The sequence below is a fragment of the Arvicola amphibius genome, chromosome 8 (assembly GCF_903992535.2).
Source record: "Arvicola amphibius chromosome 8, mArvAmp1.2, whole genome shotgun sequence".
In the NCBI taxonomy this organism is placed as follows: domain Eukaryota; kingdom Metazoa; phylum Chordata; class Mammalia; order Rodentia; family Cricetidae; genus Arvicola; species Arvicola amphibius.
The window spans coordinates 16,352,399-16,424,487 of NC_052054.1; the positions used below are offsets into that span (position 1 = coordinate 16,352,399).

The window sequence follows — 72,089 nt, forward strand, 5'->3', positions numbered from 1 at the left end:
CACTCTCGTGTCCATGGTGACTTGGTAGGATTGAACATCCCTGAATGGTGATGAGAAAAACCATACAACAAGGCCGCCCACCAAACCTGAGACTTCTCACACTCCATCTGTAGGTGTGATTGTTTCACTCCCGTTCAACACCACACCGGCCTCAAACCCTCACTTGAGGATGTTTAACCAGCATTGAACTGTTAGCTGGGTGGATGCATGAATAGCAGGAAGGACGCTATGGTTGTAAAAATCACTGAAGAGGAAATCTTAAGAAGACGCTGTAGGCTGGGGTGCGGACCGTTTAGTTATTGTAGTGTTTGCCTTGCAAGCATGAGGATCTGAGCTTGGTTCCTAGAACTCACCTTCCAAAAATTAAATTAAATTATAAGTCACCAGGTAGGTGTTGTGTACTTGGAAGAGAGTGGTGGGGAAAGGAGATAGGTGGATCCCAAGGGTCGCTGGCAGGCAGCCCACCATAGTCGGTAGGTTCTGAGCCCAGGGACCTGAGGAATGGTGCGCAAGGAAACCTCTGCACTCCACACACACTTCCTGAATGTCTTGGACTTCGGAGTTACTGGAAGTGCAGAGCAGTGTTTACTGTATGTACCTGCGTGTCGATTTCAGAGAGGCCAGAATCTGGGAGAAGACCAAGGCACTTTTAAAAATATAAATAAACAAGTAGGACTTGTCTTTCTTCTGAGGGTGAAGAATATACAGGTTGGGGGAGGAGCTTGGGAAAGTTGTCTTGGCAACCAAAAAGGAAACAAAAACTCTGCACTCCGCAGACTGGGCGGGGAGCCACCCTGCCCAGTCATCACCGACGTGTACTCACCTGATTATCAGGCTATGAATGACCCCAGCCGGGGCACCAGCTTTAGTCTTCCACTCCCGCTCCTGCTGGTGCTGGTGACGATTTGGAGCAGGTGCAGGTAAGCTCTGGGAAGGGACTTCTCGGGGCCTGGGAGGACCTGGGGACACAGGAGACCTGTGCCAGTCAGCTCATAGTCATGACCTCAGTTCACTGATGGTATTGGATAGAAAAGAATCACCGAGTTCCACAAAGAAGCAAGCAGAGCCCCAGGGACCCTGGAGTGCCCTCCGCCCCCACAGGAGTTTGAGGAAAAGGTGGGGCTAGGCACTGATATAGCAGGCATGACAAGGAGGTAATGCTTGAACTCAAGCCCAGGTTTCTGGAGAAATCTGCAGGCATCTGTACAAATTACTTATGCTTCCTCGCCTCACTCTCCAAAGCTCAAACCATGACCGCTGTCAGCCTGGAATGGAATAAGGATCCATGGCCTGGACCACAGTAAACAATCTCAGTCATTATGCTCTGATTTTGTGTCTCCTCTTCTTCCGGCTGGGCTGTCAAGGCAAACCTCTCCCCTCAGGTGAGTTCCTGGGATTTGACTGGGGGGAAGGACACTGGGAGTTAGGGTGGTGGCAAGAAACGCTAGTCTTCCCTGTGGAACTGCTCCTGGCCCTCTTCAGTCAGTCTAAGATATGTGGAGGATCCCACGAGTAACAGAAATCAGTTACCGCAGATTGGGACATAGAGGCTAGAGGAAATGGGAGGTCAAGAAGGCAGATAGAAATCACTAAACAGAGAGCTGTGACTGGCTGTGAGGGGCAGACCTTGTGATCCCTCTAGGAAGTTAGCAAAGACAGTCTCCTGCACCCAGATGTTGCGTACTCTACGAACTATCTTCTCATTCCTTACAATCCCCCAGGCATTCCCTGGGCTCTCTGCCCTTGAACATTAACAACAGATCAGAACACCTAAGGTCTCACCGTCCATAGTCCATATCCACACACTGCCTGTTTGTCTGTTTGCTCAGAGGCCGATTCTACTTTCTAACCCTAAGCAAGGATGACCTGGAAATCAGAGAGTGAACCTGCCTGCCAGTCTGAGCAGGCTCAGCATGTAAAGAATGTTCCACCACACCCAGTAAGACTCACTAACCAAGGCCGGGCGGTGGTGGCCACGCCTTTAATCCCAGCACTCGGGAGGCAGAGGCAGGCGGATCTCTGTGAGTTCGAGACCAGCCTGGTCTACAAGAGCTAGTTCCAGGACAGGCTCCAAAGCCACAGAGAAACCCTGTCTCGAAAAACCAAAAAAAAAAAAAAAAAAAAAAGACTCACTAACCAGGGATCCCAGCTTTCTCATGAATGGCAGCATCCGGTCTCCTGGCTGATCACGTATCCCCGTGCAATCTGATTGGATGTCTATCTGTTTTCCTCTGGGAATTCTTTGCTCTGTCAGCCATGACAGGTGTCAGGACCCAGACTGCATTCACCTCACTAATCATGTGGACCATGGTCCCTCCATGCTGTTCACTACTGCTCACCCCAGCTAGGTCTACTGTGCTAAAATTTTTCTGCTTCTTGTTTACTAGCATCCCTTCTCAGTAACACCAGCTCCTAGCATTAAGCACTTGCCATGAATGAACTTCTGCAAAGGCTGGAGCCCTTCTCCCTGGGTGATCTTCCCATGTTTGGTGAAAAAGGGTGGTGTTTTTCTGTCTTGAGCACCTGCTCCTGTTCCAGTAGCTGATTCCAAATTACCACACAGAGACTTAGTATTATTTATAAATGCTTGGCTGATAGCTCAGTCTTATTACTAGCTAGCTCTTACATTTAAATTAACCCATTTCTATTAATCTACATTTTGCCACATGGCTTGTGGTTTTACCTGTCCTTTAGTGCTGGGAGCAGTGAGACCCCAGCTCCTGAATTTCTTGTAATCCCCTGATCTGAGTGCCTATTGCTGCTCTGAGCACAAGACCTTCAGGAGTTCCTGATGGCAGGAGAGTGGTTTCTGGTAGGTTCGGCTGGGGCGTGGCTATCTCTATATAATCTGCCCCTGAATACAATAAAGGGGGCATTCTTGGGGAATTCAAGGATGATCTGTGTTGCTGTCTCTTTGTCTGCGTGTGTCTGTTAACCTCCTGCCCCTTGCCCGAAGCTCGGTAACTGGGTAATAGTGCACAGAGCGCAGACACGGGGGCGCGGTGCGAGGCACTCTAGTAGATTTGTTCCCCAAGAGGCTAGCTGGCATCTCCCTGACTCCACCCTTCTTTCCCCCAGAAGCCTTAGTCTGATCTCCCCGCCTATTCTTTTTACCTATCAGCTTTTGTAGGAAGAGAATAAAAGTAGCTTCCTCCCTCCCTGCCTTCCTTCAGCTTTATTATTATTATTATTCTCTCATATATCCCGGCAGCAGTTTTTCTCACTTCCCTCCCCCAGTCTCTCCTCCTCATATTTCCTCGCCCCCAGATCCACACCTCATCTGACTCTCCTCAGAGAAGGCCTTCCAGAGTCATCAGTCCAACATGGCATAACAAGCACAATAAGGCCAGGTACATATCATGACATCAAGGCTGGACAAAGCAACCCAGCAGGAGAAAAGGGGTGCCACAGCAGACAAAAGAGTCAGATACATCCCCACTCCCACTGTTAGGAATATCACAAGAGCACCAAGCTATTCAGCCATTACATACATGCAGAAGAACTAGGTCAGACTTTTACAGGCTCCCTGGTGTCTGTGAGCCTCCAAGATTCCAAGACTAAAGATGTTAAAATTGATTGACATCTAAGATGGAGGCTTCTCCCCCAGCCCCTGCAAATCAGACCTTCCTGAAGGAGTCTAGGGATCACAGATAATGATTCTTTGCTTCTTCTTGTTTGGTCCTCATCTACATGTTTTTCTCACAGATAATCACATTCTTTGCTTCAACTTCACTGTTGAGGCTTCTTCTGAACTTGGAAAGTCATGGCTTAGCGTATACTGCTCACTGGATGAAAAGCTTTTATTTGAGTACAATAATGCCAACAAAGCCGAACTTGTGGGTAGCTTTGGAGAAGTAAATTCCACCAAAGTATGGGAAGATATGACTCAAACGGTTAATGAAATGGGACAAGAGTTCAGGAAGAGGCTATTACACATCAGACCACAGACAAATAATACCAAGGGTAAGTATGGAATGGGGTGCAGAGGTCAAGATAGTCAGCTTGAGTGACGAAGGAAAGAGCACAGGTGGGAAGGGCACTTCAGGTCTATCCGTGTAAGAGCTAAGTGTCAGCCCAGAATGGAAGCGCCTGTGACTGTGAGTAGTGAAGAGCACACAGGACAGGGAACTGTCCCAGTCCCTGACTCTGCAGAGGAAGGATTGGCCTTTAGGGAGGTGATGGCTCTATCAAGAGTGCAAGATGCTAACTGTGTGTGTATTTTCAGATCATCCTTCATTGCAAGTCAACATGTGTTGTCAACGCGAAATGGCACAGAACACTGGTGCCTCCTTGCTGTTCAGCCTTAATAAACAAAGTTTAGTCTTATTTGAAGCAAAAAGCATGACTTGGACAGAGCTTAATCCTGAAGCAAAAGGTGCTAAAAAGAAATTGGAAAATGACAAGGAACTAGAGAAAGATCTCAAGAAGTTTTCTATGGGAGATTGTAGTCACTGGCTCAATGAGTTCTTAAAGCACTGGACAGAAATTCCAAGTACGTAGTTAACTGGGTTACCACAAGGTAGTCTCAGCAGGCTGGGGGAAGGTGTGGAAACTGTCTTTAAAGGTTTAATGGCTTCTCTGAATGTTAGCATGTATGGATAATGGTAAATTTGATAAACTGATTGATTTCTTGGTGGTCTTCCTGTCTGGAGAGCCACTAATGAGCATATGGATTTCTCATCATCCTCTTTCCTTATCTCACCTCTTTATATTTCTGGTTCTTCATTAACCAATGGACCAGGAACCAAATGGTCTCCTATTAAATCCCCAAGTCTATATGTAATTTGTAATATTTCATGGCTTTCGTCTGTAGCAGCCTTTTGGCCAGCTCTGGTGAAACATCTTAAGGAGGCTGTATAACCCTCACCAGAAACAAATGCCACTAACTGTGCCAAAGATAGAATGTTCTAAACCTAGTAAATATGCCACATTTAAGATAATGGATGGACATTTGCCTCCCTTTATAGCAAAATAAGCTCCTTGAGGGTAAGGTATATACAACTCCATTTAATCTCTCTACCAAGGACCTGGTGAAATAATTGTCACATATGACCCCCATGGGCTTCTGGAGGGTAGTAGATGCTAATAAGGGCTTATTTTTATGTTCATCCAAAATACTTTTAGGACCAACAGTAAGGACTTTAAATACTACACAGACATCATCAAAATCTTGGAATATGAATGTGATTACCCCTATAGTCATCGTAATCGTTATCGTCATCATCTTTTTCCTGATGAAAATAGGTAAGGACCAGGCTGGTGTGTGGCTGGGGAGGGCTGTGCATGCTATGGGGTTCATCTGGAGAAGTTTTGGGAAAGGAGTCCTTGCGGTTTCCCTCAAGCACATCTCCCCCACTAAATGAGTCCTCTTCTTGTCATAGGTTCTTCTCAGTTAAGCTGGGAATGACTGTTGGGACAGATGGGGCCAGCATAGGGGGCAGAACTCTGAAGTCAGAAGAGGGATGTAGCAGGAGAGGCCTCCTCAGGTTGGACAAGGTCCAAGATGTAGACAACTTCACTAGAGTGTTATTTCCTCATGACTCAACCCAAGTTCCCCCCTTTGATTAAAAGCTGTTTGCTCTCTAAGGGTGACATGATACAGGACAGCAAGGCTTAATGCTATAGGAGATGTCTGCCGCCTTCTGCTTCTTCACTAGAGCATGAGAAACAGCGTTACTAGACTCACTGTAAAAACCTAATACATAAAAAGCAGTAGTCGCTGCTGGCCTGGAACTTACTGTGTAGACTCACAGAACTCTGCCTGCGTTTGCCTCCGAGTGCTGTAATTAAATGTGTGAGCCACCATGCCCAGATAGACTAATCCTTGAAAGCAAAGATCTAACTTTTTGACAGTCTAGTTGCCTGTCATTTCGACATACAATCTTCTGCTCAGACACCAGACATAAAAAAAAATTAAGCAAGCTTCCAAATGCCTCAAGTATATGAGCTCTTAATATGTTCCTTGCTTGGACCCTTACTATGTACTAATTTCAAAAACATTTGCAAAGGTATTTCTCACAATCATTAGGACTCTCCATTTTACTCTGTCTGTCTCATGGCCCTCCATGTTAGATGTAACTGAGTAGTTTTTTCACATTTTCTAAGGGGTTTGTGAGTTGGGAATGTATTTACTGAGATTTAGTGGGACTAATCTACATGAACACTCTTTTTTTGTATGTAGTTGATACTGATGTGCAGAAACCACAAGCCAATTAAGCTAACTCACTAAAAACCACAATTTAAACAACAGATTGAAGTGACATGTGAATTAGCCTGCACACGAGTGTGTGCTGGCACCTGCATAGCAGAAAGTGAAGTGTGATATACCTATAGACAGAAGTAAAGTACTGCCCCAAGATCAGAATCACCACCTCAAGAGCCTACACAATTTCCAAATACCACTCAGTTTTCATATAAGAAACTATTCATCACCTGCAGAGTCATTGACCCAGTCATTATTAGGGTCCTTATCACTATAAAAAAATTAAATACTGTAGAATGTGAGAGGCAGACCCGGTAAGGCCCATCACATCTTAGACTCAGGAAGTGACCCACATAGATGGCATGAAATCCTTTCCCAGTATGTGTCCTGGGGATTGCAGTGGCTTGTGGAGGCCCAAAAATGTGAGCCTATTTCCACATTGACCAAAGATCAGAAAGTTGGAACTTACCTCTATTCCTTCAAGGTTATTGTGATTCTACCACAAACAAAGGTCCCACCTAGATTTGGATCAGAGAGTTTAGCTCAATCTCAAGGTTATTGAGTTGAGTTCAGTCTCAAGGTTATTGTCAACAGGTGTGGCTAATATCTAGCCCTTGTATTTCAAGAATAGAGAAATACATATATTTCTACCTCAAACAAAAGTCTAAGGATTCAACTAAGTTCCAGGTTCCTTAAGAAGAAAATTTTGGATTCTACTCAGGGAGTGGTGTGCCTATAGAATATTTTGGTCGAGGGTATGTGACTTGTTTTGTTCTAGCAACAGAATGTTTAACTAAAATGTAGCCTGCAACCTTCAACTGGTCTGTTCATTTCCTTGTATCATGTTAATGAAGATTTTTGTGTTATTCCTGCTTTTTGGGGTCAGGAATATTTTAAGTGATTGGAAATTAGACATGGGCTATTTCAGTATTCACTAGAACTCCCTCCAGACACTTTTCTATGTTTTTCTGTTTTGTTATTTTCACATGTAGCTCTGTATTCTTTACTAATATTTCTAAATCTCCATGCCCCTATCCTGGTAAGAGGTGTTTTTGTCAAGGCTGGTCCCTGACAATTGCTGTAGAAAACTTCTCATGTTTTGAATCTATTCATGTCACAGCATAAGAACAAGAACTTGGGAGTCAGTTCTTCCATCTTTACTTGTTGTTCCAGAGATTCAGCTTAGGTTACCATGTTTGTACCATCAGCTCTTTAGCCACAGGGCTGTCTCACTGACCTAGGACAAGGAATGGCCACAAGTTGTGGTGTGCTATGGCACAGCGGAGTGACCTCAAGGACACTGCTCCACAGTTCTGTCCAGTAGGAAGACGTGCAAGAAGTGCATAATAAAGACATTGATAAACTCAGTTTATCTATTTTGTTCTCAGCATTTCAAGTTCAGTTTTCTTTACCTAAGAACATGGACGTGTGAGGAGCAAAAGTGAGGCCTGAGAGGAGGACATATAAAACCTTTTCAGAATGTAAACTACTTGGAACTTGGCATTTATGTCTGATGATAGTCACTTAAAGACCTAAAAGACTCTGCTCCTTGCTCATTGAAAATATCATTTTAGCCAAAATGTTATTAGTGCAATTTGTTTTAAAGTTCTAGTATAATGTCTAATGGACATAGGGGTAAAGCTAGAATCTCAGCACTCAGGAAGTAGAGACAGGAGGAATAGGAATAAAAGGCCATTTTGATTATATAACAAGTTTGAAGCCAGTACAAGCTACAGAAGGAAACCTAATCTCAAAGTAAGAAAGAAGGAAATAAGGAACTATTATTATTATTTGTTATAACCACCACCATCATTATTATTGCATGGGTTTATGTCCAGATAAAAAGCTTATTGTAGAAGAGCACCAAATATTAAGCCTGTGTCATACTCTGTGCATTAGTAGATATAGCTTTATGATAGTGTTTAAGAAAAAAACAGAATAGACAAAAATTATTTAAAAGGTGACACAGTAGTACATACCTCTACTTCCAGCACTCAGGAGGCTGAGACAAAATAATCACCAAGTTCAAGGCAAGCCTAGACTACATGGTGAGATCCTGTCAAACAAAGCAAGTAGCCAATCAATCAATCTATCAAAAAAGGCATCTAATTTGATCAATGTCCTTTGCTAGACTTCAGTGCACATGAATCTATGATGCTAATATTTGTGATTTTGGAATTGAAATGAGCTGTTACAAAAGCAAAGCTCATCTTCAGCACCATCACGGTTAGATTTTGCCATATGCAGTCTAGAGCGAACACAGAGAAGTGTGGTAAAGATGAGCAAGACTCTGATTTTAATTTATTATTTCAAAATATTTTCAATAAGCATGCTTAGTGTAAAAGATTTACATTTAATATCAGTTAATACAAAGGTCTGTTTTTATTTTGCTTTTTTTGTTTTTGAGTATGTGTAATTATTTCAAGATCATTTTTTTATTTGCTCTTTTAGGATTATGCCGCCAAGTCTCCTGCATTTGTGGAACTCACAGGGGTCAGCACACCCCAAGTGCAGTGGGTGAGCCTCGCCCTGAGGAAAGCATCTGCTTGACCATGATGTCTCCTCTGGAAGGTCAGTATTGAAGATAACATTTTCATGAACTGTGAACTCGGGTGTGGTTGCACACACTTGTCAGCACAGGACTTGAGAAGCTGAGATAAGTAAGAGCCTGTGATACACAGGAAGTTCCAAGCAAGCTCGGGCCACAAATAAAATCTAGTCTCAAAAAAACCACCAAAACACATTAAAAGTAAAGTAAAAGGCCCGGAGAACCAAAAACATAGATATCTGGCTGACCTCCTACTTGTTTTGGTTTTATGCAGTCTCTTTTTAATTATATTTCAAAATGTCATTTTTGTTTGAAAGACAAAATGGCAGAAAGGTTTGGAATAAATACATCCCCCCCCCAAAAAAAAAAAGAAAAGAAAAAAGAAAAAAATCCCTGGGAAGCTGAGCTGCACAGTCTGTGAGCAGGGAGAAGTGTCCTCCTGAGATGAGGTAGAGTGGGATGCAGATGTGCAGGAGCCACTGTAACTGACACCCTTTTCATCACTAGGTGCTTCTCCATGCTGCTCCTCAGCTTCTTCTGTAATCTGATCTGCAGTCGTTGTCAACAGCTGCCTCTGGTACTTCTCTGGAACAATCTCCATCTCTCTACATCACAGCCAGAAAAGAAACCTTCTGATGGTGTTGTTAATCTGCCATTTCACTTCTGACTAAACATGGTGTGAAATATTAAAGTTGACTGTCTCCATGACTCCTCTATCACCTCATTAAGATGGAACAGGTCATTGTCACCAGCAACTCCATCTTCCTTTGTTACTGTTTCATTTCTCATTCTTAGACTATGGACTTGAAGAGATCAGGCCTTACCCTGCTCTAGGATACTCCTTATTGTGTAAAATGATGGCTTTCAGGTTGGGTCTTTCTCAAGGTGACTTCATTAATAAGCAACAAGTTGATGCCTGGGAATCTCCAGTGCACATAGACAAGGCTTCAGTCCAGCACCTCCTACAAGAAAAGGCAGATAGATACCTTATTCGTAAAAGTGAAAAGATATCACTGATAGACATATCAAAATCAATTAGGCACATGAGAATGAGGACATATCAAAACCATATCTATGTTGGATAGTTTTATGCCAACTTGCCATAAGCTAGAGTTATCTGAAAGAAGGGAAACTCAGTTGAGAAAATGTGTCTATATGATCCAGCTGTAGGGTGTTTTCTTAAATAGTGGTTGATGGTGGAGGGCCCATCCCATTGTGGTTGGACCCATCCTTGGATGGGTAGCCCTGGGCTCTATAAGAAAGCTACAGAACATGTCTTGAGGAGCAAGTGAGTAAGCTTCACTCTTCCATGGCTTGTGCATCAGCTCCTGCCTCCAGGTTTCTGTCCTCTTTGAGTTTCTATTCTAGTTTCCTTCACTGATGGACTATAATATTAAAGTGCAAACTAAACAAACTCTTTCCTCTGCAACACGCTTTTCATCAGGTGTCTCATCACAGCAATAGAAACTCTAAATAAGACAACACCGGAATACTCAGACCTGAGATATTTTCAAATATCCCAAACTGAAGGAGGAATAACACCTCACCTGGACCCACAAAGAGAACACCTGACACTATCGTGGTGATACCTACCACCAATCTCACACAGACTCCCATGCATGTATCAAGAGACCAACAAGAAGAGAATAGACTGTCCCCTGTGCATCAGCTGTCACATGTTTCTGTTCCTACCCATGTAGTCTAGTCATCCTAACTGTGTCCCTCCACTTCCCTCCCTATCCCATGGTCCTGACTTTACCCCCTGCAGCTCCATTCAACCCTGAACCTGGCTAAGCCCTGTTAGTCTGCAGCTCTCCAGCTGGCTCCTTAATAACTTATCTGGACAACTGCATCTGAATCAGTCTCTACCTCTATGCTGAGTGAAGCTTCTATGACCATTTCATGACCTACATACATACATCACATACATGGACACACACATCATATACATGCACACACATGTATATTATATGTGTGTGTGTATATATCTTCTTCAGCCATTCCATCAACTACACACATACATCACATATGTGCACACACATACACAATAAATACACATCACACACATGAACACACACAAACACATGCATCACATACATGTATATACATCACACACATACACACATGATAAATATATCTTATTCAGTCATTCCATAACCTACACACATACATGCACACACATACATACATCACATACATGAATACACGTATCACACACATACACACATCATATATGTGTGTATATATGCATATATACATATATGTGTATATATATCTTCTTTAGCCTTTCCATTCTTGACTGAGGTTTCTGTCCCACACAGCCCTGAAGTCGTTCAGTCCCAAAGAAAACATACAGAGGTCTCCATTAAATATAAACTGATTGGCCTAGTATCTCAGGCTTCTTATTACCTCTTATATTAGCCCATAATTCTTGTCTGTGTTAGCCATGTGGCTTGGTACCTTTTTCAGTGAGGCAGTCACCTCTTGCTTGCTCTGCATCAGGCTTCCTTTCTGTCTGGGTGACAATTGCAGACTGAAACTTCCCTCTTCCCAGAATTCTCATTGCCCTGCCTCTACTTCCTGCCTGGCTACTGGCCAATCAGCATTTTATTAAACAAGTAAAAGAAACAAATATCTGTAGGGTAAAATCATTGTCCCACAGCATTCCATAACCTACACAAATATATCACATACATGCAAGTTCATGTACACACATATACATATATATGTATTGTACACATATATTATAAAACACACAGTATATATGTATATATACATACAGTATATAGAATATGTATATACTGTGTGATATGTAATATAAGATCTGAGAGTTAAAATTAGTAATTAATGCTGGAATAAAAGAACGTATACTGGCCAGTGGTCACCTATCAAAAAAATAATTGGAATTCCTTGGCAAATTATAGCTGATATAGGATTTTGAATTCTTATTTTGCAATAAATACTGATATTGTAGAAAGATACAAACATATCCACCTATATTTCTGACATAGCATGTTTATGGCAGGATTCCATTGGTAAAGGAGTCCAATGAATAAACAAGCCTTTGGCAAAGTTATCAGAAATACACAAATTTTTGTCAATCAAGTTAAATCACTTGGTGATGTAAATAAAATTCATCAACCCTGCCAGAGACTGAGAACAGACACTAAACTTGCTCTGTTGACCCAGGATCTATGACACAGTGTAACATTTCACTGTTCAGGTGACACCTGACCCTGGGCTAGAATGCAAGAAGCCTCCAATCCAGGTAGATGAAGAATCAGAGGGAAGAGGGCTGGGCAGGCACATGGCCTCATCTGTGAAGGGACCCAACTCATAAGGAATTGTTTAGGTAAATTAACTAAGAAATAAAGCAGAACAGAGAGAAGCAAATATCAGATCACATCACACAGATCCCAGCTCTTCTAAACAGTTCTCTGTGGTTTATCCATTACTTGTCAGATCTGCTCCAAAGCCATGTGTGTCCAGAGAAGCATGGCAGTTTCAAGAAGGACCATTGCTGTAAGCACGGTTAAAATGTTAGCAGGATTCAGTGAAGAGTCTTCTTTTCATGCCTGATGCTCTCTAGTCTGAATTCTCTTTAACATCAGAAAAACACTTCAGCTCAGTATGTAGTGTGGCGCTGCGGGCAGGCCGGCTTTTCGTCCCGCCCGACTCCCTGCTGCCTGGCTAGCTTATGCCCCGAAATAACAACACACAAACTGTATTCATTTAAACACTGCCTGGCCCATTAGTTTCAGCCTCTTACTCACATCTTGATTAACCCATATCTAATAATCTGTTTAGCACCACAAAGTGGTGCCTTACTGGGAAGATTCTAGCTTCATCGCATCTGTCTCAGAGAGGAGAGGCATGGCATCTGTCTGAGCCATCTACCTCACTTCCTTCTTGTTCTGTATACTTCACCCACCTAAGGGCGGGCCTATTAAATGAGCCAGGCAGTTTCTTTATTAACCAATGAAATCAACTCAAACAGAAGACTCTCCCACATCATCAGTAGCTTATCCAACACTGGGAGTGTCTTAGTTAGGGTTTTTATTGCTGTGAGGAGACACCATGAGCATAGCAGCTCTTATCAAAAAAAACATTGAATGGGCAGGCCTACAGTTCAGAGGTTTAGTCCATTATCATCATGGCATGACATGGCATACATGGTGTTGGAGAAGAACTGAGATTTCTATCTCTTGATCCACAGGCAGCAGGAGGAAATTAAATCATATTTACCCAACTTGAGCCTCTAAGAACTCAAAACCCACCTCCATGGTGACACACTTCTTCCAACAAGGACATATCTTCTCCAACAAGGTCATGCCACATAATAGTGCTATTCCCTATGGGCAAAACTTTCAAACACATGAGTTTTATCTAAGCCATACCTATTTAAACCATCACAGTTACACATCACAGTTATGGGTCTGTTTAACTATCTCTCTCTGCCTGGAATACATGGGAAACAGATGGAGTGAGAACACACAGACCAGAAGCTCCTAACATAAATGTTTCTTGACATGTGACTTGGCTGCTTATTGTAGAATATTTGTTTAATGATGCATTAAAGATGTGTTGCTTTTTTATGTTGCATTTGTTTAACTCTGCAATGCTGAGTTACTTTACCTGTCTAAAACATCTAATTGGTCTAATAAAGAGCTGAATGGCCACTAGTGAGGCAGGAGAGAGAAAAACATGGGGCTGACAGGCAGAAAGAATAAATATGAAGAAAAATCTGGGAAGAAAAGATCACACAACAAGAAAAGGAGGAGAGGAGGACTCAAGGATCCAGTCACCCAAAAGTAAGAAAGGTATATAGAAATAGAGAAAGGTAAAAGCCCAGAGGCAAAGGTAGAGGAGATCATTTAAGTTAAGTAAAGCTGGCTAGAAATAAGCCAAGCTAAGGTTGGCATTCACAAATGAAAATAAGTTTCCATGGGATTTGTTTGGGAGCTGCAAGGCGGGTCCCCCCAAAGAGCCCAAGAGTAAGAACAACAACTACGCACAGAAAGAGTATTTGCTGTCATTCTGGAGGTTGCATTAAACCTCAAACTCACTGCCTCAGATTGAGGGGCAAGCACTGTGCTTGGAAGACAGTAATTTGAGTGTCTCTAGGTGACTGCCTGGATCCTCACCTTGTCCTGCTGTGCTAGATGTAGCAGCAGCCTGTGTTAGGTAAGGGAGAGGGGGCACTGGAAACTCAGGTAGTCTATGGGGAAAGACAGGGTCTCTGTTCTACAAGCTCTTTATTAGAGACCAATCAGGATTTTTAGACTGGGTTCTAAGACTTAGCATTCACAGTCAGCCATTGTTGGATTGGCTGAATAAATCTTCTTTTCCAATAAATCTCCTTTATATAGAGATTTATTTGTAAATTTCCAATAAATCTCCTTTATATAGAGAGATTGATTCTCTAACTTCTGTTTCTCTAGAGAACTCTAATATAAGGAGTCTGAAGGAGGAGCTGCAGTGAGGGAGAGAAAGGAGATGGGGCAGGGAGATGGATTGCTGCAGCCCAAAAGGAGTAGAAAGGATTCCTAGGCCAGAGGCAAGAGGCAAGCACATATGGTGCAGGGGGAGGGGTGCGGGGGAACCCCACAAAGGCACACCGTGCTTGGCCAGGGTTACTTCCATTTCTGGTTGCAGCCCATGTGGCCACTTTCTTTGCCTTCTGTCCAGGTTTGCTGCAGAGGGTCCCCCAGGACATGGCTGCTGAGTGAGCTCCTTGAGGAATCCGGGTGTAATGAACTCAGAAGCCCTGAGCCCCTGCTGCTGGGTCCCCACCCCACCCTGTCACTCTTGTTGCCCCACCCCAATCACCCAGCACTCTGACTTGAACCAACGGAGGGGGAGGGGCCACGAGGGAGTAGGGACCATCCATCAGGGACCCTGGAGAAAAGGATTTGGAGAAAGGGGAACTAGGAACTGGATTTGAGTGACCCAAAGAGGAGACATTACCTCGAATTCACTGTCTAGTTTTGAAAACTTCCTGTGGGCGGGGCCGTCAGAGGAGAGTGTCTGAGCTTTTCCGGACTTTGCAGACAGCTCACATCATCACAGCAATCTAGAGAGTTCGCATTGCATGGCACCTGAGTCTAGGGGAGAAACCATAGAGCTGGCGGCAGCCACCAAGCTCATTTACTGCCACCTGATCCTGCTTCTCACTCTGCTGCCTGTCTGTCTGTGTGCAGGACAGGATGGTGAGTTCTGGGGATTCAATGGGGATAGAGCCTGGGCTGGGGAGAGTTAAAGTGGGTTGAGGGGCACACAGTTTGTGTTCAGGGCTAGTGAGTTTCTGGGTTCTGATATCGGGAGGGAGGGTGGCACAGAGTTAACTGTTTTGGACAGTGAGTTCCAGGATCAGACTGGGAGGGGAATCACAGAGGCGCAGTGTGGGAAGACAGGGTTTCCTCAGCTCAAGACTATTTTCAGAAAAGCCCAGGTCTCAAGTTCCTTCTAGCCCTCACCCCAGCCCTTCCCCTCTGTCCCCAGACTAGCTCTCAGGCATTCTCTGTGCTCTTTGCTTTTGAACTTCTCAGTGTGCTTTAACAGAAGATCACAGCACATGCAACCAGCAGCTGTTCCACATAATCTCACCCCTTTCCCCCAAAACGATTGGTCTTTTGTTGGAGGAGTTCTCTCTGTAGTCCATGCTAGCCTTGACCTCACCATGTAACCCCAGCTGGCCTTGAACACAAACTTACACTCAAATGCAGGAATTGAGGGTAAAACCCACGATACCAAGATTTACAGTTCACTCACTTGGTTTATTGTTGAGTGACCCCTCAGGTCACCTCCCTTCCCTGCCTTGCCTCACTACCCCACTGAGAATAGGGTTTAAGTCCCCTCCTTCACTAGCTGTCAACTCTAACACACCCTTGACTGAGGATACTCTCCTCCAGCAAACCCACCCCTTCTCACCACATGACCCAAAAGCAGAGGGCGGGGCTCCATTTCCACTGTGGAGGTCAGTTAAATAGTGGGGAGTAAGAGCATATGGAAACTTCTGCACTTGCACCCCAGGCCCATACAATCTGCCTCCTGGGCAGGCAGCATCAGATAATGGTATTCATTTAGGCAGAAATCAGTTTTTCTGTAAAAGTCAGGTACTAAATAGTTTCAAATTGGGAAGTCATACTGTATATGCCTCTCCATCAAACATTTAATCAATGAACAGGAGACTTGATTTGGCCTCTGACCTAGTCTTCTGACCCCAGATTAAGCTATATGCAATATCACAGTATTGGTGCCCATCCATACAGCACCTCCCCCAAGTGATGTCAGAGGTCCTATTTCAGAGACAACAGTGAGTCATGTTCTGCTGTGGCTTCTGGTGACCTGGAGGTGACATGAGGACTAAAGTTTGTGACCCACTCCTCTCTCCTCTGCTGTCCAGTGGGTTCTTTGGTTCACAAACCCCCTGGGGACATGAGTTAGGCTGAGGTGGCAGATTAGTGGGGACCTAATCTCTGACACATCTTCCACAGGAAGTTTTTTGGTTCTGTTTTGTTTTTTGCTTTTTTAAGACAGAGTTTCTTTATATAACAGCCCTGGCTGTCCTGGAACTCACCCTGTAGACCTGGCTGGCCTCGAACTCACAGAGATCTTTCTGTCTCTGCTTCTCATGTGCTGGGATTAAAGGTATGTGCCACCACTGCCTGACTGTGCCACCTCCACCCAGCCACAGCCACAGGAAGGGTTCTTTTTTTTTTTTTTAAGTGTACTGTCCAAGGGAACAAGGAAGGCTGTGTCAGACAATTGTCTCTTCCTACTATGGAAGCCCCGACTCTCCACGTGACACACCAACTATGCCACTGTCACGAATTCTTTCTGAGACTCCTCTATGCATACTGGACCTGTCTCCCTAAGGTCCTGCCTACCTAGTAGGAGAGAGAGTCCCAGCTTGAGATAGTCTCCTGAGGCTCTGTGGTCACTGATTTCTCATAACCGTGTCCCAGGGTTCATTACAATGCCAAGAGCCACTTTGGATGGTGCATGTTAGGAGCAGGAGTTGGATCAGTGGTCAAGAGTTCTTTCTGCTCTTCCAAGGGAACTGAGTTCCCAACACCTTGGGCAGCAAACACACAACTGCCTAGAACTCTATCTCTAAGGGTTCTGAGGCTCTGTTCTGACCTCAGCGGGTGCCCACATGCATGGGGACATACTCACACACAGACATACAGACATATACACCAATTTCAAAAATTAAAATAAAAAAAGACACATGTTCCTCTGCTGTCTTGTGTCATGAGTTTGCTTCTGATCCTAAGGGTTCATATTATTATTCTCCAATTAGGAACTTTCATACACAATCCCTTAACTAAGCAAAGATGCTTCGGTAGTATAGATTGTCATGGATCATTGGAATAGTAGGCAAGTGTGTGTGTGTGTGTGTGTGTGTGTGTGTGTGTGTGTGTGTATGTGTGTGCTCACGCACTTGTGTACATATGTGATCTCCCCTGGAAAATTCTTGTCACACAATGATTATTAGAGAGATAGCCAGGTACTAGTATAGAAGGCAAGCAGCACAGAGAAGCTTAGCAAAGAGGTTTAACATCCCCTTTAAAGTGTTTTCTTCTTTTCCCCTCATATTGAAAAGAGATTCTCTTCTTATACACATTCCTCAGATTTTAGGTTTCCCTCTCTCTACCTCTCCTAGTTCCTCCCCTACTCCCCAAAAGAACAGGCTTCTAAGAGATAACAAACATGACAAAATACAGTATAAAAGATGAAGCAAAAACCATCATATTGAAGTTGGGCACTTCTTCCTTTCCAATTGGTATCCCATTGATCTCCTTTAATTGTCCTATTGTTCTAGCTAAAACTTCGAGTACTATATTGAATAGGTATGTAGTGAGTGAACAGCCTTATCTTGTTCCTTATTTTAGGGGAATTGCTTTCAGTTCCTCTCCATTTAATTTGATGTTGGCAATAGGTATGCCATATATTGCTATTATTATGTTTAGCTAAGTCCCTTGTATTTCTAAACTGTCCAGGACGTTTATCATGAAGGGGTGCTGAATTTTGTCAAAGGCTTTTCCTACATCTAATGAGATGATCAATCACGTGACATTTTTCTTTCACTTTGTTTATACAGTGGATTACATTTGTTTATTTCTGTATATTGAACCATTCCTGCTTCTCTAGGATGAAGCCTATTTGATTGTGGTGGATGATATTTTTATTGTGTTCTTAAATTCAGTTTGCAGATATTTTATTGGGTATTTTTGCATCTATGTTCATAAGAGGCATTGGTCTGTGATTTTCTTTGCTGGGTCTTTATGTGGTTGAGTATCAGGATAAAATGAAGTGGGCAATGTTCCTTTTGTTTCGATTTTGTTGAATAATTTGAAAATTATTGCTCTAACCCTGCTTGAAAAGTCTGGGAAAATTCTGAGCTAAAATAATATGGCCATGTATATTTTTGTTTGTTTGTTTGGGAGACTTTTAGTGTTATTTCTATTTCACGAAGGGTTGTAGATCTATTTGAATTGTTTTTGTGATCTTGATTTAACTTTGGTAAGTGGTACCTATGGAGAAGGCTACCCACTTCTTTTAGATTTTCCAACTTGGTGGAGCACAGTTTTTTTAAAGTATGCCTTACGATTTTCTGGATTTTTTGGTGTCTGTTGTTATGTCCTCCGTTTCATTTCTAATTTTATTAATTTGGAAATTCCATCTCTGACTTTTCGTTAGTTGTATAAGGTTTGTCTATCTTGTTGATTTTCTCAGAGTCAACTCTTTCTTTCATTGATTCTTTATATTGTTCTCTTTGCTTTTATTTTATTGGTTGCAGCCCCAGTTTGACTGTTTCTTGCAGTCTACTCTTCTTTGGTGAGTTTGCTTCTGTTTTGTTCTAGAGATTTCCAGTGTACTGTTAAGTTGCTGTTTTGGGATCTCCCCAGTTTCTTTATATAGGCCTTTAGTGCTATGAGCTTTTCTCTTAGCAGTGCTTTTATTTTGTCCTGTACATTTGGGTGTGCATTCATTTTCATTTTATTCTAGGAAGTCTTTAAATTCTTTCTTATTTCTGTCTTTGCCCATTTTTCATTCAGTAGAGAGCAGTTTGGTTTTGTTACTGGGTTTTCAAGTTTTTTTCTTGTTTCTGTTTTTGATGATAATTAGCTTTAATCTGCAGTGTTCTGATGGGCTGCAGGGGGTTATTTCAATTTTCTTACATCTGTTGAGATTTGATTTGTATCTGAGTACGTGGTCAATTTTGGTAAAAATTTCAAGATGTGCAGTAAAGAAGGTTTATTTCTTTGTGTTTGAATGAAATGTTCTGTAATTTCTGGTAGGTCCATTTGGTTGATAGCGTCTGTTAGCTCCAGCATCTCTATCTTTAGTTTTTGTCTGTCCATTAGTAAGAGTGTGGTATTGGAGTCTTCTCAGTGTGTGAAGGTCAATTTGTGATTTAAACTTTAGTAGTGTTTCTTTTACAAACTTGAGTGCCTTTATGTTTGGGGGGTAGATGTTAAGAATTGAAATGTTATCTTAGTAGATTTTTCCTTTGATAAAAATTTAGTGTCTATCTCTTTTGATTAGTTTTGGTTTGAAATCTATTTTGTTAGATATTAAAATAGCTATACCAACTAACATTTTAAGTTCATTGTCTTAGAATATCTTTTCCAACCATTTACCCTGAGTTAAGGTCTTTGCTTGATGTTGACATATATTTCTTGGGTACAGCAGAAGGATGAATCCTGTTTTCACATCCATTAAATTAATTTGTGTCTTTAAATTGGGGAATTGACATCTTTGATATTGGAGATATTAGTTACCTATGATTGTTGATTCCTGTTATTTTGTTGTTGCTATTGGTTGTGGTGCTGGTGATGGTGGTAGTAGTGGTAGCAGTGGGGTGTGTGTGTGTGTGTGTGTGTGTGTGTGTGTGTGTGTATTTTCCTTCTTTTGGATTTCTGGTGTGGCATTATTTACTTCCTATGTTTTCTCATTGGTGTAGTTAACTTCTTTAGGTTAGAGTTTTCCATCTAGTATCTTTAGATGTGCTAGATTGGTAAATAGATATTGTTTAAGTTTGACTTCATCATGGAGTATCTTATTTTTTCTGTCTATGATGATTAAAAATTTATTGGGTATAGTAATCTGGGCTGGCTTCTGTGGTCTCTTTGAGTCTGCAGCACATCATTCTAGGCTCTTTTGACTTTTAGGGTCTCCATTGAGAAGCCAGGTATAATTCTAATACGTTTGCCTTAATATGTTAATTGGTCTTTTTCCCTTGCAGGTTTTAACATTCTTTCTCTGTTATGTAAGTTTAGTGTTTTGATTTTCATATGGTGAGGGGGACTTTCTTTTCTGGTCCACTCTTGTTACAAGGAGCAGTGGAGGGGGGCCCTTTGTTTGTCTTGGCCGCCCGACTAACTTACACCTGAAATAACCACACAGAAACTGCATTCATTAAAACACTGCTTGGCCCATTATCTCTAGTTTCTTATTGGCTAATTCTTACATCTTAATTCAACACATTTTAATTAATCTGTGTATCACCACATGACTGTGGTTTACCGGCAAGACGCTAACACTCAGAAAGAGTAAAATCAAAACCACCACAGATCTCAACTACCACACTGGAGACATCATAGCCTACAGCAGAGTCAGTGCTGGACCATTCTAAAGGGAGTGCCTGCAAAACAAGATGAATGATTTAACTTCAGCTCCAGGATATCTTGTAATGTCTATTACAAGAGTGGAGCTGAGAAAAGCAATGGAAATAAAAATATGGTGCTCCATAAAATTTTATCTATGTTTATATACTCACTTTGGCAGAAGATCCATGGCATCTCTCACTCTGCTCTTCTTCCCAGAATTCATTTCTGCCTTCTCCACCTACCTAAGTTCTGACCTATCAGACCCAAAACAGTTTCTTTATTCATTAACCAATGAAAGCAAGACATGAACAGAAGAACCTCCTACACCACACTCTATTTGGTGTTCTGTATGCTTCTTGTACCTATATAGGCATCTCCTTCTTTAAGTTAGGAAAGATTTCTTCTATGATTTTGTTGGAAATATGTTCTGATTCATTGAGTTGGGATTCTCCTTCCTCCACTCCTATTATTCTTAGATTTGGTTAGGCAGGACAGGAAAATTGTGACTTCCTACAGACTATAGCCACATGCATAACTCTTAAATCTGTGATTGAACTAGAGAGGACCCTAAAAACCCAGGGTTCATATCAAGAGCACCTAGATAGGTACCAGGTAATGTGACTATGGCAGCCTCTCTCCATCTATGCTATTTGTAGCCTTTTCCCAGGAAGGCTCTCCTGAACACTTAGTACCTGTGATGAATTTACCATGCATCCTTTATACCTCTTTCTTTCTGTAAAAGACATTCTCTCATCTACCAGATTTGAATCCCCAGCAGCACAGATACTATCTGGTTTATTTTATATCTAGGTATTTATTAGGCAAAGACACTTCAAGGGGTTGTCAGGCAGGTCCTCTTGGTGACACTGTGAGCATCCTAGGAATCCATGGTAGCACCAGATAATCTTGTCAGGCTAATACAGGTGACGGTTATCCAGAACTCAGGATCTATCTTTCCCAACCAGTGTACCCATGCAAGAGTCTAGGTTTACAGAACATGAGTCCTGTGATCCTCTGCTCTCTCTCTTTGGACCTTACCAGGTTGTGTTTTTTTTCATAGATACACACTATATTTATTTCAACTTCATTATTAAGGCTTGTTCCACACCTTGGTTTGAAGGGCAGTGCTCAGTGAATGGAGAACCTATCATTTAGTATAATGACAGTAAATTCACGCCTTTGGGTGACTTTGGAAAGTGATATATAACACCAAAGCATGCAAAGATTTTACCCAACATCAGAAAGACATTGGAGAAGATATGAGGAAGCAGATACTTAACATGGAACAAGAGGCAGACAAGACTATGGGTAAGAATAAGGCAGGATATAAAGATAGAGGTTTTCAGTAAGAAACAAGAAGGGCATGTTGGGTGGTGGTGGCACATGCCTTTAATTCCAATACTCCAGAGCCAGAGACATCTGAAATTCAGACCAGCCTGGTCTATACAGAAGGTTATAGGACAAGCAGGATTACACTGATAGACCCTGTCTCGAAAAAAAAAATAAAACAAACAAACCAAAAAAAGAAAATAAGAAAGGAAGAAAGAAAGAATAAGAAGGAGAAAGGAAGGAAGGAAGGAAGGAAGGAAGGAAGGAAGGAAGGAAGGAAGGAAGGAAGGAAGGGAGGGAAAGAAGAAACAGGGCAGAGCACCTGTGGGAATTGGACTGTGGGGGATTTGTATAAAAGAACTGAATATTGACACAACGTAGAAGTACTAAGTACCCTATGGGTAAGGAATAGGAAGCCAGGGAGGAAAGAATCCAGGTTCCTAAATTTGTGGAGAAAGACTTGACCTTGGAGGGTCCACAAAGGGTAGAAGATAATGGTTTTGTGTGTCATTTCCAGGTCATCATACCTTGCAGGTCACCATGGAATCTTAATATAAACAAGGACAACTCACTGATGCCTCCTGGAAGTTCACCATTGATTCACAGTATTTCTTCTATTTTTAACCCAAAGAACAAGACTTGGGGAGTGATACATGACGACTCTAGAGGTATCATGGAGAAATGGAAGAGTAACAGAAACTAGCACATCTACCAACTCTCTCTATGCAAGATTCCCCACACTACCTCAAGGAATTCTTAAAGCACTGGAAGGAAATGTCAAGTAAGAACTTAGGTGGATTATCACAAGGAAACCTCCACAGGGTGGGAAAGGCATCTCAATTCTCTTGATAATTTTGTTGACTTCCCTAAGTAGATATCAGCATGTGTGAAAAATGGAAGATTTGACAGACTACGTGATTTCTTGATAGTCTTCCTGCCTGGGGAGTCAGTTATGACCACAGGGATCTCTCTCCCCCATCTCACCTGCCAATGTTTGTCAATCCTTCTTAACCAATGGCCAGGCACTACATGGCCTGCTAATGATCCCCAAGTCTGTAGGCATCCCTATAAATGGTAACCCTTCCTTCCTCACTTATAGCTGTCCTTCCACCAGGTCCACATCAATTAACAGGCTTCACTATCTTTCTCTGATGCAACTAAACACCATCAACTGACTTTAATCCAGAAAGTTCTACCCACAATAAATATGTCACATTGTTTGATAGATATTTGTTTTCTTTGGTAATGAAATAAACTCTGTAAGGACATCTTACACACACATACTAGTCCTCTCTCATTGTAAGATCTGGTAAAATAGATATCACGCAGGAGTCCCTGGGGCTGCCTAGAGAAAGAAGTTGCTCATAGAGGTATGTTTTCAGCTTTATCCATAATTTTCCTAATGTTTTTATAGGCTCAACATCAAAGACCATAGATACCACCAGCTTCCATCTGCCACCCCACTTCTTCTTCTACCACTCAGTCTCCATGTATTGCAGTGTGTATCATTGTGGGAGTCAGCTTCCTAGTCTTTATTTTGGCATGATTATGGAGAACTTTTATACCCAGGAAGTTAAGGAGCAGCCTGGGCTCTCACTCCTGTCCTTGGTAGCATTAGTTTGGGAAGGATGTAGGAGAGTGGACCCAATGGACACACCCAAGCCACTGTCCACCACAGAGCCTCTCTCTCCACTTGAATAATGAATGCCTCTTCTGATCCTTGAACCCTCACTCCACAGTAACATAGGAGATGACTATTGTTGAGGTACAGGAGGTCGGGAAAGTCAGCACAAGCATGCAGTCACAAGAGGTTTTAAATGGTAAAATTCCCCTGAGGTGACAGACACAGAATTCAGCAACCAAGGATGCAAATAAGACTCAAGGAAAACTGTAATGTGGTGTTGCCTCATAACCTAAGAAAAGGTTCCCTCAAGATGCTGCTTAATATCTCTTTGCTTTCTGATGATGATATTATGCTCCTCAATATCATAGAAGGTATCTATTACCTGCTGTGTATACCCTACACCGGGAGAAACAGAAATTGTTAGAGCAATCTTTGATTGCAGTCTGATTTCTCAGCTTTATTGTGTGTGTGTGTGTGTGTGTGTTATATGCATCTGTGCATTTTGTATACCCACATAAACCCAATAGAGATGACAAAAGAAATCCACCCTACTGCCCATGCAACAAGGTTTCTTACTGACCTGGATCTGGGCCTGCAGCCCTTAGGTTCCACTGATTCTCCTGCTTGTACCTCCTGTACCCCTGAAATTACAAGCACACCCACACACAACCAGTTTTTGCCTGGACTTTGGGAATTGAAATCAGGTTCTCATGCTTGCATAGCAGGTCCTCTTACCAATTGAGTCATATTCCCAGACCCCAAATTGAATTCTGTTGATAGTCTATCTGCCAGCCCAATACATAGCTTCGGCTCAGACACCAAGAGTAGCCAACAACTGAATGAAACAAGCTTCCTAATGCCCTATGTGTGTGACTTCCTGCCATGCTCCTTGGAGAGAGACTCTTGCCTTGTATCTACTAAGTTCTTATGAATAGTTTGTAAGAGATATTTGCTTGTAGTCAGTTAGGACTGCCCACTGCACTCAGCCTCCCATAGTTCCCTCCATGTTAGATGTAATTGGAGTGGTGGTGATTTTTATTTAAGAGGATTTATTATTGACAGTTGAATGGGATTTAATTATCTGTTTGACCACACTCCTTTTTCTGTGTTGTCAGTGATAGGCAGAAACCACAGTCAACTGTGCTAACTCACCAAATACCACAAGAATGTGCTGTAGGACATCCTACAGCCAGTAGTTACCCACCCACTGGGGCATGACCTCTTATAATATTTATGCTGATGTAAAGCATATGTCTGGCCTCTTTTCCAGCTGCAGGATTCAGTTTCTTATCTCTATTCAAACAGATGATTCTGATTTGTGAGTCTACCCCTAAATAAATAACTGTCTACTAGTCTCAACTCTGAGCTAGTGTGAGATTTCTTTTAAGTGTCCATCTTCATCTGGTGCCCACGTGGATTATGATTCCGCACCTATCAGGTGGACGACCTAAAGGCATAGCCGGTCCATGGCCCAGAAATTCTCCCAATCCTACCTGCTTGGCTTGCTTTTACCTAAGAGGTTTTTTGTAGTACCTCTGCCACAGCGCCCAAGTATACACATGACTGCTGTGTTCCCTGACATGGTTTCCTGACTCAGTTCCTTGCCACATGGTGACTTGTGCACCTTCCAGTTTCTGCTCCCTGCCCATGAGTTCTGGGTTTCTTGCTCCATGTATGGAACTGATTTGTTTTTAATTTGTCAAGCAAAGCATATTTCTCAGTATTTAACCAGTACCAAGGCAGAAAATTAAAGCAGCTCAGGACCATTCCTGTCACCACCACAACTCTGCAACCATGACATCTGCTGGACAATAAAGATTACATTTTACCAGATCATATAACAAGTAATTAATAAATCAATATGGCAGACTACATTGATATTGAAACTTTTAGTAACTTTTTGCTAATACTATGAATTATATTATACGAGGCTTATTTGGTTATGGTGATACTTCAATTTATTGGGTATTGGAACTCAGTTTCTTTCTTTATATTCTATCATTAAGAAAGAATGTGGAACTTTTAGGAATGATACAGTCTTTACAGATTAATAATGAACACCTAGTTGACAGGATGAATACCATCAAAAGTCAAAAGTTACCTGAGAAAAATTAATACTATTAAAAAGGGTAACACTAATTTGATAGACAAAATTGAATTATCTGAAAAAATCCATACTGTTGAATTTGACAATCAAAAAGTTATGATAAGTTAGCAGAGAGAATATCTCTGCAGGATGGCAGTCTTCATGCTATCCAAGTAATGTCTAAGGATGAGATGTTGTCTTTAAAGGAGAAACTTCAGACCTTGGAATCACATGTCCAGAATGAGGACCAAAGGCTAGGTGCCTCAATAAAATCACTAGAAATATATACAGGTTAGGAGATTCAGTCTTTACAAAAGACAATAGTAAAAAAGATTTGAAATAATTGAGGAAAATATTGGAGCTGATGAACAGGGAAATAAGGCACAAAGACAGGATTCAACATCGCCAGTAGCTGTCAGAGATGACTTACCCAGGATTTTAGCTTCCTACCCTGTAATCTATTCTGACAAAATATCAAGTTCTAAAGGCCTGAAAGGATCAAATAAAGGTATATGGATATCTCTAGGAATGAATGATCTAAAAGAAATTGAGCAAGATGTAACTTATGGCTTACATTCTACATTTGTTAGGGAGATGATAAGGACTTGGGCTTCTAGCATCAAAGCAACAACACATGACTGGATTTAGTTTCAGCAGTCCTGGATGATGGGCTGGTGTAGTGATGAGGCGCGGGTGGGACAAAAAGCAGGCCTGCCCGCAGCTCCCTCTACAATTGGCGCTCCAATGTGATGGACTAAATCACCTTAAAAACCTGAGAGGGCTTAAAAAGAGAGAGCGAGAGAGTTTAACACAGCTTTTTGTTGTTTGCTAGACTGTGCTGCAGAGAAATTATTCCTGCCTCAGCAGGAAAAAAGCTGCGCCATTTTCAAATGCAGCTTCCTGGGCTGTGCCGCCAGTGCAAACTCTGGCTTTAAAACATTTCAATGGCTTTTATGAGACTGGATGTTTGTGTGCCCACTTGGGATTGGGAAGAAAGTACTCTGAGACTATGCCAATGCCTCAGCGCTCCCTGCCTGGGCAGACTGTGGGATCAGGCTTAGGCGAGTGGGAAAGCATGGCAGATTTCTGCCACCATACAGAGAGATGTTTCCAGGCTGTGCAGTGCTCGGCCTGTCAGATTTGGCTGTAACTCAGATTAAAAGCCCATTCTCAGAGTTAAACTGCTACGGCTTGCTTGATGGCAATGTGGACTTGCTGTGTGCCTGGAACTGCTCAGCTCAGGGGCACCAAATGGCTCAGAGGCAGGAGCGGCTCTGCCATGCTGAACTGTGCTGATCTCAGGCAGGAACTGTTGTAATTATCATAATAACAGCACAGTTAAGGTTTAGACTGGGCAGGAAACAGGCGGTTTTACTCCTATGTGGCACAAGCTAAAGTTTTTAAGAAGCGCTTAGCATTTTAAGAAGTGCTCCCGGACAGTAAAGAATTACAGATTCACCAAGGGACAGATTCAGACATAAAATACTTCTAAATGGGTCACAATGTTGGATGAGTGTATGTAGACTTGGGAGAGAGAAGAAAAAGAATATAGAGAATAAAATTAATGCCTTAAAAATGGTAAAGTCTTTAAAGAGACAGAGTACAGATAGTTATAGATTAAAAGAAGTAAAGAAAAATAAGCCACATAAAAATGGAATTCACAGAGTCTGGATTATGTATTTTATTGTGTTTTCTTTAAAACTTTTGACTGTGAAGGAGCTAAGTACAAAAAAAAAAAAAAAACATTTCATTAAATGGGCTGCTAAGCTGAACCTGAATATCTTGACTTCAGAATTTGGATCTAAGGATATCATGCTTTGGAAAAGAGTTTCTTCTTTTGTTTTCACAGAGGATGAAACACTGTGGATTGCTTCTATCCCAATATGGTATGACAGACCACATCCTCCTGAAAGGTCACCATGAACACCTTCAAAAATTTACTTCACTCAACTGCTGACTCAGATGAATCTAGCACACAGGTTATACCATGAAAGACATAAATAACAGCACCCTCATTCAGCATGAAGCAGTTTGGAGAGAAATAACTGTATCCATATTCCCAAATATTGTTTATAAATGTTCTTTTACATTTAAAGGGGATATGATATACATATGAATAATTTGCATTGGTATAAACCTTGACTTATTGATACAAGTTTAAGGTCAATTTTGTTATATGTATATGTATTTCTGATATTGATTAAGGTGTTATGATTGTGTAGTTCATTTAAAAATGTAATGTATAATTAGGAAATATAAGTTGTTAATGGATAATCATCGATAATAGCCAAGCTTGTAGTCACGTTAGTTAGATTTTCTAGATGTGCATAGATATATTTCAGATAGGCATTCTTCATATTTTTCAAAGACTATAGAATATGGCTTTTTAAATGTTTTAATAACTTAGGGCTTTTCATGACAATGAGACATGTCTGCTCCTAGCAACACCAATCTACTTCAAGAGGAAGATGGGCATCGAAGAGGCTCCTTATGGAGTTTGATAGCCATTTGGGCAAGAAAGTGCTCTTGCCTGGACTGTTGCATAAACTGGACACAAAGAACCCACAGAGAGAGGACTGCTAAACTTGCCTAAAGGTGAGATGATCTTTTTGGGGTTCCTGACTCATGAAAGAGTCTGTGAGACATTCTGCAGGACACAGCAAAAAGTGACTGAACTGCCTTTGGAATTTCCTGCTTCATAGAAATGTCTGCTGGATACTATGGGCCTGTAGGCCGAAGATGGATGCCCTAATGGTATAGAGGAACTTTGGGTGACTGTCCAGGCAGCGAGATGCCTCTGTCATTTCTAGAGTTTTAAAAGTTGCTTACTTCTTGTTTGCTTAGGTAATATTATATCCTTCTGGAGTCTTTGATGGCATTGAAGAATGAATAGTTATAGTTTTCCTTAGTTATGATAAAAGATAAAATAGATCTAAATATTTTGACTGTAATTCTTGATTTATAACTGTTTTGTTATATGTAATTTTACTATGTTAAAGTGAAAGCCTTTTTTGTTTAAACAGAAAAAGGGGAACTGATGTAGGAGGGTCATCTGTCTATGTGTAACTTTCATTGGTTAATAAAGAGAATGCCTTGGCCTTTTAATAGGGCAGAAAATTAGATGGGTGGGGTAGATAGAACAGAATGCTGGGAAGAAGGCAATGAGGCAGACGCCATGACTCTCCTCTCTGAGACAGACGCTGGTTAGACTCCTGCTGGTAAGCCACAGTCAAGTGGCAATACAGATATCAGAAATGGGTTAGATCAATATGTGATAGTTAGCCCATAAGGGACTGGAGATAATGGGCCAGGCAGTGTTTCAATGAATGCAATTTGTGTGTTGTTATTTCAGGTATTAAGCTAGTCATGTGGGAGCTGGGCGGGACAAAAATCAGGCCTGCTCGCCTCATCACTACAGGCTGGCATTGATGTTTAGATGTTATTTCAGAGATGAAGCCAAAATTTTGGAACAATAGGAAAAAGAAAAAGGCCTTGTGACCTCTCAAGATCAAATTCTTAGTGAAGGTATTCATGCTGACCCACAGGATCAAGGACTTTATGATGAATAAATCTTGTCCCTATGCTACAAAGCAACCTTAAATGCTTGGGACAGGATTCAAAAATCAAAGAAATGAATTGAATCATATACCAGGGTTAAATTGGACCAGAGAGAACTCTTTACTGACTTTTTATAAAAATTAACTAAGGCTGTACAAGTAGAAGTAACAGGCCCAGAAGCTAGATGAGTACTTATTGAACCTCTGACTTTCAAAAATGCCAACATAGAAAGCAAAATGATACTTGGGTCTTTAAAGGTTAGATCAGCACCTATGGATGAATGGATCCTGCATACAATGAACATTGGGACATTTGACTATAATACTGAATCTTAGGAGAAGCAATTTCCAAAGGAATGAGGAGTCATCAAAATGCCAAATGTTTTAATTGTGGTAAATAAGACAGCTGAGAAGGGATTGTAGACAAGGAATTCTTAGAAATAATATCTCCTCTGGGAATGGCAAAACTAGGAGGACTCAGTCTTCAGGTATATGTAGAAGGTGTGGCAAAGGCTGACATTGGACCAATGAATGCAGATCAACAAAAGACAAACAAGGCAACCTGATACCATCAGGAAACTCCTTGAGGGATCTCTCACAGGCCCCCAAGCCAAAAGCAGTTCAATCATTCCCAGTCACCATGGAGGACATGTCTCACCAGGAAAATTAAAAAATCCAGAGCTTTCTGTTAAAGACCATATCGTTCTAGATGATGGCATAAACCATCATCTAGATGGAGGATAAGTAAAATAATTCCAATAGGAAATACAAAACGAATATTCTAACAGATGTCTATAAGTGATCAAAGACCAAAGCTAAGAGTGCATATAAATGGCACTGTAATTGTTGGTTTGATAGACACAGATGCTGATGTGAATATCATTACTCCAGAATCTTGGAATCTAAACTGGCCTCTTCAAAAGGCAGATGTTCAATTACTAAGAATTGGAACCATATCTCAAGTTAACCCAAAGATGAGTTGACTGCATTGGGCCAGAGAGTAAAAGAGGGAAGGTGAGGCCATATATGGCTAATACTGCAGTAAATTTATGGGATAATGACCTCCTGCAGCAACGGAATACCCGGATTAACATTCCTGCAGTCCCAGGAACTCATAATTCTGGGAAGGCTATTATAAGGTACTATACACAAAAGTCAAGAGCCATTCAGGCTGTACAAGAACATAAAGAAACTAGCAAACCTTTAGAGGTACCAACAGCCCTACCTTTAAAATGGTTAACTGAGAAAGCAATATGGATTAAACAGTGGCCTCTAGCTGAGGATAAGTTGCAGGCTTTAGAACAGCTGGTACAAAAGCAACTAGATGCTCGACATATTGAAGAATCAACCAGTCCTTGGAATTCTCCTGAATTTGTTGTAAAAAAAAAGAAATCTGGTAAATGGAGAATAGTGATAGACCTAAGAGCTATCAATAAGGTAATTCAAGCTATGGGCCCAGCACAATCTGGAATTCCTCTGCCTTCTCTATTACCAAAAAAATGGCCTCTTATAGTTATTGATTTGAAAGATTGTTTCTTCACTATACCTTTACAAGAAAAGAATACAGAAAAATTTGCCTTCACAGTGCCTACTTATATTAATTCCCAGCCTACTAAGAGATATCAATGGACTATCCTCCCACAAGGAATGCTCAATAGCCCTACTCTGTGCCAATACTTTGTAAGTCAGCCATTGGACATAAATTGTAAGCAATTTCCTAAGTCTATAATTTACCATTACATGATGACATTTTGCTGTCTGAATCAAACATAGATACTTTAGAAAGAATGTTTGAATGGGGATTACAAACTGCTCCTGAAAAAATACAGAGAGGAGATTTTGTCAATTACTTAGGCTATAAAATAGGCTTGCAGAAAATTGGGACATGAAACCCAAATTAGGAGAGACAAGTAGCAGACTTTTAATGACTTTCAAAGATTGTTAGGAGATATTTCCAGTCTATGACTGGCTGTTGGGATAACACCTGATCTAATAATTCATTTAAACAAAATTGTAGATGGTGAGAAAGATTTGAATAGTCCCAGAGAATTAACAGATGAAGCAGAAAAGGAATTGACAATTGTTGAGGAAAAATTACAGGATGCACATGTGGATAGGTTGAATCCAAATCTTAGTTGAATTCTAGCCATATTGTCTTCCAGAATTTTTCCTACAGAAATTGTAATGCAGAGGGATGATATTATTTTAGAATGGATCTTTTTACCATATAAACCAAGTATAAAATTAAAAACTTATGTGAAAAAAGTCTTTGAATTAATTATAAAAGGTAAATTGAGACTTTGTCAATTAGCAGGAATAGACCCAGCAGAGATTACAGTGCTTTTCACTACTGATTAAATAAAAAAGTTATGGAAAGACAATGAACCATGGCAAAGAGCTTGTGCTAATTTTTTGTGAGAAATTAATAGCAATTATCCCAAATGTGATAGACTTAACCTTATAAAGAGAACTTCTTGGATTCTTCCCCAAATTATATGTGATGCACCAATAACTGAAGCCCATACATTTTATCCTGGTACAAATAAATCTGGGAAGTCAGGTTACAAATCAGAAGAATTAAGTAAGGTGAAAGAAAGCCCTTATAATTCTGTCCAGAAGGCAGAATTACATGTTATTCTTATGATACTCAGGGAATTTAAAGAACCTTTCAATATAGTTACTGATTCACAATATGCAGAAAGAGTTGTCTTGCATATTGAAACTGCTGAATTTATACCAGATGATACAGAATTGACTTCATTATTCATCCAGGTGCAAGACATAATCAGAAATAGGCTTTGTATGTATACATAACGCACATCTAACCCCATACGGATCTGCCAGGTCCTCCAGCACAAGGTAATGCAGAAGTTGATCAATTATTGATTGGAAGCATGTTGCAAGCCTCAGAATTTCATAAAATATATCATGTCAATAGTAGAGGTTTAAAGAGTTTTCTACTACATGGTAACAAGTTAAAAAGATTATACAGAGATGTCCTACTTGCTCTTTCTATAATCAAACACCATTGCCTGCAGGCAGAAACCCAAAGGATACTCAAAGGAATAAGAGATGGCAGATGGATGTGTTCCACTCTGCAGAATTTGGTAAATTAAAATATGTGCACCACACTATAGACACATACGCAAATTTTCAATGATCAATGGCCTTGAGCTCAGAAAAGCTCATTTAGTAATCTTCTATTTATTAGAATTTATGGCCATCATGGTAATTCCTGCACAAATAAAGACAGACAATGCTCTGGCATATGTATCTAAGAAAATGAAACAGTTTTTTGCTTATTATAATATAAAGCACATTACAGGTATACCAAATAATCCTACAGGTCAAGCAGTTATAGAAAGGTCAAATCGTACTATAAAGGATTTTCTGAACAAACAGAAAGGGATGGAAAATACCCCCAGAAATGGATTGCATAATGCTTTATTAACCTTGAATTTTTTAACGCTAATGAAAAAGGAACAACGGCAGCAGAGAGGCATTGGATAATGGAAAAACCTTCTGAATTGAATCAACCAGTATATTTTAAGAATGTGTTGACCTCACAATGGAAACCAGGAGATGTGCTATGTTGGGGAAGGGGTTTCATTCTTGTTTCCACAGGAGAAAAAAACTATGGATACCATCAAAATTAATAAAGATTCACTTTGAAATGAGAAACCTCTTGAAAAAGCGAAATGATAGCTCATCCACAACGGTGACAACCAGACGCTAAGGAAAGCATATAGTGTTATGACAGGGTACTGTTCTTATCTTTACAGGAAATACACATTTTCAAAATTTCAAGGGACACTGGATGTTTGAATGCTGACAGAAGGAAGAATAACTATTCACTAAAGGATCATCTAGAAAAATGAATATGGATTATGAGGTCACATACATTTAGATGAATACACATACATTTAAACACACACACACACACACATACATATATATAACTGTATTCCGAGGTTTTAGAGTTGGACAATAGCTCTGTACTTCTGTAAATCCAAGCTTGTTATTAAAAGGTACATTCAGAGTTTCTATCTCATTTCAGGAGCCATCTGGTTTGGGACAGAAAAAAGACTTTAGGAAAAACTTTACTTTCTCCATGCCAATTCTGCCTATATCGTATCTTTATTGAATGTATGTCTCTATGAATAATGTTAAAGTTTTCCATGATGAACGATAGATTTTCCTACAGATGCTTTTCCTACAGTAATCTTTGAGGTTTCCAGTAGGAAGATGGGGCCCCACAACAACAACTCCACCTGGTTAAAATGACATCATGATGCTGATAGTGCTACTATAATATGGGATTTTTTTGGTACCAGCTGCTGAAATGGTGCACCAATTCCAAATAGGAACTTTGAGAAAAAAAATACCTATCAACTGTTTGGAAATCATTTTTAACTATACTAGACAATAATTTTGAAACTTAATCATAACTTTATTTTTGCAGAATCTCATTAAGAAAACATCATCCCTATGACAGCGGGAAGCAATTCTAGAGGATGACACCCCATATCCCAAAAACTTTTTCCCTAGGGTTGGGAACATCATTTAGGGGTTGCTGATTATTACTTGTATTAGGTAGAGGGTTAGGGTGAAAACTATGCTTGTCCTAAAAAAAAGGCTAATAATAGTAGGTAACAGAGTGAATACAGTGAATATTCATATCCACGGCTAATTTACATTGGTATAGTTTCTTGTATATTGACACAAGTTCAAATTATATTTGTTATTTCTGTTTTTAATATTGTACACCTATGCAAAGTTATTCTGTCAGATTGTATATATGCATGCTTCTACCTCTGTTTAGGACATTTTGTATATTGATACAACTTTTAGGATATATTTTCATATTGCATTATATATTACTCCTACCTCTGATCAAGATACTTATACATTGTTTACATTTTGAGGTCATTGATCTCATTTGTTGCACATTTGCTTACAGATTATTTAATATTTGACACGAAGATTTAGTCTTTAAGTTATACAGGTATTAAATAATATAGGTCAATAATTACTCATGTTTGCTGTACACACAGTCAGATCAATTAGGTTCTTTAGATACATAAAGATTGTATTCTGTCTAAATAGGTAATGAGACATGGTTGCTCCTGACAGTACCGATTTATTTCCACAATTGCTCCTGACAGTACCGATTTATTTCCACGAGAGTATTGAGCACCGAAAGCACTCCACTCAGAGTTTGTTTTCTTCTTAGCAGAGTTGGCCTTTGGGCAATTGCCCATACCTCATCCACTGACAAAGTACATGATATCCAGAAATGGATAAGCAGGATATAAGGAAAAAGACTGTCAAATCTTGCCAAGACAGGGTAAGACGGTTCTGAAAAATTTCCTGCCTCTGAAAATGGTCTGTCAGTTATACTATTTGGCCTTATCCAAATGTGGTTGCTTCAACATTGCAAATGGGACTTTGGGTGATTGCTCAGGCAGCTAATTGTCTCCATCATATATTGCTTTGGAAGCTGATTGACTGTACTTCCCTACTACTCAAGTAATATTATCTTCCTTCTCAAGCCTTGGATGGGGTTGAAGATTAGATAGTCATAGTTGCCAAGTTCTTATGATCTAGCCAAGCCATTTCCAATACAAGATTTAGACTCCTTTGGATAGATTGTTTGTTAAAACACTTTTGCATACATTGCTAGCCTAATGTTGTTTATGCTGGTTGTGATTCTAATCTTATACTTGATATCTGTTCCTAGTGTATATAGTTTTGTATTGGGTTTGGAATTCTCTTATTTAAACAAAGGGGGGGGGCTATGGGAGCACATTCTGCTCCTTCAGCCAATAGTATTTAAGATACCAGCCCACTTGGGCATGGTCTCTTATATTATAAATACAGCTATAAATCCCGTGCTGTCTCTCTTGCTTCTGGCTCTGACTTCAGACTGTTAGACTCTGTTCCTATTCATGCACAGAACTGTTATCTAGGGTAGTGGTCTATAAGTCTCCCTTAAATAAACAACCCTTTATTATTCATAATTCTGAACTGGCATGGGATTTTTTGTGACTTCAGCCTTCATCTATATATACGTAATTCTTTCTTAGACATTCATCATCACCACATAATATTATTATCATTATTGTTATTTTTAATTGGTACATATTTGGAAGGCAGGGATGCTTGCTTTAAATTACCTTCACAATTCACTGTTCCTGCTTCCACAAATACAGCTGGTGAAAGAAACAGACAATTTTCTTGATAGGTACCGCATATCAAAATTAAATCAAGAACATACAGACAATTTAAATAGATCTTTAACCCCTAAGGAAATTGAAGCAGTTGTTAAAAACCTCCCAACAACAACAACAAAAGCCCAGGGACAGCTGGTTTCAGCACAGAATCCTATCAGAGTTTCAAAGAAGAACTAATACCAACACTCCTTAAATTGTTCCACACAATAGAAACAGCAGGAACCTTGCCAAATTCTTTTTTATGAGATCACAGTTACCCTGATACCCAAAACACACTAAAATGCAACAAAGAAAATTACAGACCAACCTCCCTCATGAAGATTGACACAAAAACACTCAATAAAATACTGGCAAACTGAATCCAAGAACACATAAAAAATAATAATCCACCCTGGTTAAGTAGGCTTCATCCCAGAGATGCAAGGATGGTTCAACACACAAAAATCTATCAATGTAACTCACCGTATTAACAAACTGAAGTGGAAAACCACATGGTCATCACATTCGATGCTTAGAAGGGTGTTGTTGGGGTTGGAGTAGAGAGTGTAGCAAGGGAAGGGGGAGGGTCAGAAGGAGTCTAAGGCACTGGGAGGTGTGGTGGAGCTGAGGTATGAGAAAGAGGAGAGAGTTAACAGGGTAAGGCCCTAGACAGGGGATCAAGACAGGGATGAAGGTAAGGTAAAGAACAGTCGAGGACCCAGTACCACACTCTGCCCAAGATCGAGAGAGGGTAAGGATATGTTGGGGGGAGAGAAAAGAGCATTGGAGTGTTGACTGGGGTATTAGTCCCATGCAGTCCCACAGCTGTTTAGCCCCAAATAAATACTCAGAGGTCTACATTAATTATAAACTGATTTGCCTATTAGTTCAGGGTTCTTATTACTCTTTCTTACATCTTATATTAGTCCATTAGTCTTGTCTGTGTTAGTTTCAGCTGCCTTGGTTCTCCAATGCTGCAGTGGATTTGTGTGGGAAGGGACTCCATGGAGTGAGAGGCCTGGGGACACCAGAACCCTGGAGCCCAGGCTGCTCAGCTTCTGCCTCAAGGTCGTGGTCTGTGTCAGAGAAAGGACCTGAACCTCCTAGAGACTCTCCTGGAAGCTGATGTAACCACAAAACCTCTACGAAGAAAGAGAAGAGGTATGACAGACAAACCCCAAACTGCCTGAAGTCACAGCCCCGATTCTGAAATTTTCATGAATGTCATCAGCAGGAAGCTGGCTTCTATTACAGTGCTCTTCACTTCTGAGGCTGGGTTTAGAGAAGGAAACCCATGGCCTAGGCCACAGTGACCAAGCTCATTAATTTCATCCTGGCTCTGCTCCCACTGGCTCAAGCTCCCATGAGTTTGAGGGATTCAACAACAGGACTTGAAGGGACAGAGGGGCACAGGATCCAAGATGAAGGGTGGTCCTATCTGAGCTGATGATCCTGGGCCTCCACCCCTATCCCCCATCCCCTCAGGCTCCTTTTGGATAAGCATACAGTCTAGACCCTGGGGTTTTCTCTCTACCTCACCCCACACTCTTTCTGTCAGAGGCTTTCAGAAAAGCTGAGAAGTTTCAGAACAAATACAACAGGATGACGAGACCGCAGTAGAGGAAACAGAAGTTCACTGTGGCTCACCAGAAGTCAGTGAATCTCTAAGCCCATAGATGTCCCAGGGACAGTAGTCACACCACCCCAGTTTCCTCCTCCTTCTCCTCATTTTTTCTCACTGTATAAAAGCCAGGTTGCCACCTTGCTCCAGTTCCCTCCATCATCCTTCTCAGTGCTGAGGGCAGAGGTAACCACACACAGCTTCATGGACTACTTCATATACTGAACCAGCACCCAGATCACCATCCTTACATCCCCTTCCCCCACTCTTCCACCCAGGAAGGTGATTATCACCTCCTCAATCAGCTGGCACTGCATGCCCTTGCCTGAAGACACACCCAAGAAATCCATGCACTCTCACCATAGAACCTAAAGTCGGGGATACTGGACAAAGTTTAAACACATACGATGCTCCCAGTGGGGCATAAGCAAGCTTCTGCCCTAGCCTTCCAGGCCCCCTTAGGCTAATTCCTGGGTAGACAGTAGTAGATAATGGGGTTCATTTCAGCAGGCATCGCGTAGCTTTTATTTACAAAGCACATAATAATATTTACAGTTTGGCAAGCCACTCCCTATCTACATCAAACACTCTATCCCAGCTTCAGTGTGAAAGCAGCTCAAGAGATTAGGGGACAACAGGAGACCACATTTGGTCTCATTTGGTCACATTAGGTACTCATCTGACCCAAGATTAGGTAACATCCCATTTTCCAGTATTGGTACCCATTCCCCTGAGCACTCTCTCCAAGTGATGCCAAAGCTGTGTGCTAAACAACCAGGAATGGTCCTGTGCTGCCTGTGCCTCCTGGGTCAGCTGGAGAGGATATGGGCGGTGCCTGGTGTTTGTGCTCATTGTGTTCTGTAGTCCCTGGGAATGAGGACACTCCTGAGTCACAGATGCTTGCTAAGGGAGAGGGGAAACCTACTTCAGTTCTTCTAGAATAAGATTTCTACAACCATCAGGGGAACTGGAGATGTTCTGTCAGTCCTTGTCTCTTACTGCTAGGCAGATCTCAACATGTATGACCACCATGTCCCTTCTGGATTTGTCTCACTTCTGCACATCTTATCTGACTGCCCTCATTCACATAATAACCTAGTGGGAAACAGCTCACCTCATCATGTCTGCCTGAGGCCTGATGGGCCTTCTGATAGCCCAGGACCACAGGCTGCTCTCTCCCAGGGCCCAGGACCATGCCAGGGAGCACAATGACATGGAGTCTATTTTCCCTGCTACAGGTGGGTCAGGCTGGCTCCTGCCCAAGCAAGGTGCTTCTTCAATTAGACACCGCCATGAACTCCATCCGGGAGCCATTTCCTTGATGGCACTTCAGGTTGACATATTGCCCTGGGGACATTGGGGAGTCAGAGAACTCAGTAATGTTCAGTCCAGCAGGCTGGGTGTCCCAGCAGTGGCAATCTGACAGTGAAAGCTGGAGCTACAGGTGCAGATTCCATGGCTTGGTCACTGAGAATACTGTGGTGGCAGCAGTAATAGAGACACTTCCTATTTGTGGTGACCTGGGCTGGGTCACCACTGATGGAGGGTCTTGCTGTGATTCACTGTCCCCTCTGGAAACACTCCCACAGACACAGAGCATCCCAACCATCTCCACCTCTGCTAAGCCAGTTAGGCTGACAATGTTGACCACTGTAAAAACCCCTTACAGTTCTGTCCTCTGTGTTTTAGCTTACAGTGCCTACTATAGAGTAAACACAGCATGGAGGCAGCACTGACATGGAGAACACACATTGCACTACAGACACCACTACAGCCTCCCCCACCCCTGCCCTACTGTACCCTCCTCTCCCAGTAATTCCCATTCCCTTCTCATATATTCATGTTCTGCTGTTCTTCTTCATCTCTGTCTTAAACCCTCTCTCCCATCTCCTGGGCCTTTTTTTATATCCGGGTTTCTCCCCACACTTACTCCCCATTAGAGAACTATATTTAACTTTTAGAAGCTGGGATCCAAAACAAATTCAAAGCTATTTTAGATAAGGTCTGGGGAGATGTGAGCTTTCTGGGATTCACTGACCACACACCATAGCCAACTCAGAGAGCTAAGGCCAGTGAAAGACATTGTCCTAAAGTAAGACGGATGGAACCTGTGAAGCCACAGCCAAGGTCAATCCTGTATGTACAGTAGCTACTACAATTACTACTATAAACACACACACACACACACACACACACACACATACACACACCTTTACAAGCATAGGAGCAAAGGGTTCACCTGCAACAACAACAAAAAAAAAAAACTACTAAAAAAAGTGACAGGAAATTCAAACTTTTCTACCAAAGTTCTGGACTTTTCATATATAAAAGCCTCTTCTAAAACATGGGGGGGAAATCATTTTTATCTCATGTGCATGAGCTCTTTATGTGTGTGTTTCTCTGGCCCATGTGTGTGCAGTGCCCATGGAGGATCCCCTGGAACCCCAGTTCCCCAGGCTGTGAGCTGCTGTCTGAGTGCTGGGGCTCCAGCCTGGGCCCCCAAACAGCAGCTGGTGCTCTCACCCTCTGGGTCCTCTCTCCAGACCCCAGAAGCTGCTTTTAATTGGGAGAAGTTTTTAGTGGCAGAACTCTCCTGAAGGTCTTAGGTGCCAGAGTCACAGAGGTAAGGAGGAAGGCTCAGACTTCCTTCCCCACAAGACAGCTACTGCCTCCAACAGGAGAGAGCGAAAGGAAGGAAATGGAGGGGAAGGGAGAGTGACTAGAGGGGGCTGGGGGAGGGGACACCGTGACAAGCAGGGGCACAGGAACTTGAGGGTGCCAAGACCTTGAGGGTGATGGGGAAGGGACCTGGAGGGGCAAATGAGTCTGGAATGGAGGAGAAACTTGAGAAAGAGGAAGTGAGGAAGAGCAGACTGAAGGTCCCAGGGAACCCAGAGGGATGGTCTAGAGAGAGACAGAGAGAGTGAGAATCTAGAGAAGCAGGGGAAACTGTTAAAGCTACAGGGCCACTTACTGGAAGGGCCAAAAGACAACATTGTTGTGGGCGTGGAAACCTCACCGCAGGGGAGGGGCAGGTAAATATCTGCATAACTTTTGTCGGAGAACCAGCTGAAGACAGGACTTGCTGAAAGCACGACTTTATTCGGTCTCTGTCTTTCCTGATTAGTTGCCCACGGTCCCCGAGGGTGCAGCTGCGGGTGAGTGAGGTGAATGGACAGCAGGAGTGGGAGCCCAGGACCACAGCGTCCTCGCCTCTCTATTCACATGCCAGCTCCGTTCGCCTGTGTGCAAGGGGGACCGCGATCTGCTGGGAGGGAGGACTAGCCACAGGGTCCCGATGGAACCCTGAAGAGATGTAGGAAAAGATGAGGACTAGGAACCGGCATGGCTGGAGCACAGGAAGGACTGAATTCACAGCCCTGGCGCTGGGTCTTTGGCGAATCTCTACGTGAGATCCTCTGCGGGACGGTACTGAGGACTCCCCATTCTCTCCGCAGCTCTAGTCACACCAGTCCTGTGCCGTACCTCAGGAAGGAACCATGGCAAAGGCTGCAGCCACCGGATGCAATCTTTCCCTAGTTCTGCGCCTTTTTGTTCTACTGAGCTGTCTGGGATCTTCTGTTCAGCCCGGTGAGTTACCGGGACTTAATGGATGGGAGTGGGGGAGGGGAGCATTAAGGAGTAGTGGGGGGGGGGGGGAAGCACCGGGCAGGAATATCAAAGTCTCCCCTGGGGAAGCTCCTGGGCTTCTCTCTCTTCACTATCACAGGGATTTAAGTCTGGGCGCCCTGGTCGTCACCGTATCCCTCAGGGTTTCTCTTCAGAAGATTGACAAAGTTAGGGGAAAGTCAGTGTGCCAGGGCCCGAAGGGGTTGCATGAATGAGGAGCGCACAGCAGTAAAGGGGAGTAGGGGAGTAGCTAGTGACTCCCTCAGCACCACTCACTGAAGCCTAAGCCATGTCGCCAGTGTGGAGCCCTCCGGGAGGCGATCTCAGACAGCTTCCCTGGACCTAAGGCAGTCTGTGCTCTGAAGACTGCCTTCCGGGGATTCCTCTCAAGCCCTCCACCTTGCCGGGACCCATTTGTGCCTGAGCTTTCTTTCCCCTTCCCACGCTATTCTCTAGAAGATCGCAATTGATGTTTCCAAGGACAAGGCAGCCACAACCATGCACGTTCGTACTTTTCTTCGCTTTCTCTTGTTTTAAGACAGGATTTCACATCAAAGCACACGCTATAGAATCTGCAATAATCCTCTCTCTCTCTCTCTCTCTCTCTCTCTCTCTCTCTCTCTCTCTCTCTCTCCCCCTCTCCCTCTCTCTCCCCCCCCCCCCCTCCCTCCCTCCCCTCCTCTCCCTCCCCCCCCCCCCCTCTCTGTCTTCCAAATTCCGGAATTGCAGGTCTGCCCCACCGAACTCAGCTTCAACTCCCTTGTGTATCCTAACCCACCAAATTCTCTAGGCTCTCTTTTGGATAAGGAAAGTTCTCTTCATAGTTCACAGGGCTCTTTTGCTTTACCTTCTCTTCCACCAGGTGGCGATGGGTGCTTCTCTCAGCTAATCAGGGCCTGATAAACCTTTTCCATTAAGGATTCTGGCAATGGTCCTGAATAGTGGGTTTCAAAAGCTTCTGTCCTTGCTCCAAGGCCCTCATAATCTACCTCCTGGGGAGATGGCATCAGATAATGGTGTTCATTTAGGAAGGAGAGGTGTTTGTTTGTTTGTTTGTTTGTTTTCTCTGTAAATGGCAGGCACTAAATAACTTCAACTTGGCAGCCTCACTATGTCTGTCCCACATCAAATACTCAGGTCTGCATCCAGTGTGACAGCAGCAGAAGGAAACAAGCTGATGAATGGGACAACAGATTTGTCTTCTGACCCCAGATTAGGGCATATCCATGTCCCAATACTGGTGCCCATCCCCATAGGGTGTCATCAAATGCACTGCCAAAGCTGCGTGCTGCCCAGTCAGCAGAGGGTTCTATGCTGCCTGTGACGTCTGGGATATCTAGAAATGACATGAAATGACTCCTATGCTGTCCAGTGCAATTCTTAGATCCCATGACCATAGAGAACACTCCCTGAAGCCCCAGATGCTTGCTCAGGGAGAGGTGGCAGCTTCCTTGAGAACTAACCCAAGTCTCTTCCTCTAGATGAGGTAAGATGTCCACAGTCATCTAGGAAACTGGAGATGTTCTATCAGACCAGAGATCTGTCCCACCCTGCTAGGCAGTTTTCAAGATACAAGTGGTCTGTTGCATCCCTGCAGCCATGTCTCTCTTCTGGACATCTTATCTGATTGTGATCTGTCCACCTAACAACCTAGTGGGAAAGAGCTCACCTCATGGTGTCTGCCTGGGGCCTGATGGGCCTTCTCATAGCTCAGGGCCACAGACCACTCTCTCCCAGGGCCTAGGACCATGCCAGGAGACACAGTGAAATGGAGTCTATTTTCCCTCCACAGTGGGGGCAGACTGACTTCTGCCCAAGCAAAACAATTCTCCAATTAGATACCACCACGAACTCCACCCAGGGTGATTTCCTAGGACTGATACCTCAGACTGACACCTCAGACTCACAGACCGTCCTGGTCAGAGCACACTTTTTTTCTTTTTTAGTTTGGTTTGGATTTTTGAGACAAGGCCTCACTATATACTTTTGTCTGTCTTTAAACTCACTGTGGAGAACTGGATGGACACAAACTAATAAAGAGCTGCCTTACTCTGTCTCCCAAGTGCTGGGATCAGAGCCTTGTGATACCATGCCCATCTTGAACATCAAGCAAGGTCCAGAAATGAAGAAATGGGAATGAGTTTTGAAGCCACCCCCCCCCCCAGCCCAGTGACATACTTCCTTCAGTCAGCCTTAGCTACTAAACATATCCAAACAATTCCTACTAACTGGGGGCCAAGTATTCAAAGTTCTTCTCTGAAGAGGACAGGCTCATTCAAATCACCACACCAGCTATTCATGGGAGCACCTGAGTTCATCCCTGAGTGAGACAGTACAGAAAGAATGACTGAACTTGCTGCTGGGCTGAATGGTCACTCTTGTTGGGATCTGATTGGTCCTCCTGAGAAGGCAATCCGAGTCTGTCTTTGAGGTGGTTCAGTTTTAATTCTTTCTTAATATATTTTGCTTTGATTGCATGTATGTATGTGTACTACATATGTGCCTGGTGCTTTGGGAGGAGACAAAAGAGGACATGTGATCCCCTGGAACTGAAGTTCCAGGCAGTGGTGAGCCACTAAGAGCAGTTGCTGAGAATCAAACCTGGATCTTCTGCAAGAAAAACTATTCTTAAACACTGTACCATCTCTCTAGCCCCAATTTAAACAATGGGCACAAGGGTTGGGGTTTTCATGATATGGCAGCTTTCAGTTTTTTGATCATCTTTTTTGTGTGTTTATTTACTTATATTCAGCCACATCTGGATTGGCTAACCATTTCCTATGTTTAAGATTTTTCTGTTCTGTTAGTCATGACCCCTTAAGCAGTTAGGCTTCAAGGTGGGTTTTCTTACACACCAATGGACCACTGCCCTTCATATTACTGCCTCCTGACCATTCTACCTTATGGAACTTTTCTGTACCATGCTGCTAGGTTTCCAAGTTAGAAATACAGTTTCCTAACTCCACCCCTAGCCTTGAGCCATCATCATCATTCCCATGCTTCCAGCAACACTAGTGTCCATCTCCATGATCCTTCTCTCTGTGCTTCTTACCTGGGATGCTCCAGCATCCACAGACAGCATGAACTCTGCACACTTCCTCTGGAAATGATTGCTGTTCAATCCACCCTGGCAATGCACTTCTCTGAGATTTTTGATTACCACTCTTCTACTGCCAGATTTGACCAGCCTAGATTTTCTTTGTCCCATAGTGTGGGGATCCTCTGACCAAGTCCAAGAAACCATCCCTGGAGCACTACATTATGCCCAGGGATCTGCCTGTGTTTTGTTCTATTATCATTTTATTGCTTTGATAAACACTCTACCAAAAGCGATGTAGGGAGAAACTGATTTATTTCACTTCTGTAGCACAATAATAAAATCCCAAAGACATATATTGGGTTTCAAGCTGAAGATCAGAAAAGCAAAGCAACCAACCACTTGAGAGTTCTTACCTCTACCTTGCTAGATAATCCTGTCCTCAGTGTCACTGCGGAATGAGACCCTGAGCTCCAGTCTCCTCCTGTCTTATAACCCTCTCTCATGCTGGGATTAAAGGCGTGCACCACCACTATCTGGCCTCTATGGCTCACTTGTGTAGCTAGTTTTGCTCTCTGATCTTTAGGCAAACTTTATTTATTAAACCACAAATAAAATATCACTACTTTTCCCCTTTTTGTCTAAAATATAAAAGAAGGCTATAATTAATTTAAGAAAAACAAGAAAAATTATAATTTATACCTATAACTATCTAGCCTTCACCTCCCTCAGTGATCCAAGAAGGAAATAATATTAACTAAGTATAGAGGAAATATAAGTAAGCAACTTACCAAAATTGTGAGAGATGGCAAAAACAGCTGACTTCCTGGACTGTCACCCAAATTTCCTCTGCATCATTGGGGCATCTATCTTCAGCCTAAAGGCCTAGAATATTTCAGAGACTTTTCTGTGAAGTAGGATTTTTGACTGTCCTGCCTTGTGTTGACAGGTTTGGGCAGTTGCTCTTTTCTGTTTACTGCTTGTCCTGTTAGGACAGAATACTTGCAGCAGTAGAGTTTTCTTGCCCAGTGGTTTACTTTTGCCACAAAAAGTAAACTCCATGTGTAATTTCTTTGCTACCCATTATCTTCTCTGAAGTAGATTGGTGCTTCCAGGAGCAGACTTATCTCACTGTCATAAAAAAAAGAACTTATGTTATTAAAACCTCATGAATACCATATTCTGTAGATCTTTGAAGTGTTGAAGATGACCTGTCTATTTAAAATATATCTCAGTTCAACCTTGGAATCATACCCAATATGATTACAAGTGTATTTGTAATAGGTAACTTAATTTCTAATCTGTATTTCCTAATTATCTTAAATAGTTGGTAATGCTAACTTTCAACGACTATACATTTGCATTATATTATTAAATGAGTTGTATAAATGAAATACTTGAACAAAAGTAGAAAGTTATGTATAGTATGTTCTATCAAAATTAATCTCAAATTTATATCAATATACAAAATTTATATACAATATACAAAAGTCCATTCTAATGTAAAACTAATAGCTGCTTCTTAAAAGTAGATTCAATAATCTCATTTTTATTATCTCTATCATACATATTATGTTATATATAATAAGATAAAAGGGATATCATTGAATTATATAGAATACATAAGCACATAATATGTATCCTATTATATATAATATGTAACATATAATATATATAATAAGATTAAAGGGAGATTGTTGAATCATGCATATACATATACACACATATCCACATATACATACACACACACACACACACACACACACAAACACACACACATATATATATATATATATATATATCCTTCCTTTTTCCTTTTCATAGTAGATTCAATAATCTACCCTTTTGTCCTATCATATCTAGATTCAACTTTTTTCTTTTCAAAACAAGAACTCTAAATTAATTTATCCTCCTTTTTTAAAGCTTTCTTTCTTGACCATTACCAATCACAACTTGTAACCAATCCCCCTAAATAATGACAAATGTCCTTAACCCAATGAAAGACCAAAAACCACCCACCCCACCTCTTCACCTCTTGGGAATGTGGGCATTATGTTCCTAAATTTACTTCCTGCTATCTGGGGTGACAGTATCTTTAGAGGGTACTGAAAAGAAAAGTTTAGGTTAATTGTTACGTCCTGGGAGTGGTAGTTTTAACTTTTGTTGCCCAGCCTCTGTGTAATGGGAAAGTACAAGGCTTGTCTCCAGTCCTGGCTACAGTGGTCTGTGAGGTTGGATCATCCCAGCTAGCCACCTCAAAATTGTTCTGAGCAGCCGGGCGGTGGTGGCGCACGCCTTTAATCCCAGCACTCGGGAGGCAGAGGCAGGCGGATCTCTGTGAGTTCGAGGCCAGCCTGGTCTACAAGAGCTAGTTCCAGGACAGGCTCTAAAAAAGCTGCAGAGAAACCCTGTCTCGAAAAACCAAAAAAAGAATAAAGAAAAAAAAATTGTTCTGAGCAGTTTGTAGTCCAAAGCCAATCTTTAGGTGGTGTTTTTCAGCTTAGTGGTGTTATCATAGTAATCATTGTTGAGAGGCCCCATTTTTGTATTGGAGATTTCAAAGATCGCTGTTCGATGAGTTCATAGTTCACTACAGAAAACTGATAAAAACTCAAACCCAAAATTTTGTACAGGAAGGTAGATGAAACCTTTTTTTATAATTAGTGCTCTAAGCAACTGCTAATATCATGACAAAAATTTAATATATATATGTATATATATAAATTTTATAAATTTTGAGACAATATTTAAACCTTAAGAAAAGTTGCTAAAGAGTCAATATAAAACTAGAAGATTATGAGATTAGTGGCAAGAAAAAAGTCCTTAAATATTTATTTTTCTTCTGTCCCATATCAGCTGACTCTTTGGACATGAGACAGGCATTTTGGATTTACTTTAGCAAGCATTTTTGGGTTTAGAGAAGGAGAGAGCCACACTCCAACTCCAAAGCCATCTTGCATCTTTAATTGTATTAGGACTAAAAAAAAGACCATTTGTATCATATGTCTATAGAGAAAAGCAGAAACAAACATTTGAGAAGATTTATGAAATTGTATCCTGTTGGAAATGTAATATACCAGTAGGCCAATTTACTGTTTTTCTTGGGACATTTTTTGGATGATTTGCCTCTTTTCTTCAAGTGTCTCATTTGTCCAGTGGTCTTCAAATTCCTTAGTTGGATGACTTTATTCTTCTTAAAAGACAGCAATAAAATCCTTCCAAAACTCTAATTTTGTGGAGGTTCTCTTTTGGCAAGTTATTTCTGATTAAATGAAAAACACTTGTTAGTTTAACGGGTTAGTTTAGATTAAGAGGCCTTGCTGCTTGATGAACTATCATCTCTCTTAATTGAGAAGTCTCTTGTTCAAATCAAACCCTTATCAATTTTGATGGTGTCCATAACTTTTCTTCTCCTTTGGATACAAAAGCAAAACCCCTTCTCCAATGTATTGCATGTCTTGGTTTCCATTCTGAGATCAGTACTTCTTTAAAGTATACCAGCTAGTTTAATTTCATAGTTTTTTCTACTATCCAATGTATCTCCACAGCTGTTTTTCCTTTCTCATTATCTAGAAAATTCAAAGTTAATAAAGCATTATGCAATCTAGATATGGGGTTTTTATCATTCTTTCTGTTTATTTAACATATTCTTTAGAGTTTGATTTAGTTTTTCTATAGCTGCTTGCCCTGTAGGAGTATGTGCTATAACTGTAATATGATTTATATTATAAAAGGAAAATTTTCTTTAGACATATAAGGAAAATTTTCACAGAGACATATGCTGCAGCATTGTCTGTATTTATTTGTACAGGTATCTCCATGATGACCATAATCTGTAATATGTTTTATAGTATAATAAGCAAATTTTCTAATAGACATAAAAATATTTTTAAAGCATATGCTGGAGTATTGTCTGTGTTTGTTTGTACAAGTATATTCATCATGGCCATATCTTGTAGCAAATATGTGATAATCAGCTTTTTCCATAATCAAAGCGGTTGCCCATTGAGAACCTGAATAGGTATAAATGGTGTGGCATACATATTTTAGTTTTCCAAATTCTACAAATTGGAGCACATTTATCTGCCATATTTCATTCATTTGACTGCCTGTGGGTTACTTCCTGAAGGTAGTGGAGTTTGGTTGTACAAAGAACAAGTAAGACATTTCCTTATAATTTCATTAGCTTGTTGCCACATGATGCAAAAGCCTTTTTTCAAACCTTTCCTAGTGAAATAATGTTTTCTATGAAATTCTGAGATGCACAGAACTTTTCAAATCAATAACTGATCAATTTCTTCATTACCTTGTGCTACAAGACCTGGGAGGCCTGTACGGGTTGGATGTGTTCTGTGTATATGGGATGTTTACTATTCCTCACTATATCATGTAACTTAATAAATAATGAAGTCAATTATGTGCCATCTGCCATAAATTCAGTGGTTTCAATATGTAAAAATTTTTTATACATATTGCAAATTGGTAACTATGTTGAGAGGTTTGGTAAAATTCATTAGTACCATGAGAATAGCATCTAATTTTGACTTTTAAATGAAAGTGCTTAGATCGACTTTAATTAAATTTTCTGGTTTGTAGCCAGCTTTAATTGAATTCTTCACATCAGTATGGAATGTAGGATCTCCAGATATTGGTGTTCCAATATAATGTGAGGAAGGATCCAGTTGGTTTTCTGTATCAGTTGAATTCTCTTGTTTTTGGGATATTTGTTCTTAAACTCTAAAAAATAAAACTACTACAAGCTCTTTGACACAGTTCACTTTCTGTTCATAATTTGTCAATTTCATTATTATTAAAAGGTACTATAATTTCTTCTGGATCTATTACTGCTAATTGATGAAGTCTCAATGTTTCTTTTAGAATTAATTCAGAGACTTTTTCCACATAAATTTTTAATTTTTTATTTGTTTTACATGACAAAAAGATCCATTATAAGATAATATCTTTCCTCTGCATTAAAATTCATGTAGGGGAATGTTTAGAGGTAAATATGAACAGAATTCAGTTAAGTTTTGAATCCACATGATCTACATGTGCCTTCTGTAATTTCTCTTCCACTAAGGCAATTCTCTCTCAGCTTCAGCTGATTGTTTCCTGGTACTATTCAAGTCTTTTTCACCATCTAAGGTTTTGATCAGATTAGTCAGTTCATGAGAACCTATCCCAATAGTGGGCCATAGATGGAAAATATATCCTAGCAATCATTGAAAGTCATTAACAGTCTGCAAACAGTCTCTCCAAACTGGCACCTTATGGGGTCTAAATTTTTGCAAATCTAGTTTATAGCCTAAATACTTAATAGAATCTCCTGTTTGTATTTTTGAGGAACCATTTGTAAACACCAAAAAGGCAACATTTTCTTTGCCTTTTCAAACATTCTTTCTAAAGTATCTACATTTGATTCAGAGAGCAAAATGTTATCCATGTATTGGTAAACAATTGGAAATTGGTGATGTATCATTTCCAATGACTCCCATACAAAATATTGGCACAGGATGGGGATATTTAACATTGCCTGTGGAAATATCATCTATTGATTGTCAGGGTCCGTGGCTCCAACATAGAAACTATTTTTTTTTTAACTTGACCAGTACGGAGGAATGAGAGATAATGAGACACAGTTTACATAGTAATATCGGAAGGTCATCTTAGGCTTTATCCATTTTTGAAGATCTACCTGTGTTTATTATTTAAACACCTTTTATCCCCCAGGTAAACCAATGTGGAACCTCATTAATATTTTCTTTTGGGGAGATGCCGGACTACCGAAACACCTGTAACTTAAGTCACTAGCTTGGAATCAACAGCTCTCCCAAGGTGATCTATATATTAACAAAAGAGAAGGAGCCATACATCCTGGCCTTTGTTAGGTGGCCAGCTTGTTTGACAGGATTGTAGCTGCCTTGGAAATTAAGCATGGCCAGAGAGCCTGGCTGCAAATATTTTGTAGGAAATATGGGCCTACAATCCACTCTCTCTTATTAATTTTAATAACTCCTGTGTTTCTGTAACAGGACAGATAGATCATGCTTGGCTTGGGCAAAGTCTTTTTCCTTTACCCAAATTTTCCCATCTTTGGAACAGGCATTGATGTATGTGAGCTCCTGTCTTAGGCATCTAAAGAGAAGAAGCTTTAAACCCATCATTGACTGTTGATCTCTGTAAAGAAAAGAGATTAGTGGAGAGAAATATACTTTTAAGCCCTGTGTATCATAGCCATAACTTTTTGTCAGGATAAATCATAACGCTTTATGAATAATTATGCTTTTAAAGGCTATAGTCTCCTATTTAAAGGAGAAGAGAATCACCCGAGTTGGAAATGTTTCCTCCGCTGGTTTAGAGCACCATTTAGATCTAAAATTTTCAGCATATGTGTCAACTCCCAACACACAAACTCTTTTTAGTAATTGTCAATAACAACAAGTCAAAATCATAATTTTTTGCATCACCGGTCAATACTGACTCTTTAATTATCTTTTTTTGTATTATAATTTTATATTGTTGGTCAGTACCGACTTTTTAAAATTTTTTTGGTCAGTATCATTGTTTTTAGTACCATTGGTCAATACCATTTTTTTATCATCTTATATGCAGTTGTAAATATCAGGTCATTACCAGTAAGAGTACAATAACATTTGCTGTTATCAAATATGACTTTCGATCTCTGAGCAGCTGTTAAGCCCTTAGTCTGCCCCCTTCTTAAGTGAAGAGGGGTTTTAGTCATTTTTTATTTTGAGTCTTTTTTTTAAGGGGAAAGCATAGGTTTTAGTTTTTAGGCTTAATATTCTATTTAAATAAGTCTATGTCCCAGAAATTGAGAGCACTCAAATGTTTAGTTTGTATCTTAATTCTAAAGCAAACAGGTTTTAAACCACAGCAAGCTTTAGACATCATAGTCAGCTCATCTCAGCAGGGTCTCTTTGTCCAAAGTCTCTGGAGGCAGAATGGTACCTTATAGTGTAGAGTGGCAGCAGCTGCAGGTCCAAGTCAGGCGCTCCTTTCTGTGGAGGCTGGGAAAGCTGGATCACGGGTTCCTCCTCGAGTTCTTCTTATTCCGTTTCTTCTGCTGGGCGGTTATCAGCTATGTTATCATCAGGTCTGCTGTCCTTTTGCTTTCTCCTTGTCCCATATTTCTATATTTACAAATTTTACTCCTGATATTACTGTCCTGTTTTGTTATCTCTTAGCAGACTGAGAATTATTATAAGTAGGCACTGCTTTTGACAGAGGTTTTCTGTCCTTTCAGTTCCAAAGAAATACACAGAGGTCTCCATTAATCATAAACTGGTTGGCCTAATAGCTCAGGCTTCTTATTAACTCTAACATCCTACATCTTAACCTATAATTCTTTTCTATGTTAGCCACATTGCTCGGTACCTTTCAGTGAGGTGTTCTCATCTTGCTTTCTCTGCATCTGGTGACAACTGCAGACTGAGCTTTCCTCTTTCCAGAATTCTCTTGTTCTCATTGGCCTGCCTCTATTTCCTATCTGGCTGCCCCACCTGTATTCCCTTCCTAGCTACTGGCCAATCAGCATTTTATTAAAAAAGTACAAGAAACAAATCTTTACAGGATAAAACCATTGTTCCACAGCACACTGCTGTATTATTATATATTATTATGAGAAAGCAAGTTTTTCTCCTTTTTTAAAATAAATGTATAGTGAAGAAACAACATTTTAAGTCAATAACTACAAGAGGCCATCCTTTAGGCAATAGAGAAGGTAAAGGAATTCTAGACTAAACCAAGAATTATCAAAGCAAGAAGGACTATCAAAATGATAATTAACAGTAAGTCAATCCCAATTAAGTTTATAATTCCTTTGTTTAACTGTTTCATTTTTAAATCATGCATTGCATAAATATACAGAGACATAACTTGCTCTATTGTGATGGTGTTTCCCATTTTTAATATGGGAAAAACTCTCCCTTTTAACTAATTCCTCCCTTAAAAATTCCCAGTTTTCTCACCAAATCTGCCACCAATGATGAGGAATATCTAAATCTTATTGCTGCTGTGCAGAACAGTAAAAGCCTGTCTGGATATGAAGGCATCTACCTAGTTTGGCAGCAGCCTGAGAAGGGGGTTCAGGGAAAGCCCACCAGGAGAGTAGAAATAAAAACCTTTCCAGTAGGTGAGCAAACCTGGCCTAGGCTGGTGGCTGCCTAGTCACAGGCAAATGGCTTTTTTAAAAATGAATTTGTACTCCAAAAGTTTGGTGTCAGAGATGTAGAACAAATAATAAAAACCCAGAGACAAATATTGGGGTCCAAGCTGAGGATCAGAAAAGCAAAGCAGCCAAGCCACTAGAGAGCACTGGGCGATCCTGTTCTCAGTGTAACAGCAGACTGACAGCAGAGACCTTTAGCTCCTGTCTCCTCCCAGCTTATATTCCTCTCTAGTGTTGGAATTAAAAACATCCACGACCACTGCCCAGCCACTATGGCTAACTATTGTAGCTGTTGGGATTGAAGGTGTATGCCACCGCTTCTTGGAATATATGACTGTGTAGTGTGGTTAGCTTTACTTTCTGATCTTTAGGTAAACTTGACTTATTAAGACACAAATAAAATATCACTACAGATACTACTTTTAAGTCATAGTCTATCATTGAGGGAGGTCAGGGAAGGTACTCAGAGGCAGGCCCACGTGCTATTCCACACAGCATTATCTATGACCAAGGAACTCACTTCACAGCCAGAGAGGCACAGCAGAAACCAAGGAGGATGCTGCTTGCTGCCTGGATCCTAGCTCCTGCATAGGTCAGAGACCACCTGCCCTGGGAATGGTAACTCCCACAGTGTTTGGCCATTCCTACATCATTAACAGTATAAACAGTCTCTCAATAGACACTCCCTTCTTAGGTGAGTCTAGGCTGGATCAAACCAACAGCTGAGCTAATCAGCAAAGATGTTCAAGTCTTAATTTTTTCTTCCTTCCTTCCTTCCTTCCTTCCTTCCTTCCTTCCTTCCTTTCTTTCTTTCTTTCTTTCTTTCTTTTTTTCTTTTAAAATGGCATTATTCAAAAGGGTTTTCTTGTTCCATAGGCAGAGACTGTCCCTGAGCCCCTGCTCTGCATCCCTAACCTCACTGAAAGTTTCCTTCACAGATGCTGCTTCTCTTTGCTACAACTACACTGTTGGCAAGTCAAGGTCTGGATTATGGTGGCGCAAAGTCCAATGCCAACTGAATGAAGAGACTTTTCTTTCCTATGACAGTAACGGCTGCCATGCCGTTGGTGCTCTGGGGAACAGGCTGAATGCCACACAGTTCTGTGAAAAGCAGGTTGACACTCTGAAAGATGGAACTGACTTGTTCAAAAACCTAGCACTTCAGATGACTCTGAAGACTCATGCAATCAGAGGTAAGTTTCAAATAACCCCATAGGTATGGTGATATAGCTCAGTGATAGAGTGATTGCCCAGCATGCGTGATGCCTAGGTTCAATTCCCACTACTACAAACTAAATAAAAGAACATATTAGATGGCTCCCTAAAGGAAAAAATCCTGATTTTTGACAGGTTAGGAACATTCATTGTTTTTGTGGATAAAAAGAAAATGAATCACTGTTGGTCCCTCCCAACTAAGTGGTCCAGCAGCAAGGCTAAAATGTGGAGGGTAGAGCAAGGTCAGAGGATGAGAAGGGAGGATCCTGGGTAGATAGATAGGATTCATCAAGGGCAAAGACTAATCTCTTTCCAATAGGCACAGATCTGCAGGCCAAGATGTGTTGTTGGCATGAAGTAGATGGACATTTCAATGGAATCTGGGACTTTTACCTCAGTGGACACAGAATGTTGCATGTTGACTCAAAAACTGGAAAATGGATAGAAGTTATTCCTGGATCCAGCTGGATGAAAGATATGTTGGAGGAAAACAAGGATGTAACTAGCTTCTTAAAAATGACCTCACAGGGAGACTGCAGGTCCTCGCTTGAGGAGTTGAAGTTGCCCTGGGGAGAAAAGCTGGAGCCTACAGGTAACTGACAAAAACGGGAGGAAGCTCTTTGCAGATGAGACGTGTGTGTGTGTGTGTGTGTGTGTGTGTGTGTGTGTGTGTGTGTTTAATAATTTAATCACTGTGAGTTCTTGAGTTAATGGCCATTTTTCCATCATTCCTTTCATTTCTCACCCTCTCCTATCTCATTAAATGTTCTCTACTTTGCTTCTCGCTGGCCATTACAGTCTGAGCATCCTTGTGTTTCCTGTCCTTTTCCCCATTCTAGACTCACTGTTGCTTCTCATCTCACTTGCTCTGTCTTCTTCCCTGGCACCATCTTCACAGGTGAGCTCCTCTCCTGACAGAGGAAAGATGAGGCCCCATCATAATCCTGCTTCCCCTACCATAGTTCCATGAGTCTTTGAGCTCAGCGGACATGCTCCCCTCCCTTCTGATGGAGGAGTGTCTATGTGTTACTTTCATTATTAATAAAGAAAACTGCCTTGGCCCTTTAAGAGAACAGAAAATTAGGTAGGTGGAGTAGACAGAACAGAATTCTGGGAAAGAGGGGGAGACGCTTCAGGCAGCCGCCATGCTTCTCTCCAAGATGGATGCAGGTTAAGATCTCTCCTGGTAAGGCACCCCTCGTGGTGCTATATAAATTACTAAATATGGGTTAAAGCAAGATATGAGAATTAGCCAATAAGAGGCTGAAACTATGGGCCAGGCAGTGTTTAAAAGAATACAGTTTCCATGTAATTATTTCGGGTGTAAAGTTAGCCGGCCACCGGGTGGCGGGACGCGGCCCGCCGCTTCACACTACAGATTGCTAGCCGGGTGGTGGGACACAGCCCCGCCGCTTCACACTACACCCTTCCTAATCAGGACCCACCTAAACCATTGTTGAATAGCCATAGGGATAAAATTCTGTGTGTTGCTGAATTTCCTGAGCACAAAGAAGCTAAAGTTTTGAGATCTGGTCAAAGACTTCACTGTGCTTCCACTTCAGCCTCGCCAACTGCTGCTCCAGATGTGGTCCAGCCTTCGTCCATGGCCATAAAGACCAACATCTCTGTCCTGCTGGTAATTCTTATGTGCTTGCTCCTGAATCTTCTCTCAGGAGACTTGGCATTGACAGGTACTGAGGGCAGTGTTGGGAGTGGGGTAAGAAACAGGTGGGTGAGGAGTAAGGAAGAAGCAATTCCTGAGGTCCTGCTCATGTCCCTCAACTGTAGCATCTTATTGAGAAAGGAGGCAAGAGATCTGGCGTCCATGTCATCTGCTAGTCATAACTTGTGCATGCTCAGCCTTGACAGGACAAGAATCATGTCACAGACCAGTTGGGAATGAGGAGAGAACACAGCAAAGTGTCTGATCAGAGCAGGTTCCTAATCAGGAGGGTTCCATGATGCAGATGTGCACACAGCAGGAACACTAAAGAATATGTGAGCTCCACTTAGGGTGTGGAGGGAAGAGCATTCCATTCTACAGATAAAGATAAAGAAGATATAAAGAAAAGAGATGGCCCAATGACAAAAAACCACCTGCTGCTCATGCATCAGATCAGAGTACTATTCACAGAACTCACAAGGTAGTTCATAACTATACAACTCTAGGTCCAGGGGAACCTGCCCTTTCTTCTTCTTCACAGAGCCCAGGTATTCACACAGTGCACATACAGACATGCAGGCTCACATTCAAACACACTAAATAGAATTGAATCAATCAGCAGCAGCAGCCTCTAGAACCCTTGGGGCAGTATCCCCAATGGAGACAGGAGAAACTGAGATGCTGATGGGGTCGACCTCTTCAATCTAGGCTGTGCAGATGAACAAGGGGCAAGGACAGTCACATCCACGCCTGTATGTGTCATGCCAAGGCTGAGAAATTATTGAGAAGAAAGCTGGATAGGGCTCCCCCCTACTCCTCCAGGCCCTCCCATCAGGCCCTGAGTCAGGAAACAGAGCTAGTCATTACCACTTTATTCTGAACTCCCAGGCCTGGGGCTCTGGACATGGGAAAGAATTAGGAAGACAGTAGGGGATCCAGGATGGAGAGCCCAGGGGTGATAGAGTAGGGGACTGAATGACCCTCAGTGAAGGTGGCTGTGGGGTGGTGATTACTGGTACAGGGCACCTGGGAGAACTGACCCCAGCTTTCCTCAGACCCTTCAAAAGACGTGTTTCCTTTCTACAGGTTGAAGATGCTCCAGAGAAGTCATAAGAGTTTATCTGGTTCAGACACTCTCCCTTTCCATCAGTCTCAACCAGATGAATCAGGATGCTGCAAACACAGCATTTCATGGTCTTTCACTCTGTTGTCTTCGTTTAGGTCCTATCTTATCACCTTGTACTATTTCCATGGTGCTCCCCGTGGGATTTGTCCTTATCATGGAATTACTTGAACTAGAGATGTGAAAAAGACTATGGTTATGTACCCATTCCTAGCATAGGAAACGTAACCAGATCTCCTTAGTGGGTATGTGTAGTTTTTACTCCTGTGTATCATATCAGTATTTAAGTATATATGATACAAAGGAATACTTCACAAGTGAAAAGATAATATCTTAAGATATTATTACTGTTATATGTTAGTTTCTGTAACATGCACTAGGTCCAGCAATGGTTACAAGCACACTGGGGACAGAGAACCCAGAAGCTGCTCAGTCTGACAGGCTGGCTGTCCCTGCAGTGACAATCTGGCAGTGAAAGGCAGAAGGTCCTGGGAGCTGGTGCTGCTGGGTCCAAGTCCTCCTGGTGCAGGTCTGGGTCAGTGCTGCTCTCCACCATGCTCAGAGGAGCTTCTTCTGCACATCCAGACCTGGGATGAAAGGAGAGTGAACTCACACTAGTTTTCTCTGACTGCACAGGGACACTTTGCACAAATGCACTAGCACTCACACACACACATGACATGTAACAGTGACAACATAAAAACCCTAAAGTATGGAGAATTCACTGTTGAAAACAATATTTTTTTGAGTTAGGACCTAACTACATAGCACAGCATGGAATGGAACTCACTCTGCAGACCAGACTGTCCTGGAACTCAGAGATCCACCTGTTCCTACATCCCCAGCATTGTGCTTAAAGGTGTGTGCACCACACCTGATTCTTGTATTTTGAGGTCTTATGGGGTGCTACTAAAGTATTACTAATGTAAGGTGTACTATTTCTCCCTAATTAATTTGTAACTATAGTGGCATTAAGTGAACTGTCCATATTCATATATCTCAAGCATCACTAAAGGAAACCTGTAACAACTAATCCTGGGAAAGAGAAATTGAGGACTAGTTGTTTAGTAGAAGTCACTGGTAATGTCTGTTCTTTATTTTCATTACTGGAAGCCATCTGATTGCTGACTTGGCAGCTTTAAAATGCCATATTTCTGCTCAGATGCTTATAAACTTTCTTCTTATGATTGCTTTACAGATGTTCATGTTTCTAAAAATGTGTGCATGCCTGCATTGTTGTCAGGGTTTCTGTCTTGCCTAGTTCCCACAGTTGTTAAGTCCCAAAGAAATCACACAGAGATCTACATTAGTTATAAACCGATTGGCCCAATAGCTCATACTTCTTAACTCTTAAAGTTATATAACTCATTATTAGCCCATTATTCTTATTTGTGTTAGCCATGAAGTTCAATACCTTATTCAGCAGGGCACTCACATCTTGCTTCTTCTGTGGTTGGGTAAGGACTGCAGAAGAATGAACTTCCTCCTTCCCAGAATTCTCCTGTTCTCATTGACCCACCTATACTTCCTGCCTGGCTACTGGCCAATCAGCATTTATTTAAAATAATAATTGACAGAATACAGGCCATTCTCCCACACCACTGTATTGTGTGATCTTTCCTAAAAATTTTCAAAGAAGCATCTTGTCATTATTTAATTTTACTTTTCAAGCTTTGTGACAATGTATATTTTATTTATGGTAAAGTAATGTATATTTTATTTGTTCTTTGTCATATTGTAATATTCTTTTGTTCTTTGTATACTGATTTTGACAGGTCTTTTAAAAGACCTGTCAAAATCAGTATACACTTTTTGGGGGTTTTAAAGGGTGGTTGAGTATATTGATATTTTGTGTGTGGTTTAACAAATAAAGTATGCCTGGGGATCAGAGTGCAGAACTAAGCCACTAGAGGCCAAGGAGTGTTGGCACACACCTTTAATCCCAGGAGATAAAAGGCAGAGGCAGAGGGATCTTTGCTGTAGGAAAATCCTACAGCCAGTAGCCTTCAAGTTACCGGCCCACTGGGGAGTGGACTCTTAGACTATGTATGCCAATGTAAAGTTTGCAGTGCTGTCTTTTCCAGCTTGGGATTTGGTTTCTATTCTCCATTCCAGCAGACAATTCTGATTTGTGAGTGTACTCCTAAATAAATAACTGTCTATCATTCTTAATTCTGAGCTAGTGTGGGATTTCTTTTAAGCGTCCTTCTTCAGATCTCTGTTAGTTCAAGGCTACCCTGGGCTACATGAGATTGAATCTGTCTAAAAGAAAAACAGGGCTCCCACAAAGTTGACCCCAGAACTTGAGATCACATGCCTTTAATCCCAGCTCTTGGGAAGTGAAGAAAAGAGTGACATGATAGGGCGGGGAAAGGAATAGAAGTTGGGAGGAGATAGGAGCTCAGTGCAGTCTGAAGAATAATACAGTGTGAGACAGTCTTAGCAGTCTGAGGATGCAACTTGAGGACTGGATTGCCCCTTTGGTCTGAGCATTGATAGAGGTAAGAACTCTCTAGTGCCTGGTCACTTTGCTTCTCTGATCTTCAGCATTAACCCCTGCATCTTACTCTGTGTTTTCATTATTAACACCAATTAGAACTCATATTACTTCTGGTTCCCAGATGTTTGGGGTATGAATTCATGAAGGTGCAGGCACCTCCATATGCTGGAGCTACAGACAGTCAAAGTCATAGCTCTACCAGCTAGGTTTTTCGTTTTTTTTTTTTTCTCCTGATGGACTTTCCCTGAACCCCTTCTTGGGCTGCTGCTAAACTAGGTGGCTGCCATGAAATCCATTCAGGTTTCAAACTGTTCTATGCAGCAGCAGTGAGTATTACAACTTCATTTTCAACATCAGCAGATTTGGTGAGAAAACTGGGAATTATGAAAGGGATAATTAGTTAAAAAATAGAGTTTTTCTAACATTAAAAGATTGGAAATACAATTAAAATAGAGCAATTGGGTCTCTGTATGATTACACAATGCATGATTTTAAAGTGGGACAATTAAATGAAAAAATAATCAACTTAACCAGGATTGACATTCTATAAATGATCATTTTTATAGTCCTTGTTTTTGCTTTAATAACTCTTGGTTAGTCTCTTAAAAGTTGCTTGGGAAAAATAGTTGTTTGGTTTGACTCCCAAGATATAGGCCTTAGAAAAACTTAATAAAACAGAGTATAGAAATATTCCAATGTAGATAGAAGTTAATGGAGATCCAGTTTCAGGGCTGCATTATAAGTTTAGAGAGCAAGAGCCTAAGGTTTCCTTCCAAGCTAATATTGATATATCCAGTAACCATACAGGAATTCCCAAATGATTGAGGCTCTGTAAGAGCTGGTTAGGCTCCTGTGGCAATGTTAGATTTAAGGAGATTAGAAGAAGTGATAGTCTCATATGGCGTGCATTCACCGTTTGTGAAACAGATGTTAAACTCATGGTTATCTTGTGGAGTCTGGTCCATAATTATAGTGGAGGACCTGGTGAAAAGAAGAGGCTAAGAGAGTGGAACAACAGAGTAGAGCTAGAAGTATGGAAATCTACCAAGATCTGCTTCTTGGAGAAGGAGATTATGTTCCTACAGAAAAGCAATCTCTACATGATGCCCACACCCTGACATCATGCTCTGCAGGAGCACTGAATACTTGGGACAGAATTGAAGAAGTAGGAAAAAAGATTGAGTCACTTATTAAAGTCATAGGGGACCCAAAAGAAACCTTCACGGATTCCTTACAAAGATTGACGTCAGTAGTAAATAGAATGATACCAATCCAGAAGCTAGACAAATAATAATTGAATCTCTGACTTTTGAAAATGCTAATTCTCAATTTAAAGAAAAATTAGGCCTTTAAAAGCAAGGTCAGCACCACTGGAGGAATGGAATCAGGATACAATCAATATTGAATCTGATGACCATGACAATGCTTGGATAAGAGAGGAGATTTCCAGAGGTATGAACAAAATCAAATTGTCACGTGTTTCAATTGTGGCAAACAAGATCACTTTCAAAGGGACTGTAAATAGGGCATTCCCAGGATAATTTTTTTCCTAAGCATATTTCAAATAAAATAGAATGCCCATTTTTTCTAGATTATGTAGAAAGTGAGCAAAGGCAGGCATTGATCAGCAAAGGAGATTCTAGGTAAACCTTTGCCATCAGGGAAACTCCCTGAGGGGCTTCTTGCAGGCCAATTCCGGTTCAGTAATTTCCTGTAACCATAGAGGAAACTGTTGGGGCAGCTGGCCCAATCCCTGCGTTCAGGGGCGTGGCTGCCCCAGGGGAGAAAGGTACCCTTAAAAAGACCGGGTCCCAGAAGGACAACCCTGTTTTTGTCCCCCTCGTTACCCTCTGCTTCGCTGGACCCTTGGCTCTGTAAGTTCCCTTATTTCTCCTTTTATTAAAACTGATTTATTCTAAAAAGGACTATTTTTAGTTATTTCCAAACTCTTCCGACCTCCGATACACTTGGCGCCCTCCACGTGGGGCAGAACCCCGGGGGCAGTAGCCGCCGGGGACCACTCTTACCCCACAGTCTGCTGCGGTTGGCAGATTTGGCGGGCTGAACCGGCTAAATTCTAATTCAGCGGATTGAGCCAGGGCACGCACTTTTTTTTTTAATTTCCACGTCTCCATATGGAGACCGCCCGCGGCCAAACGCCGCTGCATCCTCTGCAGCGCCTGGCCTGCCACTTTGCTCTGCCCAGGAACTGTTTGCCCGTGTTTGCTTAGGCTGAGAATGCAGGCTCCTTCCTGCCCCGTGGTGTCATCGAGTGCTGGTCCAGAGCCCCGTCCAGCCGCCGGGCTGCTGGGAGCCCCGGGCGCGCACGCGCACCCCGTCCAGCCGTTTTCCCCTCTCCCCCAGGGTGCCGGGTTGCCCGCCAAACTGTTTGTGCAGCTCTTGCAGAGATTCAACGCTGATTTTAAGCTAGCGGATCGTCCTGCCCGACCCTCCCTGTCGACGCCATTTCTCCAGCCACTGCAAGCTCTGCTCTGCATGCCCTGGTCCAGGATGGCATCTTTGGTTTCCTAAAAACACGTGAACCTAGGTGCACTGCGCCATCTACTGGTAAACAACGGTAATTAAAGGTAATTTTTCATTTGATTGAAATTAAGCATTCAGATTGAAAATGTCTGATAATATCACTATTAAAGGATTCTATAATTTGTTTAATTACACGATGACTGAATTTTTGAGCGATACAGATGTGGTTTCCTTTGGCTGGATATTTACAGGGCTTGGTATCTTCTTTATTTTTATTTTTTTCATTACAACGTGGTTGGAAGATAGAAAAGTGATAGAGTCCTTACAGGCAGGAGTTAAAAAACTAAACAAGAACATAACTGGTTTGGAAAACACCAATAAACAGCTTGAAAAGACGGTTGCAGCTCTCGAGGAAAGGAATAGTAGAGTTTCCTCTGAGATGGCTTTGTCAATTGAGAAAAATATGCAAGAGTTTTGTAAACGGTTTGAAGCTCTCGAGGAGAAGTTTGAATCTCGTGAGGAAAGGAATAGCAGATCTTTCCCTGAGATGGCTTTATCACTTGAGAGGAAAATACAAGATATGGAGGCAGGAACAGCTGATTTGAATCATAAGTTGCAATCCCTGTCAATAGGAACTGAAACATTATCTGAGAAGATTTGAACCGTTGAATGTATCAACAAGACTTTATCAAAGGGCTATGAAAGATTACTGGACAGAATTTCGATACAAGATGGCACCATTCATGCCATAAAAATTCTGTCCAAGCCGGGCGGTGGTGGCGCATGCCTTTAATCCCAGCACTCGGGAGGCAGAGGCAGGCGGATCTCTGTGAGTTCGAGGCCAGCCTGGTCTACAAGAGCTAGTTCCAGGACAGGCTCTAAAAAAGTTGCAGAGAAACCCTGTCTCGAAAAACCAAAAAAAGAAAAAAAAAAAAAAAGAAAAGAAAAATTCTGTCCAAGGATGAGACGTTATCGGTGTTAGACAAACTTCATACCTTTGAATCCTCTATGAAAGCCTTGGAACATAATACTGGGCAAGAGATTGAGGCATTGCAGAAGGCAATGGTAAATAGATTTGAAAAGATCGAGGAAATTATGGACTCTCATGAACAGGAGCAAATAGTACAAAAGAAAGTCCCAACCCCATCGATAAATAGAACTCTCTGGTATAGCTTTAACAGAACTCTGCCTATATTCCCAGTGATAACTACAGAAAAGGTGACTGGTTCTAAAAACCCTAAGGTCACCAAGGAATATACATGGGAACCCATCCGTATGAATGATCTGAAAGAAATTAAACAAGCTGTTATGAATTTTGGGATACATAGCTCCTTTGTTAAGGAGATGCTAAAGTCTTGGTCCATAACCATGAACCCAACACCAAGGGACTGGTAAATGGAGAATGGTGACAGATCTCAGAGCTATTAACAAGGTTATTCAGCCTATGGGCTCTCTGCAATCTGGACTTCCTCTGCCTTCTTTATTACCAAAAGGATGGCCTCTCATAGTTATTGATTTGAAGGACTGTTTCTTCACCATACCTTTACAAGAAAAAGATAGAGAAAAGTTTGCCTTCACAGTGCCTACTTATAATAACTCTCAACCTACCAAGAGATACCAGTGGACCGTCCTCCCACAGGGCATGTTGAACTCTCCCACCCTGTGCCAATACTTTGTAAATCAACCATTACAAATAATACGCAAGATGTTTCCCAAATCTATCATCTATCATTATGTGGATGACATTTTATTGTCTGATTCAAACGTGGATACCTTAGAGAGACTGTTTGAAGAGGTGAAAATAGTTCTACCTAAATGGGGATTACAGATTGCTCCTGAAAAAATTCAGTGAGGAGATTCTGTTGATTATCTAGGTTATAGAATAGGCTTGCAAAAAATTAAGACACAAAAGGCACAAATTAGGAGAGATCAACTACAAACTGTTAATGACTTTCAAAGGTTGTTGGGAGACATTTCCAGCCTTCGACCGGCTGTTGAGATAACACCTGATATGATAATTCACTTAAACAAAACCTTAGATGGGGAAAGAGACCTAAACAGTCCCAGAGAATTAACAGCTGAAGCAGAAAAAGAACTGACAATGGTTGAAGAAAGATTGCAGGAAGCACATGTGGATAGGATGAATCCAGAACTCAGTTGTATTCTCGTCATATTGCCTTCAAAAATTTCTCCTACAGGAATTTCAATGCAAAGAGATGATATTATCTTAGAGTGGATCTTTCTACCTCATAAGCCAAGTAAGAAATTAAAAACCTATGTGGAAAAGGTTTTTGAACTAATCATAAAAGGCAAATTGAGACTTTGTCAACTAGCAGGCATGGACCCAGCAGAAATCATAATGCCTTTCACCACTGATGAGATACGAAAATTATGGGAAGATAATGAACCATGGCAAAGAGCTTGTGCTAACTTTTTAGGAGAAATTAATAACAAACTATCCAAAAAGCAAAAGGCTTAACTTTATAAAGAGAACTTCTTGGATTCTTCCTCGAATCATCCGTGATGCTCCAATAACTGGAGCCCACACGTTTTATACTGATGCTAATAAATTAGGGAAGGCAGGCTACAAATCAGAAGACTTGAGTAAGGTGGAACAAAGTCCTTACGATTCTGTCCAAAAGGCAGAGTTATTTGCCATTCTTATGGTGCTAAGGGATTTTAAGGAACCTCTTAACATTATTACTGACTCACAATATTCAGAAAGAGTTATCTTACATATTGAAACTGCTGAATTCATACCTGATGATACTGAACTAACCTTATTGTTTATCCAGGTACAAGATATGATCAGGAACAGACTTTGCCCTATGTATATAACACACATCCGATCCCATACGGGTCTGCCAGGTCCTTTAGCACAAGGTAATGTAGATATTGATCAGTTATTGATTGGTAGTGTGCTGCAGGCTTCCAAATTTCATGAAAAGCATCATGTCAATAGCAAAGGCTTGAAGAAAGAGTTTTCTATTACATGGCAACAAGCTAAGGAGATTGTAAAGAAATGCCCTACTTGCTCTTTCTATAACCAAGCACCATTGCCTGCAGGGACTAACCCAAAGGGCACTAAAAGGAATGAAATCTGGCAGATGGATGTGTTCCACTTCGCAGAACTTGGAAAATTAAAATATGTACACCATACCATTGATACTTATTCAGGATTCCAATGGGCAACTGCTTTAAGCTCAGAAAAGGCCGATTCAGTAATCACTCACTTGTTAGAAGTTATGGCCATCATGGGTATACCTGCACAAATAAAGTCAGATAATGGTCCAGCTTATGTCTCTAGGAAAATGAAACAGTTTTTTGCTTATTACAACATTAAGCATGTTACAGGTATACCCTACAATCCTACAGGTCAAGCAGTCATTGAAAGATCAAATAGGACTATAAAGGATATGTTGAACAAACAAAAGGGGGTGGAAAATACCCCCAGAAATAGATTACATAATGCTTTACTAACCTTGAATTTTCTCAACGCTAATGAGAAGGGGACAATGGCTGCAGAAAGACATTGGATAATGGAAAAGTCTGCTGAATTAAATCAACCAGTTTATTTCAAGGATGTGCTGACCTCACAATGGAAGCCAGGGGATATGCTGCGTTGGGGAAGGGGTTTTGCTCTTGTCTCCACAGGAGAAGAAAAATCGTGGATACCATCAAAGTTAATAAAGGTTCGGTTTGAAGAGGAGAAGCCCCTTGAAAAAGAAAAATAACAATTCATACACAAGGATGGTGAACATACTGATGGTAAGAGAACTATAGTTTGAGGGCAGGGTTCTTTTCTTATCTCCACAGGAAGACACTCACCTTCAAAGGATCTGAGGGACCCTGGATATCTTGAATACTGGTGGATGGAAACCAGTTGCAACACATCAAGGATCAACATTAACACTGGGTAAGCTCCGTGAGTATAAAAAACAATTTTTTAAATGTGTGTCAATATGCATTTCTTTATAGTTATTTAGAGCTGCTTTCTTGGAGTTGGACTCTGGCCCAGTCCCTCTCCAATTCCAAGCTTGTTTATAGACGATTTCTCAGAGTTTCTGTCTCAGGTTAGGAGTCATGTTATGAGACTGAATAATAATAACAATAATGTTGATAATGGTACCAATATATTTGCCTTCTTTGCTTTCCCTCATATCTATGTTTGTCTTTAATGCACCTTTCATTGAAGATATGCACGTATATGTCTGTATATGTCTTTGTAGATAATGCTTATCTTTCTCTCAACAAACGACAAATTTTTCTTCAGTAATCTTTGCAGTTTCCAGGATGAAGACGGGGCCCCACAACATCAACTCTAACTGGTTATTATGACATCATGTTTTTGTAGCGCTAATATTTGGCCTGTTTTTTGGTACCAATTGCACAGAACACTTTTGAATAGTGCACATTTTTGACAACATTCTGGCCGGATTTCCTCAAAATATTCAAAGGCAAGACACATTTTTCCTAGATGAAATGTTACCCTGGGTATTTTACCATCATTTGCTTTCACAGGACCCCCTGAGAAGAAAAGTCGCCCCTATGTCAGCTGGAAGCAATCTTAGATGACGATGCCCCCCTCCCAACAAAGTTTACCCTCAGGTTTAGGGACACTAATTGGTGGCTGGTATAGGGTTGAGGGGTTGAGGAAGGCTTTATATGGACTCAGGGGTATAAACTATGTATATGTATATATTTATTTTTAAAAAAATGGGGGGAGGGATTAACTGGTGGTCTAAAGGAATAATTGATTTTTGTGAGTTATTGTTTTTTGAAAACTATATGAGTGTTGATTCTTGTATATTGATATATTGAACATTGTATGAGAGTATGATACTACCTCTGTTTGAAACAATTGTTATATTGACATTGTATACCATATTGCAATGTACATCTCTACCTCTGATATTATTTATGTAATGACATTGTTTACTACATTGCAATGTACATTTCTACCTCAGATATTATTTATGTAATGACCCTGTTTACATTTGGAAATCATTGTCTTCATTTATTGCACAGTTGTCTATTCTATTAGTCATACAGTTAGATAAGTGTTGAGAATTATATGTTTGTCATATTTATATTTAGGATAATCAGGTTTTTTAGACACATAGAGGTTGTATTTAGTATAGATAGCATAATCTTCGACCTCTTTGAAGAGCTGTAGAACATGGCCTTTAATCTAACCTAGAGTTTTGTAATTATGAGACACAATCACTCCTGGCAACAATGCTCTACTCCTGAGAGAACATTGAGCACCAAAGACACTCCACTGGGAGTTTGTCTTCTTCTTGGCAGAACTGGCCTTTGGGCAAAGAAAAGCCCATACCTCCATTACTGACTAAACTACGAAATATCCATAAGTGGATAAAACAGAATTGTCTTATCTTGCCAAGACAGGATAAGGATAGTTCTACTAAAGGTTCCTTGCCGTTGTATAATGGTATGTCAGGTTTTATCAGGCCTCAGCCAAAGTTGGTTGCCTCAACATTGCTATCAAGATTTCGTGTGGTTGCTCAGGTAGTCAATTGTCTCTGTCTTCTGTTGCACATTTGGAAGTCTCTCGTTTGTGCTTCCTGGTTGCTTTAGTAATATTACTTCCCTTCTCAGATCTTTGATGGGGTTGAAGATTAGATAATTGTAGCTACCTTCTACATTATTTAGACTTCCCAAAGTAGAATGATTAGTAAAATTTTTGTTATATGTTCCTCGCCTAATATTGTTTACTTCTTGTAATTTTATATGATCTGTTCCCATTGTATATAGTTGTATTTGGTTTCTGAATCTGCCTTATTTAGACAAAAGGGGGAGATGTTGGGGCAGCTGGCCCAATCCCTGCGTTCAGGGGCGTGGCTGCCCCAGGGGAGAAAGGTACCCTTAAAAAGACCGGGTCCCGGAAGGACGACCCTGTTTTTGTCCCCCGCATTACCCTCTGCTTCGCTGGACCCTTGGCTCTGTAAGTTCCCTTATTTCTCCTTTTATTAAAACTGATTTATTCTAAAAAGGACTATTTTTGGTTATTTCCAAACTCATCCGACCGCCGATACAGGAAACTTCTTCCTAGAGTAATTAAAGAACTTAATGTATATTGTAAAAAACTATACTGCTCTGGATAACAGAACAGCTATAGAAGAGAGTACAAAAAATTCATGAGAAACCACAAATCAAATATTTTGGCAAACTTATATAAAGGAACAAAGACCAAAATTAAAAATACAAATAAATGACATTGTCATTGAAAACCTGGTAGATATGGGTGCAGTTGTAACAATAATTGCACTAGAATCTTGGCATCCCAACTGGCATATTTAGGAGCTAATTGTTCAGTTTTTAGGAACTGGAACTTTATCTCAGATAAAACAGAGCATGATGTATGTAAAATGTATGGGGCCAGGGGGACAGAGAGGAAAATTAAAGCCATATGTGGCTAACAAAGCATTGAATTTGTGGGGACATGATTTGTTAGAACAATGGAATACTCAGATTAACAGTCACCCCAATCTGAAGACAAACAACAAATTAACATATGACCAGCTGAGACTTTGCTGTGCTGGTTTGAGTTCTGGCCTCTGAGGCTGCCATGTGTCCTGTAGGTGTCCTCAGTGGAGTCTGCACTTCCCTTCCTCATTGTCTTCCTCAACACAGGGCTCTCTTTTCGGTAGATCTTGCTGTCACTTTCGGGGACAAAGCAGTTTCCAAATGCACTGGAGGGTTTCACCCTCTCGTGTGCTCTGAGTCCATCTTCCTCCAAGCACAGGTGCCAGGACCATTTATGGTTCAGTGCTCAAAGAAGTTCAGCCATGTGCAGTCCATCCATCGAGCCGGCTCCTCCATGGACTTTTCTTAGACATAAATGCTCACTTCATTATCCACGTGAATGTGTAGGCCTTGTTAGCTTCTGCTTTACAATGAACACGAGAGTCCTGGGTGGCTGAGGATTTGTGTTCGTGTCCATCAAACTCTCTCATGAGATGAGAAAGAACCTCAGGCCATAGTGAGGAATGCACTTGAAAAGCTGAGGGCTGGGAGAAGGAAACATAGAATTCGGAGAAAATGTGGCAACGATAAGAAAAGGGCAGTAGAGGCAGAAGTGGGGAGAAGAGGAGAGGAAGGAGAATGAAAGTGAGACAGGAAGATCCGGTACCTCCAGCAGGGACTGAAGAGCCTGGAGAGATTATTCCCTAACATCAATATGCTGCGTTATTGATAAATGCTCTTTCATAAAAAAATTCTTTCTTATTTTCAGTCCCCAGTCTCCTGTGGTAGATTTGAGGCACTGTTAGCCCAGCATGATGCTCACAATCACCTGCAATTCCAGTTCCAGGGGAGGGATTTGACACTATTTTGGAGTAGACAGAACAGAATTGTGGGAACAAGGAAGTAGAGTTGGGGAGACACTTCAGGCAGTCTCCATAGGGACTCTCCATGCTGCTCCTCTCCAAGATGGACGCAGGTTAAGATCTCTCCTGGTAAGCCACACCTCGTGGTGCTACCCAGATTACTAAATATGGGTTAAAGGACGATGTGAGAATTAACCAATAAGAGGCTGAAACCATGGGCCAGGCAGTGTTTTAAAAGAATACAGTTTCCGTGTAATTATTTCGGGTGTAAAGTTAGCCGGCAACCGGGTGGCGGGACGCAGCCCCGCCGCTTCATACTACACACTTCGGTCCCTCTGTCTGTCCTGTCCCAAGAAGCAGTATCAGTAGTGATGGTAGCAACAGCAGCAACAGGAGCAGAGAAGTAGAGGCCCTGAGCATGGAGAGGAGGGGATTTTATAGAGAAGAAGGTTTGGGAGATTCCAAGCCCACAGACTTGTGTATATGGAGACTTCTGTCCCACCTGGTACTCAGCTTTTATCAGAGAGGCACTCTCATCTTGCTTCCTCTGCATCTGGCTGGCAGCTGCATCTCTCTGCCTTTCCTCTTCCAAGAATTCTCTTAGTCTGGTTGCCCCACCTATACTTCCTGCCTAGCTACTGGCCAATCAGCATTTTATTAAACCAATATGAGTGGCAAATATTTCTGATATACAAAAGCATTATCCCACAGCACATTTGCGATTGGCTGTCCCACATAGGGTGAGGGGAATTCCAAGCCTACACACTTGGGATTGGCTGCCTCCTGTGGGCTGAGGGGAATTCCAAGTCTTCAAGCTTGAGAGTGGCTGCCTCCTAAGGGTTGAGGGGAATTTCAAGTATTCAAACTTGGGATTGGCTGCCTCTCAAGGTTTGAGGGGAATTCCAAGTGTACACACTTAAGATTGGCTGCCTCCCAATGATTGAGCAGAATTACAAGTCTACACACTTGGGACTGACTGCCTCCTGTGGGCTGAGGGGAATTCCAAGTATTCAAGCTTGGGATTGACTGCCTCCCAAGGTTTGAGGGGAATTCCAAGTGTACACACTTGGGATTGGCTGCCTTTTGTGGGCTGAGGGGAATTCCAAGTCTTCAAGCTTGAGATTGGCTGCCTCCTAAGGGTTGAGGGGAATTTCAAGTATTCAAACTTGGGATTGGCTGCCTCCCAAGGTTTGAGGGGAATTCCAAGTGTACACACTTAAGATTGGCTGCCTCCCAATGACTGAGCAGAATTACAAGTCTACACACTTGGGACTGACTGCCTCCTGTGGGCTGAGGGGAATTCCAAGTATTCAAGCTTGGGATTGGCTGCCTCCCAAGGTCTGAGGGGAATTCCAAGTGTACACACTTGGGATTGGCTGCCTTTTGTGGGCTGAGGGGAATTCCAAGTCTTCAAGTTTGAGATTGGAAGCCTCCCAAGGTTTGAGGGGAATTCCAAGTGTACACACTTAAGATTGGCTGCCTCCCAATGATTGAACAGAATTACAAATCTACACACTTGGGACTGACTGCCTCCTGTGGGCTGAGGGGAATTCCAAGTATTCACGCTTGTGATTGGCTGCCTCCCAAGGTTTGAGGGGAATTCCAAGTCTACACACTTGGGATTGGCTGCCTCCCAAGGTTTGAGGGGAATTCCAAGTGTACACACTTGGGATTGGCTGCCTCCTGTGGGTTAAGGGGAATTTCAAGTATTCAAGCTTGGGATTGGCTGCCTCCCAAGGTTTGAGGGAAATTCCAAGTGTACACACTTGGGATTGGCTGCTTTTTGTGGGCTGAGGGGAATTCCAAGTCTACAGGCTTGGGATTGGCTGCTTTCCAAGGGTTGAGGAGAATTTCAAGTCTACTCATTTGGGATTCGCTGACTCCAAAGGGGTTAGGGGAATTCCAAGTTTACAAGCTTGGAATTGGCTGCCTCCTGTGGGCTGATGGGAAATCCAAGTATTCAGACTTGGGATTGGCTGTTTCCCATTGTTATTCCAACTCTACAACCTTGGGATTGGCTGCCCCATCTGGGATATGATCTGGAAAAGGTCATTGTACATCTCTAGACTAGTGTTTACTACTTCCCTATTCAGGGACTGATTGAATTTTCATGCTCAGGGATTCCTTGGTGTTCTGCCATGGGCAAAGAGGGCTCTGATTTGAAGGCCAAACTTTGTTTCTTTCTCTTGTCCTTTATAAGTTTTAGGCTCCAAATTTAGGGGCAGGGAAAATTTCCTTAACAGGCTCAGATTCTAGAGGCAAAGTATGTTCTTTTGGCTCTGGTTTTGACTCAGGGTATTTTTCTCTGCCTCTGGGTTTAGAGATAAACTGATTCTTTCACTGACTCAGGACCCAAATCCAGGGTATATTTCTTTCACTGGCTTTGGGCTCAGAGCCAGGATAATCAGGGATTATGCTAGGGCTAAGGATCACAGATCTTGCTGGGGCCTGGATCTCTCACAGGGAGCCAAGAACCAACCCTGCACACAGATCTTTAACAAAGATGACAGAATTAACCATTGGGGGAAGGAAAATTTCTTCAATAAATGCTGCCGAGGAGACTAGAAAACACCATGCAAAAGGCTAAACCTGTACCTCCCAGAACACATTATACAAAAACATCCTTAAAATGGACTGAAGATTTAAGCATAAAATCTGACATTGTAAAACTACTCCAAAAACAATAACTCAAACATTTTGATATGTATTTTTATAATGACATTTGAAACTGAATACAAAATTCACAGGTAACAAAAGCAAAAATAAAAACATAAAGTTATAAAGGTAGAGGCAAGAGGGAATACATATGAAGAGAGGGCCAAGCGTATGCTTCATATCTTATTTAAGGAGGCAGAGGTAGGCAGAGTTCTGTGCGATTGAGACTTGACTGGTCTATGTGTTGAGTTCCAGACTAGCCATGGCCACATAGTGAAACCTTCTCTCAGTAAACAAAGTGTGACTAGGCATCCCAAAGACATTTCTGAAGCATATGTTGTGCTTTGGAACTGAAGTGTTTCTCAGTTCCAAAGGTACCGAAGAATTTAGGCCCACGTGTTGTTGCTTTAGGAAGGGCTCAGCACCTGTGAGGGGTGGGACTGAGAGTAAGGAAATGATGCCATTGGGTGTGCACTTGGGGATAAATTGGGACACCACTCTTCCATTTCTTTTATTTCCAGCCCTCATGGTCCTTCACATACTTCCCACCATGGTGTTCTGCCAGAGCAAAGGGGCCATGGACAGAAGATTAGGTACTGGATCATAGTGACAGAAACTGATTAATAGCTGATTACTATCTGATTCTGTGTGATGGAGGACTCCCATTGGCTAGTAAAGAAACTGCCTGGCCCATTTGATTGGCCAACCTTTAGGTGGGCGGAGTAGAGAGAACAGGAAAAAGGAAGTGAGGTAGACGGCTCAAAGAATTGCCCCGCTTCGCCTCTCTGAGCAGACTGCCATGCCTCTCTTCAGAGAGAGAGAGATGTGATGAAGCCAGCCACCAGGTCAGATGTGCTGAATCTTTCCCGGTAAGACACCATTCGTGGTGTTACAAAGATTATTAGATATGGGTTAGTCAAGATGTGAGTAAGAGGCTGAAAATAATGGGCCAAGCAGTATTAAAAGAATACAATTTGTGTGTTGTTATTTTGGAGAAGAATTACAGCTCAATGGCCCAGAAAATATATTTAATAAAATTATAGAAGAAAACTTCCCAAACCTAAAGAAAGTTATTCCTATTAAGGTTCAAGAAGCTTACAGAATACCAAATAGACTGGATCAAAAAAAAATCATCCCCTCGCCATATTATAATCAAAACACAAAACATACAGAATAAAGAAAGAATATTAAGAGCTGCAAAGGAAAAAGGTCAAGTAACATATAAAGGTAAACCTATCAGACTAACACCTGACTTCTCTATGGAAACCATGAAAGCCAGAAGGTCCTGGATAGATGTTTTGCAGAAACTAAGAGACCATGGATGCAAGCCCAGATTACTATACCCAGCCAAGCTTTCATTCACTATAAATGGAGAAAACAAAATATTCCAGGATAAAAACAAATTTAAACAATACATAGCTACAAATCCAGCCTTACAGAAAGTAATA

The 72,089-nt window shown here is 41.4% G+C and overlaps 1 protein-coding gene and 1 pseudogene across 1 annotated transcript; one reads left to right on the plus strand and one right to left on the minus strand.

Annotated features, from left to right (window-relative positions):
* Nucleotides 1–8,652: 8,652 nt before the first annotated feature.
* On the minus strand, nucleotides 8,653–8,781 carry LOC119822097 (annotated as a pseudogene).
* Nucleotides 8,782–39,871: 31,090 nt separating this feature from the next.
* Nucleotides 39,872–53,467, plus strand: LOC119820266 (UL16-binding protein 1-like). The gene is made up of 4 exons (XM_038338387.1): nucleotides 39,872–39,955; nucleotides 40,256–40,388; nucleotides 52,591–52,845; nucleotides 53,187–53,467. The coding sequence occupies exons 2-4, from the start codon at nucleotides 40,298–40,300 to the stop codon at nucleotides 53,465–53,467; spliced, it is 627 nt and encodes a 208-aa protein (XP_038194315.1). The 5' UTR covers nucleotides 39,872–39,955; nucleotides 40,256–40,297.
* The last annotated feature ends 18,622 nt before the right edge of the window (nucleotides 53,468–72,089 follow it).

Coding starts and splice junctions, on each gene's coding strand:
- LOC119820266 (XM_038338387.1), top strand. CDS start 40,298: ATGGCAAAGGCTGCAGCCACCGGATGCAATCTTTCCCTAGTTCTGCGC. Junction 40,389..52,590: donor GGGATCTTCTGTTCAGCCCG/GTGAGTTACCGG, acceptor TTTCCTTCACAG/ATGCTGCTTCTCTTTGCTAC. Junction 52,846..53,186: donor GAAGACTCATGCAATCAGAG/GTAAGTTTCAAA, acceptor TCTTTCCAATAG/GCACAGATCTGCAGGCCAAG.